This window comes from Triticum aestivum, chromosome 1A (assembly GCF_018294505.1).
Source record: "Triticum aestivum cultivar Chinese Spring chromosome 1A, IWGSC CS RefSeq v2.1, whole genome shotgun sequence".
NCBI classification, from domain to species: Eukaryota; Viridiplantae; Streptophyta; class Magnoliopsida; order Poales; family Poaceae; genus Triticum; species Triticum aestivum.
Window position 1 is genome coordinate 367,693,896 of NC_057794.1, and position 71,093 is coordinate 367,764,988.

General features: G+C 45.5%; 4 protein-coding genes and 1 long non-coding RNA gene across 9 annotated transcripts; 2 read left to right on the plus strand and 3 right to left on the minus strand.

Annotated features, from left to right (window-relative positions):
* The first annotated feature begins 8,607 nt into the window (after positions 1-8,607).
* On the plus strand, positions 8,608-11,732 carry LOC123051391 (DDB1- and CUL4-associated factor 8). Its single transcript, XM_044474264.1, has 5 exons — positions 8,608-8,851; positions 9,406-9,657; positions 9,910-10,053; positions 10,164-10,889; positions 11,360-11,732. Exons 1-5 carry the CDS (start codon positions 8,738-8,740, stop codon positions 11,588-11,590), a joined length of 1,467 nt encoding a protein of 488 aa, XP_044330199.1. The 5' UTR covers positions 8,608-8,737; the 3' UTR covers positions 11,591-11,732.
* A 669-nt stretch (positions 11,733-12,401) lies between these two features.
* Positions 12,402-17,415, minus strand: LOC123051400 (tetracycline resistance protein, class A). Its single transcript, XM_044474270.1, has 14 exons — positions 17,145-17,415; positions 15,631-15,742; positions 15,422-15,534; positions 15,183-15,305; positions 14,905-15,110; positions 14,309-14,384; positions 14,017-14,103; positions 13,828-13,908; positions 13,695-13,727; positions 13,557-13,610; positions 13,418-13,459; positions 13,227-13,305; positions 13,002-13,072; positions 12,402-12,837 (listed from the first exon to the last, which is right to left on the minus strand). Exons 1-14 carry the CDS (start codon positions 17,310-17,312, stop codon positions 12,775-12,777), a joined length of 1,308 nt encoding a protein of 435 aa, XP_044330205.1. The 5' UTR covers positions 17,313-17,415; the 3' UTR covers positions 12,402-12,774.
* Positions 17,416-18,813: 1,398 nt separating this feature from the next.
* Positions 18,814-21,104, minus strand: LOC123051410 (uncharacterized). 2 transcript variants are annotated; one of them, XM_044474279.1, is made up of 2 exons: positions 19,863-21,104; positions 18,814-19,197 (listed from the first exon to the last, which is right to left on the minus strand). In XM_044474279.1, exons 1-2 carry the CDS (start codon positions 21,081-21,083, stop codon positions 19,180-19,182), a joined length of 1,239 nt encoding a protein of 412 aa, XP_044330214.1. In that variant the 5' UTR covers positions 21,084-21,104; the 3' UTR covers positions 18,814-19,179. The 2 variants fall into 2 exon arrangements, with proteins under 2 accessions (XP_044330214.1, XP_044330219.1); XM_044474284.1 differs by having other exon boundaries at positions 19,834-21,104.
* Positions 21,105-21,255: 151 nt separating this feature from the next.
* LOC123051424 (uncharacterized) lies at positions 21,256-33,855 on the plus strand. 4 transcript variants are annotated; one of them, XR_006424136.1, is made up of 6 exons: positions 21,256-22,037; positions 22,800-22,898; positions 23,830-23,997; positions 31,959-32,019; positions 32,351-32,525; positions 33,405-33,855. It is a non-coding gene; the product is annotated as an uncharacterized lncRNA (long non-coding RNA). The 4 variants fall into 4 exon arrangements; XR_006424131.1 differs by lacking the exon at positions 31,959-32,019 and having other exon boundaries at positions 21,284-22,037; positions 23,784-23,997; XR_006424126.1 differs by lacking the exon at positions 31,959-32,019 and having other exon boundaries at positions 21,295-22,037.
* A 5,306-nt stretch (positions 33,856-39,161) lies between these two features.
* Positions 39,162-42,908, minus strand: LOC123130731 (uncharacterized). Its single transcript, XM_044550581.1, has 2 exons — positions 42,487-42,908; positions 39,162-40,409 (listed from the first exon to the last, which is right to left on the minus strand). Exons 1-2 carry the CDS (start codon positions 42,825-42,827, stop codon positions 39,560-39,562), a joined length of 1,191 nt encoding a protein of 396 aa, XP_044406516.1. The 5' UTR covers positions 42,828-42,908; the 3' UTR covers positions 39,162-39,559.
* Positions 42,909-71,093: the final 28,185 nt, after the last annotated feature.

A 71,093-nucleotide genomic window follows, 5' to 3' on the forward strand; every position in this document is an offset into this window, starting at 1 on the left:
GAGCGCCTCGTCGCGTTGCGTCTGCCGAACCCACCCATAGATCCAGCCGTCGCCGGAGATGGCCGGCAGGCGAGCACCTCCGCTCTCTGTTCGCATCGCCCGCGTTCGAACCACCAGGTGTGGCACCGACGCGTGGGCCCATGCTGCGTATTAGTTTGGGCCTAAACTTGTTTAGTGCTAAATCATCTCTACTCCTAATGGACGAATTGGTTGAATAGTCCCCCCACTTTCAACCGGTTTATTTTCAACCGGTTTATTTTCAACCAGTTTTTCTTCGTCCCACCTCCCATCAGCCCCTCCCACCGGTTTTTCTCTTTTCTCGTCTGACCGGCAATACCCAACGTATTTATGGTAATCAATTATAATTAATCCACGTATAGTAATAAATCAATCCAGGTATGGTAAGGTCATAACTCAGGAAATTTTGAATATGGTAATTATATGGTAATAAATTTAAATTACCCCAAAGGCTATCAATCCAGGTATGGTAAGGCCATAACTCGGGAAATATCGAATATGGTAATAAATTTAAATTACCACCAGGTATGGTAAGACTATCCACGTATAGTAATAAATCATATAGTAATAAATCATAATTAATCCACATATAGTAATAATCAATCCAGGTATGGTAAGGTCATAACTCAGGAAATTTTGAATATGGTAATTATATGGTAATAAATTTAAATTACCCCAAAGGCTATCAATCCAGGTATGGTAAGGCCATAACTCGGGAAATATCGAATATGGTAATAAATTTAAATTACCACCAGGTATGGTAAGACTATCCACGTATAGTAATAAATCATATAGTAATAAATCATAATTAATCCACATATAGTAATAAATCAATCCAGGTATGGTAAGGTCATAACTCAGGAAATTTTGAATATGGTAATTATATGGTAATAAATTTAAATTACCCCAAAGGCTATCAATCCAGGTATGGTAAGGCCATAACTCGGGAAATATCGAATATGGTAATAAATTTAAATTACCACCAGGTATGGTAAGGCTATCGATCCAGGTATGGCACGCCCTCACCTGATCACCTATCACAATCTCCAGCCCCACGCACGCACCAAAGAACCCACCCGGCACCAAACGCAGCTCCTCTCGATCCCCTCGAGTAAACGCCGCTGCCGTCGTGCGATCTTCCTGACACAGACGCCGTCGCCGCCTCCTTCCCACCTACGGCGTCCCCCACGTCCATGGTGACGGCGCTCGCGTCCTACACTGACCCTCCGCCTCATATAGGTTGGCCGTTGATGGAGTGGGATGTGCCGCTGCGGTTTGGAGAGGCGCAATCACGATCTGGTTGGGATCTCAGTGTGGACTCGTTCTCTGCGATGAAGGATGGCGCTGCTTCCCTGGCAAATGGGATCGGAGGAAGGGGCTCTACGTCGTGAATGTGGGCGAGGCAGCGGCCGAAGGCGAGCCCGACGGTGAGCACGGGTGTTCGTCCCATGAAATAGGCGGCCACGGAGGGCGGATCTGAGGCCACCCCAATCGCCGATGGCCCTTCCTCCCATCGCTCATCGCCTCCATTCTCTCTCTCCTCTAAATCTTTGTCGCCCCTGCCTGATTCTGGCCGACGCCATCCGGCTCTCGCATCGACCACCACCAGCACGGCTGCGGATGAGGCGCAACCGCAGACGCCGCCGCCGCCATCCTCATCCACCTCCTCCACCATCCTTCCCAGCCGTCGTCGGGGGCACCCGCCATCTGCGCTCTAGCCCACCCGCTCCCTCCTATCCCCTCCCCCTGCCTGCCAGCCCCGTGATCCATTGCACAGATGGCAGGTACTACAGCAACCTCCTCCCCAGCGGATCCGGCCTCCTCCGATGGAGATCCATCCTGGGCACCGCCTTATTCTCATGCGTGCACTTCTATATCAACGTCTCATTCCACCTCACCTAAGCCTTTACCTTCCCACCTCTGCTTCAGATCCACATCACTTTGCAAGGTATGTGCTTGATTGTTCCGAATTGGATCGATGGATTGTGCAAGGTACTTTGGGTGTCGTCATTGACGGCAATTGTCACGCCATGCTACCATCGGAGGGGTCCCTCATCGATGATTAGGGTCTTCCGAACTGCACGAGCTCCATTGAGAAGGATGTTTTTAATTCTGGTTTTGCCTACATGCTTTCTTTGCCTGTATCTACTTAGCTAATGTCTTCTTATAGATAGTAGCTGCTAAAGTAGTGATCAAAGTTGTTCACTATAAGGAAACAACCATGATAACAAAAGTGTATATTCCCTGACCTTTGACCTGAAGTACTTTTTCATTAGAAACTTGCAACAGCCAGGCATTGAAATTAGCAACAGCTTCGTACATACTGAACTAATTTGCAGCAACACGTACTGAACTAAGTTAGGTTATGCTCATCGTTCCAACATGCTTAGTGATAACCACCTAGCAAGCTGATCAAACATGAAAAAATTGAAGTGCTACTGCTAATCGTACTATTCTGAATGTGAAAAATCTATTTAATTGGCTCTTCTCTAATTGTACACTTGCATAAATCTCAGATCTTGCAAATTACAGTATAACCATAAAAGTCATGCTTTGACTCCTATAGGGCCTTTTGCACTTTAATATGACTAATAATTTGCCTTAATATCACAGATTGTATTACTACCTTTCCAAGTGAATGACATTCAAGAAGGTCATTAAATAAAACCAAGAAATCCTTCTGGTATTGGAGTGTAGGAAAGTTGAGACTATAAAACCAAAAGGTTATATTTACGTTTATTAGAGAAGGTTCTTTACTTTTTATAGGAAAACACAAAATGTTGCGATGTAGAGTCTAGGTGGTGGGCCTCCTTGATCCACTTGGTGGATGAGGGCGACTCCGGTCCTGGCACCCATAGTGCCAGTGATCCAAAAATCATAGGGCCTGGATATAGCTCTAGCAGACGTATGCGGCTTGCGCATCGAGCTTGGTCGTCTCGAGCATGGAGATAGGCGAGTTGTAGACCAAGAGCTGGTACAGAGATAGGCGAGTTGTAGACAAGAGCTGGTGGGCAGCAAGAAACACATGCACACCAAAGAACAAATCTGAGTCACATGCCTACTTCTATTGGTTTCTACAAAGAGCGGCTAGCTTAGATCTTAGACCAGTCGGTCACTGTCGAGGTCGCCAAGGTGATCTTACAGCACCGCCGTGGGGATTTCTCATGATTTTATGTAGGCAAGCCGCAAGCGGTGGTGGTGATTGGCTGGGTGGTGTCGCTGCCTTGGGAAGAGACGAAGTGATGGTAAAAGTAAGCAGGATCCGATGATTCTTCCGTGGGGATAGCCAAAGTCAAGATGTTGACTACAGACTCGTCGCAGACTTGTAGTGAACCTGGATGCGGCGAGCCTGATTTGTGGATCGATGGCGGGTCTTGACTTTGTTAGGCTGGGATTGGATGGTTGCGGAGGGTGGTGTGCTTGGTTGGGTTCCCATGGAAGAATGTGGCCTCCTCGTGGATCTGGTCATGCCCATCCTAGAGAACATTGTGTCCCTAGCTCCCTCGAGGAGCAAGGACAGTGCAAGCGGCAGCAGGGGGTAGGGGTAGATGTGGGGAGGGATGTCGGCGGCTGCTCGAGGTCATCATGATGAAACCCTTGACGTCCCATCTTTATCAATGGAAGTGGAAGAGCACGAAGTCGAGATTGGATAGGAGTTTGAGTTCTTTTTGGCACCGATCGGTTCCCCACTTTAGAGATGTATTTTTTTTGCGTGCGAGCAAACAGTGGGTTGATTCTAAAAGGGATAGGCACTTTTCAACAGAAGTGCATGACGGACCAAAAATATGACCTTATTTTATTCGTTTGATAGATATCGTATTATTCGTTGTTGTTCGTTCGGTGAAATTTCCTAATATTTGATTGTTGTGTTTCTAATTAGAGCACCCCATAATCACCCAATATGAGGGGATGATAAATGAAAGATACTGATTATAAATTTTGAAGAGCCCGTGGCAACGCACGGGCGTTATACTAGTAACCTTAAGCACTCACCGACCTTTGGGCCTGCTAGTTAACAAATTTAACTAAAACTATTAAAAAAACCTGTTAACATGTGTACCTATAACACATGGGTCCCACTGGCCCCTTTGACCAGTCAAACTACTGACTGTGATAACTCAGTCAATGACTTGCGGGTCCCACAAACACTGTTCACTATTTGACCAAGTCAACAGTCAATGCTGAGTCAGCAGTTGACCAGGCCCACTGTCTGCCTCACTAGGACATCCCTGGGTACACTTCTCTATGTATCCATGGCAATTAAGTATTTATTATTTTTCGAATTAAATTAAATCCAAAAATTAAAAAATCATTCAAAACTTTGAAAATTAATATAAAATAATTCGTAGCTCGGTTGAAAATACCTTGTACATGAAAGTTGCTCAGAACAACGAGGCGAATCCGGATACGCAGTCCGTTCGTCCGCCACACTTCCCTAGCATAGCAAACATGCAACAATTCCCCTTCGTTTCATTTGTCCGAAAATGTCAAACATCGGGAATACTTTCCCGGATGTTTTTCCCACTTCACCAGTATCACCTATTACTGCGTTAGGTCACCTCTAGACCGCGTATTGCCATGTGACGCTTTGTGATGCTTTGATTGCTCTATTATTCATTGTGTTCCCCCTCCGTTACTTCTTTTCGATAGACCCAGAGACTGCCGGCGACCCCCAGTTCGACTACGGTGTTGACGACTCCTCTCTCTTGCCAGAGCAACCAGGAAAGCCCCCCTTTGATCCCCAGATATGCCTATTCTTCTCTCTACTGCTTGCATTAGAGTAGTGTAGCATGTTACTGCTTTCCGTTATCCTATCCTGATGCATAGCCTGTCCTTTCTACTACTGTTGATACCTTTACCTGCAATCCTAAATACTTAGTATAGGATGCTAGTGTTCCATCAGTGGCCCTACACTCTTGTCTGTCTGCCATGCTATACTACTGGGCCGTGATCACTTCGGGAGGTGATCATGGGCATATACTATATACTTTACACTGTTACATTACCTGTGGTACTATTCGGAGTTGGGGGCTGAAGGGGCAGGTGGCTCCATCCTGGTAGAGGTGGGCCTGGGTTCCCGACGGCCCCCGACTGTTACTTTGTGGCGGAGCGACAGGGCAGGTTGAGACCATCTAGGAGAGAGGTGGGCCTGGCCCTGGTCGGTGTTCGCGGATACTTAACACGTTTAACGAGATCTTGGTATTTGATCTGAGTCTGGCCACTGGCCTATACGCACTAACCATCTACGCGGGGACAGTTATGGGCACTCGACGTCATGGTATCAGCCGAAGCCTTTGTGACATCAGCGACTGAGCGGCACGCGCCAGATTAGAACGTAAGCCTACTCTTGTATTAAGGGGGCTAGTTCTGCTTCCGGCCGCCCTCGCAACATACAGGTGTGCAATGGGCGATGGGCCCAGACCCCTGCGCCATAGGATTTAGACCGGTGTGCTAACCTCTCTGTTGTGCCTAGGTAGGGCTGCGACATGTTGATCTTCCGAGGCCGGGCATGACCCAGGAAAGTGTGTCTGGCCAAATGGGATCGAGCGTGTTGGGTTATGTGGTGTACCCCTGCAGGGAAGTTAATCTATTCGAATAGCCGTGATCTTCAGTAACATGACGACTTGGAGTTGTACCTTGACCTTATGACAACTAGAACAAGTTACTTAATAAAACACACCCTTCCAAGTGCCAGATACAACCCGATGGTCGCTCTCTAACAGGGCGACGAGGAGAGGATCATCGGTTAGGATTATGCTATGTGATGTTACTTGGTGAACTTACCATCTACTCTCTTCTTCTGCTGCAAGATGGAGGTTACCAGAAGCGTAGTCTTCGAAAGGACTAGCTATCTCCCTCTTATTCCGGCATTCTGCAGTCCAATCCACATATGATACGCTTATTCCATTTGATACCAATGCATACATATGTAGTGTAGCTCCTTGCTTGCGAGCACTTTGGATGAGTACTCACGGTTGCTTTACTCCCCCTTTTCCCCCTTCCTATACCCGATTGCTGCGACCAGACGTTGGAGCCTAGGAGCCAGACGCCACCGTCAACGACGACTACTACTACTCAGGAGGTGCCTACTACTACGTGCAGCCTGCTGACGACGACCAGGAGTAGATTAGGAGGATCCCAGGCAGGAGGCCCGCGCCTCTTTCGATCTGTATCCTAGTTTGTGCTAGCCTTCTTAAGGCAAACTTGTTTAACTTATGTCTGTACTCAGATATTGTTGCTTCCGCTGTCTCGTCTATGATCGAGCTCTTATATTCGAGCCCTCGAGGCCCCTGGCTTGTAATATGATGCTTGTATGACTTATTTTATTTGTAGAGTTGTGTTGTGATATCTTCCCGTGAGTCCCTGATCTTGATCATGCACATTTGCGTGTATGATTAGTGTACGGTCGAATCGGTGGCGTCACACGACCGAAGCATTGTTCTATGGCATGGTCAGCTTTCTTCTTCCGTATTGTTCATTGGCATCTTCTTCCGTATTGTTCTATGGCATGGTCAGCTTTCTTCAACCTCTGATCTAGTGATGATGGATAGCAAGCATGTTCTGCATGAGGTGATGCTCCAGCTCTGTTGCTTCAACGATTTATAGATTTTGTCTCAAGTGACGAGTGACTATTGCGTCTTCAAAGCCTGGTATGGAGAGAGCGTTTGCAGGTGTTACTTTTCTTTATTGTTGGTTAGTGCAATTTTTAATCTTCGAACGATGGCATGCAATCAAGGAAGAAGAAGACTTGTATGACTTAATTTTTGTTTTTCTTGATTTAAGATACCCTTTGGGTGTCTTTATTTAAAAAAATATAATGTACTTGAAAGACTTTCAGACACCTACTCCTCACCCCCTACTGATGATGGTATGTAGGAAGAGGACCAGTCCTGCATGTCCATGGTGGAGCCTGGCGATGATCTTGTCTCTATAGCGTAAATGTCAAAGAGATCTTTCCACCCATTTACAATGAGGTGTGCATCTTCTGGCGACGTCGAGTAGGCAGGTGATATGTCCGTCTTGTCGTACACAATGCTCTATGTCACCAACTACGTTTAGCTTGCATTTGCTCGGGGTACCACATGTCCTGAGAGCTGCAGTTGCAAAACATAATTGGTAATAACATATAAGTATATTTATAGTAAGCACTCTATTAAATGGCCAGTGCTAGCCGTAAGCCGACTGATTCAATGCGGGGATCAGCCGCCTCGCCAGCCGCCCGATTGGCCTGCTCAGGACCGTTAGATACTTAAAGATGAAAATCCCAAGTCGTCCTTCTGTTTTCACACCTCACGGTTGCACGCACGCGTTCGTATCTTCATCCTCACAACATCATGCTCACAGCTCACTATACCAATCCGACCACCTTCAGGGCTCGTCAAGAAGCCATCTCATGTTCATTGTGCCGCGCATCCCACGCAACTAGCTGCTATTGCAGGCTCGCAGCAACCTCACTTGGCCTCCCATGCCGCAATGCAACATAACCCGCATCGTCAGTCGTTGGAAGCACCGTCCTTGCATCAGGCCATGGCCACGTACCAGGTGCTTGCAGCGGACATCGGTGCAAGGCTACGATCAGTGTTGGTCTGACGGCGGCTCGACTACTTCAATGATGTTGTGACACCATGGTTCGACGGCCACGATAATCGGCGTGCTTCAATTGGTCGTGGTGTGCTTCAATGGTGACATCGATGGTGCAATGGCTGGCTGCTTCGATGATGCTGCAAACTCGTGCTTCGACAGCTGTGGCGACGACGTGCTTCGACGATCGCAGCGACACTGCGACAGAGGTCTGACTGTTTCAATGATGTTACGACGCCGTGCTTCGATGACCATGGCGATGCTGCGACGGAGGCTCGACTGCTTCGATGATGCTGCCACGTCATGCTTCATGACCATGGCAACGCTGACATGGCGGCTTGGCGGCTTCGACGCTGCGATGGAGGCCCGGTTGCTTCAATGATGTTCCGGCGGCGTGCTTCACGGCCACGACAATGTTGCGACGACGACACGACTGCTTCGAGGACCATAGCGTGTGCCATGACGATGGGTTGTCTTCTCCAATGATGTTGCAATGACAAATGCTTCGACGCCACGGCGTTGGCGTTGTCAAAGACGCTACTCCAAGCATTGCTATAGGGGAGTGTTTTGCACGTGTTGCATGGGAGAAGACGAGTGTGATGTGCTCGGAAGGGAAGGACAAGTGGCAGTATCAGGTGCATTGAACCAGCAACGATAGTATGATGTACTCCTACGTAATTCAGCTTTCATCATGTGAAGCTTCACGCGAGCGGCTAACATCAGTACTACCATGGCTACGCAGTCTTTGACGACGCCACACGATTTGCTACGCGCCACACGATTCCGAGGATCGGACGACGCTGGACGCGACCGAATATGCCAAGAAATCATACGGATGTTTTAAAGTGTTTTCCTTATTAAATTTACAAATAATACATATGAACAATAAGACATTGGATACAACACATATAGTGCATTCGACGGCGCGTGGCCCACGCAGTATCTGACACGTGTGCCTGCGGCGCAAAGGATCCGCTCTCCGCGACACGTGTGCCTGTGTACAGCGGTTAACCTCTGGTAGCATCCACCAATCTGTTCGCTGTGTGTCTCTCCCCCTCTCTTCTCTCTTGCTCGCCCGCTCGCGTTCACCACGAAGCCCAATCGCAGCACTCTGCCTCGTCGCTCGGAGCACCGCGCCATGCGCCACCCATGGAAGCACCCCACCGCGCGCCACGGCGCCGCCGAGCTCTGCTTCCGCGAGGTCGGCGACCTCCTCCCCCGCCGCTTCGCTCGCCGCGCCGCCGCCTCCGAGGTTCCCCTCCCTCCCCCATCCACTCTCCGCTTCCCTCCCCCCAATCGTGCTTCGATCGATCCATCAGGGGTGCGGATCAGCATAGGCACTAGCCAGCCATGTGCCATCGGCCAGCTGCGGATCGTGCTGCGCAGTGTTCGGGCCGTGGTCTTCTTGCCGTTTTAACTGAGATTTAGTGTTGGGTGAGATTGGACCACTGCTGATGTTAGCACACGCAAATGGGCTTCTCGAATTGGTGCTTGGGGATCACAGTCATGTAGGAGCATTATTTTGGCCATTGATTGCTCCTTACATTGGGCTATATGACATGGGTTGTGATGATCGGGGAATGAGTTAATAATGGTATTTTAATACTATGTGACAGAATCTTCTAAATGCAGAGCGGTATCTTGACCTCGTGATTTGGCAATCAAAAGGATCTGATTGAATAGCTTGATCTGAATCCTGAGCCGCTCATTAGCTTCTTCCTTATAAAGTACTAGCAAATAGACTGAATGTGTAATGTGTGCATTTATTTTATGCGGTTACTTGCTGATGTAAGTGCTGTCATACAGGAGCTTGTAATGCGCCTCCAGATTCATAGGAAGCTCAACAAGCACACAGGATGCGTGAACACGGTGGGCTTCAATGCCGCTGGTGACACCCTCATATCTGGGTCAGATGATCAGAGGGTAATGCTGTGGGATTGGGACACTGGTGCAGTTAAAATGCAGTTCCATTCGGGCCATGGCGATAATGTGTTCCAAGCACGGTTCATGCCTTACACGAATGATCGCACCATTGTCACCTGCGCTGCTGATGGCGAGGTAGATGTGTTAATTTCTCTTTCATATACTCCCTCTGTTCCTAAATGTAAGTCTTTTTACAGATTCCAACAAGGGACTACATACGGAACAAAATGAGTGAATCTACACTCTAAAATATGTCTATATACATCCGTATGTTGTAGTCCATTGAAATCTCTAAAAAGACTTATATTTAGGAACGGAGGGAGTACTTCACATGATGTTCAGATGGTGATAGTAAGTTCAGAGGTTACAATCTGTTAATTCAATCAGGTGAGAGTTGCCAAGATCCAGGATGGCCGGGATGTGCTTACTTCATTGCTTGGTGACCATGATGGAAGGGCTCACAAGTTGGCTTTAGAGCCTGGAAGCCCTTATATTTTCTATAGTTGTGGCGAAGATGGTCATGTCCAACATGTAAGGTCCCAATCCCCAAAACATGCCCTTTCTCACTCACATGTGTGCACATGCAACATTTTATCTTTGTATCTGACTGCTTATAGTTAACCATTTTCACTTCTGTGCAGTTTGATTTGAGGACAGATACAGCCACAGAGTTATTCATTTGCAGAAAGTTTGTGGCTAAATCAGGACACTCCTCTCATGTCCATCTTAATGCAATCACAATTGATCCACGGAATCCAAATCTTCTTGCAGTTGCGGGAAACAATTCTTATGCTCGTGTCTACGACATCCGTAAATGCAAGTCGGGTGGATCATCTGATTTCGCTCAGCCATCTGACTGTTATTGTCCACCACATCTTATTGGCAATAAGAATGTTGGAATAACAGGGTTAGCATTCTCTCACCAGAGTGAGTTGCTTGTATCTTACAATGATGAGAATATTTACCTCTTCCCTAAAAATGGAGGGCTGGGACCCGACCCAAAATCATCCGTCAAAATTGGAGGCGGTGAAGGGTCCAACTCAACAGTGTTTGCATCTGGTGAAGATGTTGATCGACCTGCGCCTCAGGTTTATGTTGGGCATCGCAATTGTGAGACTGTGAAGGGTGTGACTTTTATTGGGCCAAATCATGAATATGTTGCCAGTGGGTCAGACTGTGGTCGGTTGTTTATTTGGAGGAAGAGAGATGGGAAATTTTTACGGGCAATGGAGGGTGATGAATGCATAGTCAATTGTATTGAGCCCCATCCTCATGCTATGACAATTGCAAGCAGTGGAATTGATAATGATGTGAAGCTATGGACTCCCTCCGCCGTTGAACGAGCACGAGTTGTTAATGTTGAGGAGGTAAATCTCCTGGCATTTTATACGGCTCTTATCGTCTCAACTTCTAGTGGCCTATTGTTTTCTATCCTACATGTAACATTAACTTCATAATTTATAATAAACAAATTCAAGAGCTGACTGATAATTAGTTCTTTACCAAGAAAGAAACATTTTGTTTAATCTGTAGAAAGAATTTAGAAGACTATATATTCATTCCTCTTGAAAATTCAGCACCCTTCTTTAGCCTTTGAGATGTAAATTCTAGGGTAAATTTGATATATGCCACCACAAACTTTCTAGTTTTGAAATATGCCATTACTATTCTTTGATTTTGAAGCATGTCACTATATCAAAGTTCACAGGCTTTGAAATATGCCAGACAACAATTTACCTTTTCATTCTCATTCGTCTTAGGAAGAAATTTAATTTGTTGGTGTAGATTTTAAGTTGGAACCTTTTGCTTTTATCTTATCATCACATGTATGTTCCAGTTGAAGCCCCGAAAGAGGAAAGCAAAGCTCTGGCAATTTGCCTTGCCGGAGGAATTGGTCTGGCATGTGCTGGCATCACGACGTAGGCAACCAGCAGCTGGAGAAGATTCATCTGAGGATCTTGAAGACAACACAGAATTGCTTAGTCTTGTACTGCGAGCTGCAAACAGAGATAACTTGTCTGATGAGAGTGATGAGGATGAAAAAACCTCGGATGGCTCTGGAGAATAGAGGCCAATGATCAATTGTCCTTGGGGGATATTGCAAAATTGTGTATATACGATAATAATTACTCCATTTTCATGGATGATAATAGTATTAGTGTGCCTATGTAACTTGTGATTCTCATCTATGTTACAGATTTGTGTGTTTCCGAAAAGGGTATTTTGTTGAGAAATTCGAAATGTGGACATAGCGTGCGAGTATCTTCTGAAAATGTGCAACCGAGCAGCTTTGGCGGCACTACTTTTTTAACAGAAAGAAGCAAATACTTCGCAATTAGATTTTTTTTTTTAGAAAATTGCACCTGTGTTCTTCAATGTCGCGCGCTTGCACGAGTAACCTTGTTTGGTTTGTTTCCACTTTGCTTGCTAAGCATTTGTTTGATTCATATCTGTTGCGTGTTAAGCTATAATGGTCTGATGAAGAGGATGTTGAAAATTGATATTGATATAAGTTCATCTGTGTTATTTGGTCCAATTTGGAATAATTGCTAGATGTATAATTTGAAGTTGTTTGTTTCTTTCGAACTTACTTAATATTTCACTGTGATCACCTTGGGTTTACAGAATTGGATGTTAATGGAGTTGTGGAGAAGAAAAAAGACAAGAAATCCTGCACTAACAGGTCAGTGACCCACATAACTTTATTCCTCTAATTTGAATGTTATGTTTGTTAGGACATAACGTGTGACAGAAAAATCAATGTTAAACATTTAGTACCATCAATATGCATTCCGTGCAAAAGGTCTGTTTTTTGCACAACGATTGTGCTAACGATGCATACTTGGTTTACTCCAGCCTTACACTCGCAACTAATTACCTATGTCGAATCAACCTTGTACTTGTAGTGTCAGTTATTGAGTGGTACAATTTACAAACTGAAACCTGTGGATCTGCTTCTACTTTTGATACTTTACACCACTATTTGCTGCCCTATTGTCAACTGCACGGAATGGAACAGCTACCTTTAATTGACCTTGTACTTGTAGTGTCAGTTACCGAATACAATTTAGAAACGCAACCTGTGGATCTGCTTCTACTTTTGATAGTTTACACCACTATTTGCTGTCCCTATTTGTCTACTGCAGAGGATGGAACAGCTACCTTAATTGACCACGGCTATTGATACTGAGTAAGAGTATTAGCATTATAGGCATCTACCATCTGTACATCGACATGTATTCAGTAGTTCTTCTATCTGGTATCTGGCTGAACCTCTGCTGGCCTCATATTAATGCTCATTGTGAGTGCCACCAACTGCAAGAATGTACAATAGAAAATAGAAGTCAATATCAACTACTTAGAAGTTCATATATAAAAATCAAGAAATATATACTAAACAAAAAGTGTGCAGTAAGGTTTAAATTCCAGAGCACAATATTTTAACCATATTCATAGCAATGTTCAATTAGGGAGCCTACCGTAGCAAATCCAGCACAAGCCAGGCTGAAACCTTTGAAGTTGAAAGGTGCCGTCTCTGATAGGAACCATGCTGTCAAACCAATGGGAAAAAACGTTATAGCTAATGACATCTTTGGCTAAGCTCGTGGGCAGTGGCATAGGGATGAAAGAAGTAAGAAGGACATACAAGACATAATCTGTTGTGAGTTTAGATGTGCTAAGCAAAGATAATGACAGATGCTTACCTGTGAGCGGAGTAAAAACTAGAGGAGATATGACACTTGCAGTTGAGCTGATTCCTGTAATACAGCCTTGAACCATTCCCTAAAATAAACATTGGAAAAGAGAAACTGATTCACAAAAGGTATCTAATATCTTAGTGGAAATAAGCAGCTTCATTTAGTCATGGATTAAATTAATACATTTAGATTAGTACCTGCTCAGAAGGCCCTACTTTTTTTGATACAATGCTCCTTATCTGTTAAAGAATATAGTCAATAAAGATAAACTATTGACATGGTTACATGAACAGAAAATAAAAGCAAAAGAGGCAATCGCTGATAGATATTACTCACACAAGGGCCGACCAAAATGCTTAGAATCACACAGCTTGCAGCAAGATAAGGAACCTTCAACAAAACATAGAAATTTAGCACGACTAATACCAAAAAATAGCCATCATTCACAATACCACCATTTGATCAGTTGCATACCCAGAATGACCATGCAATGCTGTATAGGAATCCCTGCAAGATACATGCTAGATCAAATCACATTGGCAAGTTGTTCTTGCAGGAGAATTATATAAGAAAAAATAACAGGACTATGCCATAACAATGCCCTTACATGCACGCAGCTCCCTGTAAGTGCCACGACAAGTAGCTTCTGCTCACCCAGCCTCGGCGCTAAGAGAGGCATCACGGTCAGCTGCATAGATCATAAATCGTAAACTGCTTTTGCCGCACCAAGTGAAATCAAGTACATAATCGATCATAAATTGAAGACGTAGGTAAATATTGCTAAATGAACTCATACCTGTGAGAAACTTCCTGTAATGCCAATAATAAGCAACAAATTAGCGTACTGGTTCTTGGTATAGTGGAATTGGGCCTTCAGGAAATACTGCATTTGTAATTGTATCACAAAAGACAAAACAGTTAGAAGCTAATTTGTTGATATCCATGAAGTGTAGTTGAAAACATGCAAGAGATAGATTGTTCATGCTCTCAGCTTATCGAGTTCTTCAAAGAGGAACGTTCGTGTAGAATTTACAACATTGCAGTTTACGTGTATGCTGAAAAGTATGTTGGTGGATAAAATGGAGTACCAGTAATGCAGTTTGCAGGCCTGTTTCGCCAAGGCCGTGGAAAAATGTGACGACCGCTGCTCTCGTGAAAGTTGAGCTGCAAGTGGTTTGCAGGCATTCAGCAGGTAATCCGAGGTTAATATCTTGGTACATTTTCTTTTCTAAGAATATTGATAGGAGGAACTAAGCTATCCTTTTTTTTCATAGAAGAGTACTCCCTCCGTTCCGAATTACTCGTCGTAGAAATGAATGTATCTAGATGTATTTTAGTTCTAGATACATCCATTTCTGCGACGAGTAATTTGGAACGGAGGGAGTATATATCAGTGTATTTTTCACTGATAGGTCTGTGGCTTCCACAGCAAGATAATGCACATCATCATGTCTGATGAAAGCTAAAGAAACTCAATTCATTGCTAATCCGTTATACACCAAGCGGAAGGAGTTGGTGATGACAGAACTGATGAACTGGGAGTCTTATAGCCTGTTTAACAGAAAGAGAAACCCTGTTCGCTTACTTGAGCTGTCAAAGGTTAGTACAGTTTCTACTCTCTCCGTTGAGCCAATGAGCAGGCTAATTTTGCAATCTTTCAAGCTGAGAAAGGCATGCATGTCACCTGCTGGTAAGAAGGGTGGCCATCTCCGACAGCGACGGCACCTTCCGGAGAGGCGGGAGCCTCGGCGACGCCTCCTCGGGGCTAGAGGAGGGAGGGAAGAGCAGGCGCGAGGCCTCCTCGTCACGCAGCAGCGAGGCTCCGCGGTCCGTCTCCTGGACGAAGGCCCTCAGGTATACCGCCGCAGCAACCGACGCCAACGTCGCCACCTGCAGAGCACAACAGATGAAGAAACAACCTATGTGCCGGATGCAAACGCACGAGGCGCGCACTTAACATACCTGGAATGTAGAGGACACGGAGAGGAAGCGGGCCGCGATGGTGCCGCCTACGAAGCCGGCGGTGCAGACGCCGGAGAACACCCCGAAGGCCGCCGCTCGCCGCCCCTCCGGCACCTTGTCGGCCTGCACGCCACACAGAGAAAGAGCAACCCGTGCATTGCATCCAGCTGAGCTCCAGCCATCCATGGAAATATTGGAAAAACTTGAAAGTTGGCGAGAGAGGGGATGGAGCTGGTTACCACGTAGGCGAGGGAGAGGCACATCATGGCGCCCTCGGAGACCATCGCCGTCAGCGTCTTGGCGACGTAGAAGGCGTAGAAGTACGGCCTCGTCTGGTTAAAAGCCATGATGGCTAGCCGACACGAAAGGAAACCAAAAGGTGATCAGTAGTAATTCCACCTGCAACCTGTGGCTGTGGCTGACGTGAAAGATTAACTCGTGAGTTTACCCAGTGGAACGATGGACAAGGTCGCCGGGAGAGCGAGCAGCGCCTTGCGGCCGTATCTATCGGAGAGGTTGCCGATGACCGGCGTCACCACGAGCGCCCCCAGCCCGGTGATCTGCATCAGGTGAGAATGAATTGTCACGGGCTCACCCTCACAGTGTCGCTTGTACCACTGCCTTTAGCACGCTGGCTTCTGCTTGTCCCGTGGCGCTCACTCACATATTCTGCTGCTGCTAGAGCGACCCGTCATCGGTGCAAGTTAACGTCATAAAAAAAGGATAAGGGGCACGCGTCGCTGATGGACACTATTACCACATAGCACGACACAGTCTAGCAAGTTGTCTGGTGCTGGCAACTGCGGAGTGCGGGCCACAGTAGCCACTCACATTTTCAGTGCCGTCACACGCACCACATTCGCAAGTTGTGCGACCTGCAGCCCCGTGTCTCGTTTTCTCCCTCCGCTTTCGGGGCAAAGCCTTCACGAAGACGAAAAATGAGAAAAAAGGGCTAAAGAATGAGGTCTGCTTGGGGTTAGTTTCCCTGTCTATTTATTTATGAGATGACACTGGTAGTAGTCACTAGTCAGTACCAACGACTTTTCTTGTGTCTCAACTCTCAACCATACTAGTACCACTACTACTTGGGAAGCAACGCTCCTAGCTTTTGACCATACTACTACTACCACTACATGGGAAGAGATGCAAGATCTACTAACAAAAGTGTATCGTCGGGTTCCCTCAAGAAAAGGAGGGCGTGGTCGGTGCGAGCGCGCGACACTTACGACGGTTGGCCGCGGACAAAAGCGAGATCTCGCGGGTGCGTAGTCGTATCGCCGTGTGACGCACCGGCCACACCGATCGATCGCACCCAAGACGACTGCTGCTAGCTCAAAGTCAGGGCGACCGCCCGACGCGACGGCGAGGGACCCGTCACCGTTCGCTGGGTCGACGGATGGACGGTGCGCATATGACGAGAGCAAACTTGTTGTTACATTCAATGGCTCACGGAAATTCTAGGCCGGTTTTCCCAGGAACCGGGGAGGTTTCCTGAGTTCCAGACGGTGGGCAGAAGCGACTATTCCACACACACGGGAGATGGGACTGTGGTGGAGGCTAGCTTCATCTGATGGTGGAGGCTTGCCAGAAGCAAAGGCAGGAAGCGTGCGCAGTGGGGCTTCCGCTTCCACTCTCCTCTCCCTGCCCCTTCATGCCATCCCCGTGTGGCCCTGGCCGCGCTCCTTCCTACAGTCTCACCGGCCTCACGTACTGCTCAAGCGATCACAGGAAGAAGAAGCTAACGAGTATAGCAAACATGCAGGATACGGCCACACCACATTGATCCGATATTTTTCCTAGAAAAAGGGAGGTACCGGCCAAGCAGCAGCCCGGCGCCTGGCAAGCACGCGGCTGGATCACCTGGACTCGGCCGAAGCCTGGCTCAAAAAGCTGCGTGCACGCGTACACGAAGAACCAAGAAACGGACGCGGAGAGGTGCACGCATGGGATGGGGGCACGTACGGCTTGCTGCAGGCCGGTGAGGTAGATGGCGAGGGAGCACTGGTCTTGGCCGGGGCAGAGCGCCGCCATGGTCACGTCGGTGATCACCGGCGCCACCATGAAGGCGCCCACGCAGAAGAGGAAGGCGAACACCAGCAGGTGCCCCAGATCCGTCGCGGCCTCCTTCATCTTCACTTTTACCAGTCGACGATGAACCCCTCTCCCTCTTCCCCTCCTATTTTTCTCTTTCTGTTTGAGCACTCTTGCTCTCCTATATGTGTGCTGCGTGACGTGCCTTTGGGCCTTTCCCCCCACTCACACTCCTCCCTCTTTATATGCTCCTCCTGGCCGGCTACATGACAGGACATGCACAAAGTACTTACTGTTAACTTGCTACTCCCTCCGTTTCAAAATACTTGTCTTTCTAGGCATTTCAAATGGACACAACATATAGATGTATGTAGACATATTTTAGAGTGTAGATTCGCTCATTTTGCTCCGTATGTAGTCACTTGTTGAAATCTCTAGAAAGACAAATATTTAGGAACGGAGGGAGTAGATAATTAACTGTAATTAAGCACCAGTGACTTCTCGGGCCTTACAAAGACCGACGTGGTTAAACCGACAAGGCAGGAAAAGAAGCAAAGGCGGAGCAATTTATTTCTGATCAACACAGATATATAGAGCATATTGGAATATGATTTCCTTCAAGTTTAGTCTAAAGAAATTGTGACAAAGTGGAGAAGCTGGTAAAGCATGTAGTACGTAACAAGATGAAAGGCGGTTTGGTTGGCTGTGAAGGAAAGAGATGTGTCTGGTGCCTCCGCTTTTGCTTTCATACGCTTCAATGGTACACAGAGAAAACTCTTGACTCTTTTCGTTTTACATGACCACCAAAGTCCTAAAACGCTACAAATATATATTCCTCCAGCAAAAAGCGCGCACCCACAACGTGTTTGGTTCAGGGGAATTAGAGACGGGGAATGGGAGTTGAGGGGTAAGGAGATTAAAAATTCACTGTTTAATTAGAGGGAATGGGAGTTTAAGTGGAAGGGGACTGGGAGTTGAGAAAACCAATTCCCACCGATTTCTTCCCAGGGGATACCCTGTTAATTCGTGAGCAGAGTTTTATCCCACGTCAATTCCCATCATATGCCAAACAAGGGAATGAGAGTAAAAATCTACTTCCCATACCTAATCCCTTCATAAACAACCTTGGGCAAACTCCCATTCCTTGCCCAAATGTTTACCAAACAGGCTGCCAGTTGATGCAACTCCAGTTATCGCGCGGATCGTTCATTACTGCATCCAAGATCTTTGCGGGTTTTTAAAAAATACTACTCCTTCCGTCCGGAAATACTTGTCATCAAAATGGATACAAGGAGACGTATCTAGATGTATTTTAGATTTAGATACATCTCTTTTTAGCCATTGTGATGACAAGTATTTTCGGATGAAGGGAGCACTTCTAAGAGATAATTAATACTTCCTCCGTCTCAAAATAAGTGTAGCTGATCTAGTACTCCCTTTATAAAGAAATATAAAAGCATTTAGATTAGTGGTCTAAACGCTGTTATATTTTTCTACGGAGGAAGTACAAAGTTAGTCCAACTTTATACCAAATCAACGACGCTTATTTTGGAAGGGAGGGAGTATTATCCTTATTTATCCTTATGAAACGCAACAGATATCTACTACTCCAGTGAAAAATTGAGCAGCGGCATGGCATAACTTCATCTCAGATCTTTGGAAGTTTTTTTTAAAGTATATTGATACTTCTAATAGAAGATAATTAATTCCACTTCTGGCCCAAGTCTAGCATGTTGTAGCCATAACTTGCAATTCCACTTCTAGCCCAGTCAAGCTATGATGCATGAAAGAACTTGGAACAGACTTTCTTCTTCTACGCCTCAGGGAGCATATGAATGGTGCAGCGCAGCAACGAGTACATGTTGCTTCAGTAGTTTCATCAAGCTATGTGGCATCAAAGAACTTGTACAGATGTTCCTTTTTCTGTGTGCGTATGAATGATGCAGCGCACTGAGCACATGTCGCTTCAGTAGTTTCTGGTGGGCTGCAAAAATAAATAAAAATAAAAAAAATCATGCAATCAGCTACCCCGGATAAGCTGGTTTTGCAGAATTCTAAAAACAAGATTAACATGGAATTTAACTTTCTTCTGGCAATCCATATGACAGCACTAGTTATAAGTTACCACCCTGCATGCTTTTTTGCTTTATCATCACAAGTCAAAATCTGGATCGCTTCTAGAGATTGTTATGCCCGCATGTACAATGTACTTATCAGTCCCAATATCCCAACTGCCAATCATAGAGAGGATGAATTTCTAACTACGCGTACTTATAAAAGTAATGGAACACAAACTCTAGCAAATTAATTAATTTCATTCATGTCAATTTTATGTTTGATATATAATCAGGGTCAGCATGCCGCTTAATATTTATACGATAAACCATTTAATAGTACATGAATACATATTATGAGAGGAAGGTAAATAATGATAGTCTTTCGAAGCTCACTAGAAACAAACAATTTATAAATGTTGCTGATCCCTATTGAATACTTTCCGATGCATGGAAGTAAGCTCAAATTTGTTTCTAGTTTTCATAAATATACTACCATGTCAGCTCTCCATGAGATATAAGGGTGCAATAAAAGTAGGAAATGTTGTATTTCTGCAGAAGACAACCTGTCAAGGACCTTGATTCAAGGACTCACCTCGTTGAGCAGCAGAGAAGGAGGCCACGCCATGATGTAGGGATACAAACTTTCAGGGTAAATGATGGTGCAGAGCTTATTCAGCTTTGCTGTTTCTAGGCAGAAGGACAGGAACAAACCAGGGAAATCACGATCCGGCTCACAGTAAGTAGACAAGTACACAAAGCCATTGACGATCGCCAGAACCTTCAGCGCGATATGATCATTGTCGAAACAGTGATCGTGCGCATGGATGTCCTGCTCTAACGGAAATGTCTTGTGCTGTGTCCATCTCTCGACACCATCATCGTCGGTTCTCCGGAACCAAACAACAAGTGTGAGCTTGACAGTGCTGATGATGCAGAGCCTCCCGTCCTTGGTCTCGCCAGCCGTGAACGCTCCTTGCCCTTCGATGTGCGGAGGCAGGTCGATTCGGGAGAACTGCACTGTCGAGGTGTTCAGCACGCGGGCAAGGGCTCGGCTCCCGTCTGTCCAATAGATACACCCATTCACCAGCGTCCCGTTGCCAGAGCACTTCTCGTTGTCGTCCCCAGGCTGCAAGGCAGGCTGCATGGCTGCGGCCTCCAGAAACGGGAAGATCTGCCACTCCCCGGTCTCTGATGAGAGGACGGCGGCTTGCGCCCCGCAAGCTTCGTGGCAGACGCAGATGACGCGGAACAGGCCGCGGTCTTCGTCGGAGGGGAGGACGTGGTACTCGACGTACATGTCTTCGCAGATCTCGCCGGGCGGCCTGGGGAAGAGATCCAGGGCTCGTGCGAGGGGGTCGTAGACGGCCATGTGCCCGGTGCTGTAGCTGACGAGGACGACGCGCCCGTCGTGGCAGCCCTGGATTACCCACTCGGGGGCGACGCCGTCGATCTCGTCGGGGAGGCGGGTGAGGAGGAAATCGCCGCCGCGGACGGCTGCGGCAAGGTCCGGGTCGGAGTGCAGGCGGAGCGGGCGGAAAGCGGGCGTGTCGGACTCGAAGACGTCGAGGAACACGCCGAGGAGCGGGGCCGAGTGGAGCTCACGGAAGCGGCGGCGGAAGGCGGGGGATGAGCGGACGGCGCCGAGAGAGGCCCGGCTGGTGAGGGCGGCGCGGACGAGGGTGGGGAGGGACGGCAGGCGGAGGAATATCTTCCGCAGCAGGTCGTCGCCGAGGGCGCATATGGTGGTCGGAGCGGCCGCTGGCGATTTCTGCTTCTTCGGAAGCGGCGGCGGCGACGACGGCTCGCATGCCATGGCGCGCGACACAGCAAAAGTGAAGGACGGCTGTGATCTCGTTTCAAGCAAGAAGCTAGGAGAGCGAGGGCCGTGGGCCCAGGAAAGCCCGTCGAAACGCGAGTGACCGGGTCATGGGCCCAGTTGCTACAAAGGATTAGTCGAGTAGAATGCTTGTCAATCCTAAAAAAACTAAATTCTAAAAAGTGCAGCTGCACTTTTTAGAGTTCCCGAGCACACACCCTTCCGCGTCGTTCGATCGAAATCGCGGCCTCAGGTGCTGGGCGGTCGGGCCGAAACACTTACCCGGTCTCTCTCCCCCGTTCAACCTGTGGCCGTTCCCCACGAGGCCACGACCCACTCCTCTGCCACGAACTCACCTTCTCCCTCCCCCTGCGCACACCTTCCTCCACGGCCGGCCAGATCTGCTGCATTCACCTCCATTGACCCGGCCCTCGCGTTGGCCCGTCTCCATCGAGCCAAATCCTACGCCGGAGCTCCTCCTTCCTCGGCCTTCTTCTCCGCCAAACCGGCAGCGAAGCACCCCGCCAGAGCAGACGCGTTCCCCAGCCCCGGACCGGCGGCGACGCGACCCCGCACCCTGCTTCTCCCTCTCGGCATCATCCTGCACCCTGCAGCGTCGATCCCTCGCCAGGTCTTGACATCCCGTGACTGGGAGTTCGATTCCTGTTGGATCCAGGCCCTTCGCGTCCAACAACGACAACAAAAGAAGGCAGCAGCTGCTCCCGCAGATTCCAACCGGAGACGGCCCCCTCTGCTCACGCGCCCCTCGGAGATCCCCTACAGTTCAACTCCCTGGCCGCGAAGTACAGGGAGGATTCTCTCGAAGCCTTGCCTCAAACTCTCCGTCCAAAGCCATGACTGCAGGGGTCATGTGGACGACGGCGAGAAGCACGGCGAGGTGGATGCGGCGTAGTACCTCACTAGATTCCCCTCCTGCTCTTCGTCCACAGGGTGAGCCATTCTGAACCAGTTTTTGGATTTGCCAAAGCGCGCGTGTTGAGTTGCACTGGGCGTGAGCGCGACTTGCACGGAGATGTGGTGCGTGCTAGAGTTTGTAGTATGAGTGCTTGCCAGATTCTTTCCCACAGAACATGTCTTTTTTTGTTCTACAAAACTTGCTTAGCTATTTATTTGTAGTTGCCTCAAATGTTCGTCAATTTTGCCATCTCATTGAGGTGCTACAAAAACTTGATGGAAATTTTGATTACACAGGACTTGGAAATTGTGGTGCACGCCAATGTGCTCATGGAGATAGAACTAGCCTACTCCCTCCGTCCAGGTTTATTAGGCCTAAAGACAACTTCTCTTAGACCAAGACACATAGTAATTTGCTCACATTAATTTTTCCATTCCACTCCCAATGCACTCTCTCACATGCATGCAACCAATGAAAAAGCACGCATAAAGTGTATTAATTTTCTAGCCATGACACCAACAACGATGACTTTTAATGCAACCAATGAAATGGTTGCATGCATGCACCTTTCCAAAACGGGGCCTTATAAAAGGAGACATGCTTGTGATGCTCAGAGGCCTAATAAACCCGAACGAAGGTAGTAGTTACCTATCTGTAACTTGCCTAATGTTTTTTGTATCTGCCCAAAGCTTGCCAAATGATTTTATTAGTTGGTTGCCTGATAAGTCTGAACTAGCAAGTAAAATACTGAAATGTCGTCTGCTTGGATGGTTAAACTGTTGGTTTTTGACTGCTAGATCAATTCACCGAAGCAACATCAGCAACAATACGTGCAAGCAAACAAGCAAGCAGGCAAGCTGGTTGATTGATGAACAGTAGCTGCAGCCTCTTCAGAGGTAACCTTCGATCAAGCCATCGATTCGATCTGAACATAACTAGCTCTCGACGGACGGAATTCACGTGAGCTTGTGAAAGAAAACCGTTTCACGTGCTGGAGTATACGAGCTAGCACTCTAAAACCCAACATAAACATTTTTGTTGATTATGGTATCCATATCAGCCTAACTATTTGCTTGCCTAATGATTTTGTTAGTTGGTTGCCTTTGCCTAATATGTCTATCTGCCTAGTTAAACATTTCTATTAAATATGGTATCCATACAGCTGGACTGAAACTTGTATAGGAACACATTAGTTCAATAATGAAAAAGGCCTGCTTGGATGGTTTATACAATTACAACTCCGTCAGTTCTAAACTTCTAATACTACAAGATATGTGTACAAGTAGAAGCACATCAGTGCTTGCTGAATAATGCCGCCAAAATCACATTGATTTTACAAAGGATTAGCACATAGCATTACTGTTATGCTATTTTTAGTACACATAAAAGTAAACTCTCTTAGGGGAAAGCAACACTGCATCTGAATGAAAGATTCTCTGTCTTTCAGTGGTCATTGATGCCGCACACAAGATGTAGTTAACAACAGGATATTGCTTTGATATGTGCACTGACAGTTCCATCTGTTTGATCAATTCATCGATTCTCCTCCCCCAGTTGGAGCTGCTTACAATTCCCCTGTTGGCACTTCTGTTAGCCATTAGTATATCATTAAGCAAATAAAAGTAAGAGGCTGCGGACTGTACTTTAGACCAATAAAGTTAGCAGCAAAAGACATGCTTTCTTTTAGTCAATCTATAACCTTTTTGGCATTGAGTTCTAGTAAAAAAAGCATGCTTTCTTCTAGTCAATGATTTCTACACTAACTTGCCTAATAATGACAGAAAGTTGCCTATAATATTTTTTTGGCATATGATTTACGGCAACTAGCAAGCGGAGGGGATGAGAGAGGTGTCGGAGTACCAGCGACCAGCAAGAGAAACAAGAGGAAGAGCCAAGGAGACAGCGCCATCTGTGCGCCACGACCATCTAGCGGGTGGAGCTAGATCCGGGAAAGCATTGTCTCGAGTGGTCGAGGAACTGGTCCGTAAATTACCGGTAAGTATCTCAAAATCACCCTCTAAGCATGTGTTTTTCTACTCACGTCTACAATTCTATGTGATAGAGGTGGAGTAGGGAGGTTGAAGAGGGGTGTAAGGGGTCCCATGTTTATGGGTGAATCGATGATTTTGAGCTCGGGGGTGTGATGTCTACTACACAACCTTCTTTTTGCAGACGTTGTTGGGCCTCCAAGTGCAGAGGTTTGTAGGACAGTAGCAAATTTCCCTCAAGTGGATGACCTAAGGTTTATCAATCCGTAGGAGGCGTATGATGAAGATGGTCTCTCTCAAGTAACCCTGCAACCAAATAACAAAAAGTCTCTTGTGTCCCTAACACACCCAATACAATGGTAAATTGTATAGGTGCACTAGTTCGGCGAAGAGATGGTGATATAAGTGGTATATGGATAGTAGATAATAGTTTTTGTAATCTGAAAATATAAAAACAGCAAGGTAACGAATGATAAAAGTGAGCGTAAACGGTATTGCAATGATAGGATTACTTCAAGTGTTCTCAAATCCTTAAAGACTCAATCCGATAAGATTACTTCAAAGGGAAAACTCAATCCATTACGAAAGAGTAGAGGGGGGGAGAAACATCATAAGATCCAACTATAATAGCAAAGCTCACGATACATTAATATCGTACCACCTCAAGAACACGAGAGAGAGAGAGATCAAACACATAGCTACTGGTACATACCCTCAGCCCCGAGGGAGAACTACTCCCTCCTTGTCATGCAAAGCACCGGGATGATGAAGATGGCCACCGGAGAGGGATTGCCCCCTCCGGCAGGGTGCCGGAACGGGTCTAGATTGGTTTTCGGTGGCTACGGAGGCTTCTGGAGGCGGAACTCCCGATTTATTGTGCTTCCCGAAGCTTTTAGGGTATATGGGTATATATAGGAGGAAGAAGTACGTCGGTGGACCTCCGGGCTGTCCACGAGGCAGGGGGTGGGCGCGCCCCCCACCCTCGTGGGCAGCCCGGGACTCTCCTGGTGCAACTCCGATACACCGTGGGCTTCTTCTGGTCCAAAAATAAGTTCCGTGAAGTTTCAGATCAATTGGACTCCGTTTGATTTTCCTTTTTCGCGACACTCTAAAACAAGGGGAAAAAAGAAACTGGCACTGGGCTCTAGGTTAATAGGTTAGTCCCAAAAATCATATAAAATAGCATATAAATGCATATAAAACATCCAAGGTTGATAATATAATAGCATGGAACAATCAAAAATTATAGATACGTTGGAGACGTATCAGCATCCCCAAGCTTAATTCCTGCTCGTCCTCGAGTAGGTAAATGATAAAAATAGAATTTTTGATGTGGAATGCTACCTAACATATTTATCCATGTAGTTCTCTTTATTATGGCAAGAATATCCAGATCCATAAGATTCAAGACAAAAGTTTAATATTGACATAAAAACAATAATACTTCAAGCATACTTACTAAGCAATCATGTCTTCTCAAAATATCATGGCCAAAGAAAGATATCCCTACAAAATCATATAGTCTGGCTATACTCCATCTTCACCACACAAATTATTTAAATCATGCACAACCCCGATGACAAGCCAAGCAATTGTTTCATACTTTTAATGTTCCCAAACCTTTTCAATCTTCACGCAATACATGAGCGTGAGCCATGGATATAGCACTATAGGTGGAATAGAATGGTGGTTGTGGAGAAGACAAAAAGGAGAAGATAGTCTCACATCAACTAGGCATATCAACAGGCTATGGAGATGCCCATTAATAGATATCAATGTGAGTGAGTAGGGATTGCCATGCAACGGATGCACTAGAACTATAAGTGTATGAAAGCTCAACAAAAGAAACTAGTGGGTGTGCATCCAACTCGCTTGCTCACGAAGACCTAGGGCATTTTGAAGAAGCCCGTCATTGGAATATACAAGCCAAGTTCTATAATGAAAAATTCTCACTAGTATATGAAAGTGACAACATAGGAGACTCTCTATCATGAAGATTATGGTGCTACTTTGAAGCACAAGTGTAGTAAGAGGATAGTAGCATTGCCCTTTCTCTCTTTTTCTCTCATTTTTTTGGGCCTTCTCTTTTTTTATGGCCTCTTTTTTTATTTGGACTTCTTTGGCCTCTTTTTTTCGTCCAGAGTCTCATCCCGACTTGTGGGGGAATCATAGTCTCCATCATCCTTTTCTCACTGGGATAATGCTCTAATAATGATGATCATCACACTTTTATTTACTTACAATTCAAGAATTACAACTCGATACTTAGAACAAAATATGATTCTATATGAATGCCTCCGGTGGTGTACCGGGATGTGCAATGGCTCATGAGTGACATGTATGAAAGAATTATGAACAGTGGCTTTGCCACAAATATGATGTCAACTACATGATCATGCAAAGCAATATGACAATAATGGAGCGTGTCATAATAAATGGAACGGTGGTAAGTTGCATGGCAATATATCTTGGAATGGCTATGAAAATGCCATAATAGGTAGGTATGGTGGCTGTTTTAAGAAAGGTATATGGTGGTTTTATGGTACCGGCAAAAGTTGCATGGTACTAGAGAGGCTAACAATGGTGAAAGGGTGAGAGTGCGTATAACCCATGGACTCAACATTAGTCATAAAGAACTCACATACTTATTGCAAAAATCTATTAGTTAACGAAACAAAGTACTACGCGCATGCTCCTAAGGGGATAGATTGGTAGGAAAAGACCATCACTCGTCCCCAACCACCACTCCTAAGGAAAACAATCAATAAATAAATCATGATCCGACTTCGTCACATAACGGTCCACCATACGTGCATGCTACGGGAATCACAAACTTCAACACAAGTATTTCTTAAATTCACAACTACTCAACTATCATGACTCTAATATCACCATCTCCATATCTCAAAACAATCATCAAGTATAAAACTTCTCATAGTATTCAATGCACTCTATATGAAAGTTTTTATTATATCCCTATTGGATGCCCATCATATTAGGACTAGTTTCATAACCAAAGCAAACTACCATGATGTTCTAAAGACTCTCAAAATAATATAAGTGAAGCACGAGAGTTCATCTAATTCTTAAAAATAAAAACACCACCGTGCTCTAAAAAGATATAAGTGAAGCACTAGAGCAAACGACAAACTACTCCGAAAGATATAAGTGAAGACCAATGAGTAATTGAATAATCATGCAACTATATGAAGACTCTCTAACATTTAAGAATTTCATATCTTGGTATTTTATTCAAATAGCAAGCAAAACAAAAGTAGATAAAATGACGCTCCAAGCAAAACACATATTATGTGGCGAATAAAAATATAGCTTCAAGTAAAGTTACCGATGAACAAAGACGAAAGAGGGGATGCCTTCCGGGGCATACCCAAGCTTAGGCTCTTGGTTGTCCTTGAATATTACCTTAGGGTGCCTTGGGCATCCCCAAGCTTAGGCTCTTGCCACTCCTTATTCCATAGTCCATCAAATCTTTACCCAAAACTTGAAAATTTCACAACACAAAACTTAACAGAAAACTCGTAATCTTCGTTAGCGAAAGAAAAGAAAACACCACTTGAAGATACTGTAATGAACTCATTTTTTATTTATATTGGTGTTAAACCTACTGTATTCCAACTTCTCTATGGTTTATAAACTCTTTTACCAGCCATAGATCAATCAAAATAAGTAAACAACACACGAAAAATAGAATCTGTCAAAAATAGAATAGTCTGTAGTAATCTGTAGCTAACGCAAACTTCTGGAACCCTAAAAATTCTAAAATAAATTTCTGGACGTGAGGAATTTATATATTAATCATCTGCAAAAAGAATTAACTAAGTAGCACTCTCCAATAAAAAATGGCAGCAAATCTCGTGAGCGCTAAAGTTTCTGTTTTTTTTACAGTATGATCGCAAAGACTTTTCCCAAGTATTCCCACAGGTTCTACTTGGCACAAACACTAATTAAAACATAAAAAACACAATTATAACAGAGGATAGATGAATTATTTATTACTAAACAGGAACAAAAGTCAAGGAATGAAAATAAAATTGGGTTGCCTCCCAACAAGCGCTATCGTTTAACGCCCCTAGCTAGGCATGATGATTTCAATGATGCTCACATAAAAGATAAGAATTGTAACATAAAGAGAGCATCATGAAGAATATGACTAGCAAATTTAAGTCTAACCTACTTCCTATGCATAGGAATTTTGTGAGCAAACAACTTATGGGAATAAGAATCAACTTGCATAGGAAGGTAAAACAAACATAACTTCAAAACTTTAAGCACATAGAGAGAAAACTTGATATTATTGCAATTCCTACAAGCATATATTCCTCCCTCATAATAATTTTTAGTAGCATCATAAATGAATTCAACAATATAACCAGCACCTAAAGCATTCTTTTCATGATCTACAAGCATAGAAATTTTATTACTCTCCACACAAGCAAAATTCTTCTCATGAATAATAGTGGGAGCAAACTCAACAAAATAATTATCATGTGAGGCATAATCCAATTGAAAACTAAAATCATGATGACAAGTTTCATGGATATCATTATTTTTTATAGCATACATGTCATCATAATAATCATCATAGATAGCAACTTTGTTCTCATAATCAATTGGAACCTCTTCCAAGATAGTGGAATCATCACCAAATAAAGTCATGACCTCTCCAAATCTACTTTCATCAATATAATCATCATAAATAGGAGGCATGCTTTCATCATAATAAATTTGCTCATCAAAACTTGGGGGACAAAAAATATCATCTTCATCAAACATAGCTTCCCCAAGCTTGTGGCTTTGTATATCATTAGCATCATGGATATTCAAGAAATTTATACTAACAACATTGCAATCATGCTCATCATTCAAGTATTTAGTGCCAAACATTCTAATGCATTCTTCTTCTAACACTTTGGCACAATTTTCCTTCCCATCATACTCACAAAAAATATTAAAAAGATGAAGCGTATGAGGTAAACTCAATTCCATTTTTTATAGTTTTATTTTATAAACTAAACTAGTGCTAAAATAAGAAACAAAAAGATTCGATTGCAATATCTAAAGATATACCTTCAAGCGCTAACCTCCCCGGCAACGGCGCCAGAAAAGAGCTTGATGTCTACTACACAACTTTCTTCTTGTAGACGTTGTTGGGCCTCCAAGTGTGGAGGTTTGTAGGAAAGTAGCAAATTTCCCTCAAGTGGATGACCTAAGGTTTATCAATCCATAGGAGGCGTAGGGTGAAGATGGTCTCTCTCTCAAGCAACCCCGCAACCAAATAACAAAAAGTCTCTTGTGTCCCCAACACACCCAATACAATGGTAAATTGTATAGGTGCACTAGTTCGATGAAGAGATGGTGATACAAGTGGTATATGGATGGTAGATAAATGTTTTTGTAATCTGAAAATATAAAAACAGCAAGGTAACCAATGATAAAAGTGAGCACAAACAGTATTGCAATGCGTTGAAACAAGGCCTAGGGTGCATACTTTCACTAGTGCAAATTCCCTCAACAATAATAACATAATTGGATCACTTAACTATCCCTCAACATGCAACAAAGAGTTACTTCAAAGTCACTAATAGCGGAGAACAAACGAAGAGATTATGGTAGGGTACGAAACCACCTCAAAGTTATCCTTTCTGATCAATCTATTCAAGAGTCCGTAGTAAAATAATACAAAGCTATTCTTTCCGTTCAATCTATCATAGAGTTCGTACTAGAATAACACCTTAAGACACAAATCAACCAAAACCCTAATGTCACCTAGATACTCCAATGTCACCTCAAGTATCCGTGGGTATAATTATACGATATGCATCACACAATCTCAGATTCGTCTATTCAAACCAACACAAAGTACTTCAAAGAGTGCCCCAAAGTTTCTACCGGAGAGTCAAGACGAAAACGTGTGCCAACCCCTATTCATAGGTTACTAAGGTCACGGAACCCGCAAGTTGATCACCAAAACATACATCAAGTGGATCAATAGAATACCCCATTGTCACCACGGGTATCCCACGCAAGACATACATCAAGTGTTCTCAAATCCTTAAAGACTCAATCCGATAAGATAACTTCAAAGGGAAAACTCAATCCATTACAAGAGAGTAGAGGGGGGAGAAACATCATAAGATCCAACTATAATAGCAAAGCTCGCGATACATCAAGATCGTACCATCTCAAGAACACGAGAGAGAGAGAGAGATCAAACACATAGCTACTGGTACATACCCTCAGCCCCGAGGGAGAACTACTCCCTCCTCATGATGTAGAGCACCGGGATGATGAAGATGGCCACCAGAGAGGGATTGCCCCTTCTGGCAAGGTGCCAGAACGGGTCTAGATTAGTTTTCGGTGGCTACGGAGGCTTTTGGCGGCGGAACTCCCGATCTATTGTGCTCCCCGAAGTTTTTAGGGTATATGGGTATATATAGGAGGAAGAAGTACGTTGGTGGACCTCCGGGCTGTCCACGAGGCAGGGGGCGCGCCCCCCACCCTCGTGGGCAGCCCGGGATTCTCCTGGTCCAACTCCGATACTCCGTGGGCTTCTTCTGGTCCAAAAATAAGTTCCGTGAAGTTTCAGGTCAATTGGACTCCATTTGATTTTCCATTTCTGCGATACTCTAAAATAAGGAAAAAATAGAAACTGGCAGTGGGCTCTAGGTTAATAGGTTAGTCCCAAAAATCATATAAAATAGCATATAAATGCATATAAAACATCCAAGGTTGATAATATAATAGCATGGAACAATAAAAAATTATAGATACGTTGGAGACGTATCAGGGGTTTACGACTTGGGGATGTGGGGGCTGGAATCATCTATGATTTCCGCCGAAAGTTTTAAAAACATGCCCAATGCATGCTACTTAGTTGCTAGAGATGCTGCCATAAGTTGCCCAAAGATCCGCTCTCGAGATGGGGGCCTGGAATCGTTGATGATTTGAACCGAAAGTGTCCAAAACATGCCCAACGCATGGCAGATTGGTAGGTAGTTGTGTTAAAGATGACGGCATAAGTTTCCCAAAGATCTTCTCCTAATATACGGGGGCCGGAATCGTCTATGACTTGAGCCAAAAGTATCCAAAACTTGCCCAAACGCATGATAGTTGGTTGCTAGAGATGTTGACGTAAGTTGCCCAAAGATTTGCTCACGAGATGCGAGCGCTAGAATCTTCTATGATTTGAGCCAAAAGTGTCTAAAGCTTGCCCAACACATGACAATTAGTTGCTAGAGATGCTACCGTGAGTTGCCTAAAGATCTGCTGCCCAAATGCGGGGGCTGAAATCGTCAATGATTTGAGGCGAAAGTGTCCAAAACTTGCCCAACACATGATAGGTAGTTGCTAGAGATGCTGGCGTGAGTTGCCCAAATATCCGCTCCTGAGTGCGCCAAAATCATCTATGATTTGAGCCAAAAGTGTATTAAACTTCCCTACCACATGATAGTTAGTTGCTAGAGATGCTGATGTGAGTTGCCCAAAGACCCGCTGCCGAGATGCAGGGGCTTATCGTCAATGATTTGAGCCTAGAACTTGCCCAATGCATGATAGTTAGTTGCTATAGATGATGACGTGAATTGCCCAAATATCCGCTCCCGAGAGCGCTGGGTTTTTTTTGCCGAAAACTTGACCAACACATGATAGTTAGTTTGCTAAAGTGGCTGGCGTGAGTTGCCCAAAGATATTTTTTAGTGAAAAACTGGTTTTATTTGCACAAAAGTATTATTTCCAATAAGATAAGTTGTCTACATATAAATAGTACTCCCTCTGTAAACTAATATAAGAGCGTTTAGAATACTAAAGTAGTGATCTAAACGCTCTTATATTAGTTTACGGAGGGAGTACTTGCTAAATCACTAAGTTTCATAAATATGGGTTCGTAGATATTCTTGCGTAAAGAAAGTGTTTGTTTTGTTTGCGGGGCCTCACTAAATTCTAAAACAGTGTCAAGGCAACATGGTTTTATGCACACGCCCACGCAAGAAGCTTCAAAATCCACTTCGAGGTAAGATCGCAAAAGGCTATCCAACTTCTTTGTTTCGGCCAAAAAAATGAGGAGTTGCCTCAAACACACAAGAGTTGCTTACTGCCAACAGTGGTTTGGCTTAAATAAACCCTAGAACTTAGCTGCTCTTTTTTTCTCAACACATTCCTAGTACAAAAGGAAAAGCCTCAAGGGGTTTCTCCGGATTGCATGTACAACAACCAGTAGTTGGAGAAAGAAAAACGAAATAGTTTTCATGTACTCACAAGACTAGCTTTTCGTCAATACTTGATTTGCTTAAAAGTTCGTTATAGTTGCTCACTAATTCTTTTTTACCGTTTTCTTGCAATAGGTGTAGTATAAATCAAATATTATCTACTCATGCTTGAAGAAACAAGGGGAAAACAATAGAAAAAGTGTTGCAATTAGGATGACCAAGGCGAGGAAAAATCAAACCTTCTCTTTTTTTTCCTCCTCTGCACCCTGGTTCATTTTTAGCAAGCAAGATTTTTGCTACACACTTCAAGGTAAACTTCACACAGCCCCCAATAGCTTGCTCTATTCCCTGATTCGATATGTGGGCTGGTTAGTTAAATATTGCACGAGCAAAATATGGATCAATTTTGCCTGAATTTTTATATGCAAGTTTTGATAAGAAGAAACCCATATAAAGGTGCAAACATTTTTATCTGTATTTTTTCTTCTTGGGGTTTTGAGCATGGGTGGCCAATAAATCAATCTCTTTTTTCACCTACATACACACCATCTCCCAGGAGATACTTGTCCAAAATCCAAAGCAAAAGCTAAAACCAGAACTTCAAGAGGGTTATGTTTCTTTTCTTCACACAACCAAATAAACATGAGTTGCCCCTAAACCATTCCCTACTTGCCCAAACATTATAGAAACTTGCCTAGATATGTGAACAGCTAGAAGCACAACCAATACATCAGCTGCAGTTATAGCAAAGCCCCAGACAGATACATTGCCCAAATTCACTAGTAACAGCCAAACCCTGTAACTTTCAATGCCCAAATTCACAAGAAGCATGAATTGCCTGCATTTTTTCCACCCTGATTGCTTACACATATACCCGACTTACCCAAAAGCTTCAACAAGCTTGAAGATCAACCCAAAAACAACAGCCTCACGCAACCTACAACACTCTGCATATACTTGCAAAAAATCCAAGCATAAACTAGAATAGTACTTTTCAAGAGAGGGTTTTCCTGTGTTTTTAGCACGAGTTGCGTGGAAATCATTCAAGACTTGCCTGCACATCATACCAACTTGCCCAAAAAACACATTATTTTGCATGCATAATGTCTCGATAGTTCTTTTTTGCAGTTCCACAAACATTAACTACCAGGTTGTATATTCCTTCACTGATAAACCCTTTTTTCCACAGAGTTTTGTAAAACAGGAGGCGTCTGAGAGGGCACATCAAGATGGAAGCTCACCTTTCAGGTCCATGGCCATCAAAACGAGGGGCAGCAGTTGTGGCAATGGAGGAGAGGACGGATGGAGAAGGGGAGGTTAAGCGGGGGTGTTTGGGGAGGTAGCGACTGGGAAGGAGGGAAGGAGGGTTTGGTGCGTCGGCGCTAATGTCGGGAACGGAGCAGCAGTTGCTATCATGACAGATTCTCCCCTGGGAGCCATGGGCGTGAGGCGGCCGTTTGTTTCCTTTTTTGGTTTGCCAGCTGGATCCGGGGAGAGGCCCACTACTAATTTTGGGGTGTGTGCCCTGGGCCGCTAGCCAGTCGTTGCTGGCTAGTCGCGTCCAAAAAAAATAGAATGCTTGTCTTGCCTAAAAAAGAGTAAAATGCTTGCCTATATATATATAGTGTTATTATTCATCATCCAGTGTGCAGAATAAGTTATTCTTCACCCGAGGTAATCTTACGATCATTTCATAGTTAAATTACGTTTGGAATTCAAATAGTTACATTTCTATTGATTCACTACGTAAAATTTGACATAAGAAAATTAAAATATAGGTCATAAGACAAGAAAATTTGCAGTTTATATGTATTTTAGACTATGTTTTTACGTTTGTAATTTTACATAACATAAAATATTTTTACGGCAATTATATATTTTTTTACGGTCTCTTTTTGCGTCGGAAATAAGACAAAACTTACGAAACACAAAATTACGGTGCATTGATAGTAAAATAGAGGGGGTGAAGAATAACTATTCCTCACCCAAGGTGACGAATAGCGCGACCCTATATATATATATATATATATATATATATATATATATATATATATATATATATATATATATATATATATATATATATATATATATCAGTGGAGGCGCCTGCACCCTCCTCTTGCATATCAGTGGAAGGACCTCGTTAAGGCGGTGAACTCCTGGCCCTTGTCTAATGAAACTGATCAGGTTGTTTGGGCCTTGGGAAAAAAGGAACGATTCTCGACCAAATCAGTTTACACCTATTTAGAAAGACACCTGGCAGGATGTGATTATAGGTGGATTTGAAAAGCCAAGATCCCCTTTAAAATTCAAATTTTTCTATGGCAACTTTTTCAAGACGCTATCCTGACTAGAGAAGTAGTGAAGAAGCGGAATTGGGCTGGTAATCCCAGGTGCTCATTTTGCAGAGAGGTTGAAACTTCGCAACATCTCTTTTTCACATGCCATGTTGCTCGTGTAGCCTGGAGGACGGTTGGGTGTGTACTGGGCACGGATCTATGCCCGAACAACATTTGGCAATACTTTTCCTGGTGCTATGTTTTCCTTTGTGATGGGGCTAGGTTCTATACCTTTGGCTTGGCAGCGGTTTGCTGGGCGATTTGGAGCTGCCGTAACCAAGCCACGTTCGAGCAGAAAAAACTTAAGACTTTGTTTAATGTGATATATTTTGCTTGTGGTTTTTTGACATACTGGGCAGGTTTGATGGCTGGTGAGGACCGTGAAGCCATGGAACGGGGAGCCAAGATGCTCAGGACTAATGCTTCGACGATGATGCGAATCTGTGCAGCTCTAGCAGAAGCAGCTGTGGAGTGAGGGCGCTTTGACAGGGTTGTGGTGTGGGGGTGCTTCTCTCCCTCCCGGATGGTTTTGGTGTTATATTACTGCTGGTCTTTGCTCCTGCGTGAGCGTCTATCTGCTCAATATGTGAGCCTTTTGGGGTCGTTAGCTGTTGTTGGCTTCCTTTATGTAGGGTCAAAACTGTTTTAGTTTGATAGGTGTAGCCTGATCTTTGGTGTCACTGGATTTTCGTCCCACAGTGGGCTGCTCGATGACGAGTGTTCGCGATGGGTTTTCCAGTGGTGCTTTGAACTCACTCTCCCCTTTCTAGCCTCCTTAAGTCAGTCGGTATCCTGGGTGGTTTTGGTGACACTGAACTTTGTATATTTCCGTTATGATAAGTAGTGGAAAGGGGTTGCGTCCGGTTCAAAAAAAAAAAAGAATGCTTGTCTAAAAAAAGATACACATGTAGAATGCCACTCTACGTAGAAGTACTTGTTGACATTTCAAAAAAAATGCAAATGAGAACATGAGTTCTCGCTTGACAGATTAGAGATCTCGTCAGAGAATAGTTCTTGGGGGAGGGGGCACCAAAGCAAAGCTCAGCTTTTCTTGAATCTTCATAAACACTATCATTAGCAATACGAAGCAATAAGCTTGTGCGGCAGGGCAGCTGCATCTTGAATTTTCACAAACACTATCATGAGCAATATGAATCAGTAAGCTTGTGCGGCAGGGCAGCTGACTCACGGCAGTACTTTGGATCCATATATGAGGCTAGCTATGAGTGGCAGAATAAAGTGATATTTCTCACAGAGATGGCACAAAGAATAATCAAGGCAATATAGCTCAAGCTCGATGTATGTATCTTCCCAATATCACCGAATGCAATGTGTGTGAAAGTGTCTGCACTTTTTTTTTTATGTATGAAAGTGTTTGTACTTGATTAGTCCATGAAATTGAGTTTTCTATGCCTGAAGTTAATCTCAAAAAGGCTGTGAGTTCCTGCATTTTATTGGAGAAGAAGAGAGCTACCCGATTAATTAGAGAAAAGTGGGGAAAACCAGATACAAAGGGAGCAAACTCCTCATTGGCCGACCTAGCGGTGGAAACTTGAAACAAAAATGCACAACTCCAACATGCCCAACCATCAACTGTTGTCATCGAAGGAGAACCGCTCCACATTGCGACCTCCTAGTGCCCTCCAGCAATCAAGCGATGCAGCATGACCCATCCAATGAGGGGTGAAAGAATCCCGACTAGCTTCAAGGGAGCACGGAAGACGCCAAGCCAGAAGCACCACACCATCACATCGCAAAACACCGTGTCGGTGGAAGGGAAGAGAAAACCACAGTTATGGGAAGAGCTGACTATGTTTGGAATTATAGTTTGAAAAGAAGAAAATGTCCAACCGAGGAACGCCACAATCTTTGTGGTGGTGAAAATAATTGGTCATATATTTCATAGTGCATATCTTTGGTTATGCAGCAATGTGATCAAACATTTCTGCTGAGAAATCACAAATATCAGAGTGCATACAGCACTTCCAGTACACAGGGAGGAGTCCGGAGACCTGGGCTTGTTTATCAACGAAACCGAAGTCCACATGTAGCATACGGTGTCAGCAGTGCGATAACACGGTAGTTTCAAAAACCAAAATAACAGAACATGCCATCAATCGTGCACTGATAGCAGAGGGGGTGTTGATTTATTGTTCTATACTAAATGAGGAAATCTAACAAGGATTGCATCTACAGAATCAAAAGACATCAGTAAAAACCGTAGGATAAAGTTATAGGAACGAACAAGATAAACTACGATCCTTCTCACGGCAAGTGGACAAGTGCACAAATCCATCAATAATTGTCAGTCTTCAATGCAAAATGATCCACTACCAGCACTGAACACCGAATATTCACATGATTAACTGGCCCAAAACAGTGGAAATGTCTTGTCCAGCATTCATCTCCACAAATCGTCATCGCCAGGTCTCCCCAAACCCCGACATTAAGCATGAGTTGAAAAACACAAACGTTACAGAGCTTCTCACCCTTCCGGGTGCAGCAGCAGCTGCGAAAGCCTATTTCGAGAGGTGCAGCGGCAGCTCAATTTTGAGATAATTACAACATTCAGAGTGCAGTCTATCAATAGTCTACAACACACGGGGAACATTAGAAAAAGACGAGTACCATTGACCTGAAAGATCAATCAACTATGGTCAACCATGTGATGAGTTCTACAAGTTCTTGAAATTAGGCCAAGATAAAAGTGGCATACAGCAAAACCGTTCAGCTTTTAGCAGAGCAGGCACTGCGGTTGGCATGAAAACTATAGCGTTGCATGTAATTGGATGCAAAATGGGGAATTAGCGCTCTAATTAGGAATCCCACTGTCACAACATTCTACATGAACTCCATCTATACAGCATAACGCAGTTGCATACCAAGTGATTCAAGGTCTGGAGGCAGCGGTATCTTCAGGAGGTGGGCAGCAGAGTCCTTGGGGTTGATTGGGTAACAGTAGCTTGAGAAAATTTCAAGTGTGTGTTTCAAGCTGCAATATCAGTCCTCGTGGAGCATGGCGTGCTTAGAAGACGCTTAAACTCGCCCTTGATCATCAGAACCGCAAGCCTGGACCTGCTCCAAATAGCTAGGCCGACACAATATTTCCAAATGACCAGTTACGAGTTATTTACCCAAAACCACCACACTTGTGGCTAGGGTAACAACTTAGTACCACATTTAAATCAGGGCACAAAAAACCACTGGTTATGTGCCTAATGCGTAACACCAAGCACCGATTGTCTGATAAGCTCACGAAAACAGTGAAACTGACAAGTTGGCCCCACTGGTCAGGCTGACATGGCGACGACAAAAAACTTTGACCGAGTGATGTGGCAAATGAGACGTGGGTCCCACCTGTCAATGACTAGAGGGTCATCTTCTTCACAACATTCTATCTATGGGCATTCCGTCGAGCACCTTCCGTGCGTTCATCCTGTGGTCACTGAACACATCGCGGCACGCCGTGGCACGGGGAATGCGAGGGGGGCTCACCTTGAGCACGTATGCGTGCTCGGACGCGACGAGGTAGCACTGGAGCAACGTCCTCGTCAGCGGCAACGGCCGACGGAGCATGGTGAGGCGGGGAAGACGGCTTGGTGACCCATAGCTTGTCGAAGCTGGCGGCGGAGGCATTAGGAGGACGTGTCGAAGCCTAGGGACTAGATGCGAGGCGCGGAGATTCATCGGAGCGGGATATCAAGGCGCGGTGGTGTGTGGTCGGAGGTGGAGAAGACGACCGCAGCGCCGCCGATTCTGGACGTCCGGGTCCAAGTACTCCGATAGGATTGCTCGAGGAGGCATTCCAGAGCTCCCAGACAAGGTGCTGGGGCTTGGGGTGGTCTCTGGCCACGAGACTGATGGCCGACGACGACCGCAGATCGGGGAGGAGATGACGCCGTGGGGTGCGGACGCCGGCGGCCGTTGCAGACGACAGCGGGCTCCTGGGCGCCAGATCCGAGGTGGCGGGGTCGCGGGCGCCACATCCGGAGCGGGCCGCGGCCGGCAAGCAAGCGGCTCGAGTGGTGCTGCTCAGGGCAAGGCACGCATCACCAAAGCCCTGGACGAGAGGAGGAGGTTGACGTTCGGGGAAGAGCGGCTCGTCAGGCGCCGGCTACCGACGGGGATGGCCGTGGTGGCCGACCATGCGGTGGAGGCAGCATGGGTCCAGCCTGAGTGTGGCCACCGGCGGCGTCTTCTGTGTGGCTGATTGGAGAGAGAGAGAAAGATAGAGATGAGGAAGAAGGAGGTGTGTGAGTATGACAGATGGGACCTACGTCCACCTCAACGAATTGTCCAGATTGACATGCCACGTCGTCCCGACCGGCGGACCCCACCTGTCGGTTCCGCTGTTTCCACGATCAAATTTGAGCATCAGTGCTCCGCGTTACACATTAGGCACAGAACCGGTGGTTTTTTGTGCCCTAGTTCAATTGTGGTACCAAGTCGTTACCCTAGCCCCAAGTGTGGTGGTTTTGGGTAAATAACTCACCAGTTACACTGATAGGATCCAACTATGTATACTTGAGCAAAATAATGCAAAATAAAATCTAGCTTCATTTATGCCAATTATAAACTGATCTTGCAAGTTGTATCTTTGCCTAATTCTATTGATACAGTGAAGGTTACAAATACATAGTTAGGTCAACACGTTGCTTAACATTTACATTATTAGCATTCTACAAAGGACAGAGAGCCAATTGAAGATGTTTTTTCATGTATATGCACACAAGAGAATTTAAGAATCTAGCTAAAAAGTAACCGAGAACCATCTGAGTTCCCATTTGGCATTAAGGAAACATTGTTAATCCCCATAGAATACTTCTTCCAAGCATAGAAGTAAGCTTCAGCTACTTTCTAGTTACAAAAGCAATATCATGTCAGCTACAATGACATATGATTGGGTTACACAAATGACCAACAATTCCCAACAACAATGGGGCATCTTGGTTTTACTCTAGCGAGAAAGTAACATTCTCTGGTCCAGTTTTCTTCTTCGGCCTAGTCAAGCCTCTTCAGATTGAGGGCTCACCTTATTGCATACCAATGAAGGAGGGAACCCCATGATGTAGGGATAGGAATGGTAAGAGTGAGTGACAGGGCACAGCTTATTCAGCTTTTCTGTTTCAAAGCAGTAGGACATGAACAAGCAAGAATCCTGATTCATCTCAGAAAAAGTAGAAAAATACACAAAGCCACTGATAATCGCCACAATATTGAGAGCAACATCACCACCCAAACCATCCTGCAGCGAAATTGTTTTGTCCAGGATCCATCTATCAACACCGTCATCGTCGGGTCTCCAGATCCAAACAACAAGCGTGAGCTTAACTGCGCAGACCAAACAGACCTTCCCATCCTTGGTCTCACCAGGCTTAAATTCCCCTTGCCCTTCCATGTGCAGCGGCGGATTGATTTCCGAGAATTGCAGTGTGGCAGTGTTCGGCACACGGATATTGGATCCGCTTGCAAATGTCCAATAAACAGACCCATTCACCATTGTACCACCCAAACCATCGTCCGGCGGGCTGGCATCCTCCGAAAACGGGAAAACCTGCCACTCCCTGGTATCTGATGAGAACAAGGCAGCTTGCGCCCCCCGCCTTTCATGAGCGACAGAGACGATGCGGTACTGCCTGTGGCATTCAGAGGCGAGCATGTGGAACTCAACGTACATGTCGCTGCAGACCTCCTCCGGTGGCACGGCGAAGAGATCCAGAGCCCGTGTGAGGGGATCGTAGACGGCCATTTTCTTGATTTGCCAGTTGACGAGAATGACATATCCATCGCGGCAGTCTTCTATTGTCCACTCCGGATCGGAGTCGTTATCGTCTTCAGGGAGTAGGGTAAAAAAGGAGTTAATTACACGGAAGTACTACATTTGAGGCAGGTGTGACGGATCAGTACCACTATTCAGTTTTTTTGCACGTCAGTACCATGTCTGAGACAGTCTGTTACAATTTGGTCTAAACTGCGTATAACAGTGTATTGACGCTGTATCTGGCCGTTGGAGCCCGCCTGTCAGCAGCTGATGTGGCATGTTCTTTTGCAAAAAACACCCATAGTTTTTACTTAATCGCGCATATATCCCTTGTTTGTGAAAAAGGGTCCTGCCAAAAAAATCTACTCAAATATCTTCAGGGAGTAGGGTAAAAAAGGAGTTAATTACACGGAAGTACTACATTTGAGGCAGGTGTGACGGATCAGTACCACTATTCAGTTTTTTTGCACGTCAGTACCATGTCTGGGACAGTCTGTTACAATTTGGTCTAAACTGCGTATAACAGTGTATTGACGCTGTATCTGGCCGTTGGAGCCCGCCTGTCAGCAGCTGATGTGGCATGTTCTTTTGCAAAAAACACCCATAGTTTTTACTTAATCGCGCATATATCCCTTGTTTGTGAAAAAGGGTCCTGCCAAAAAAATCTACTCAAATAAAACACACGCGCTACCGCTGGTATTCGAACCGGCGCCGTGCCGTACGTGCAACTAACTGCGGCACCACTACGCCACAACATCGACTGACTAAAGTACATGTCATTACAGTATTTATACTATTAATTTAAACGTTCCGCCTTTTCTGTATATATGGATTTTTGGGTCGTGGCAGCGGGCCCATGTGGGTCCCACTCGTCAGTGGGATGGAAGAAATAATTCGATACTAATAAAAAGATTGAGGGCCAGGCGGGTTTACCAGCGAGTAATTTGACAAAATTGATGTAAGAAAAATATGTTATTTTTATGTTCACATTTATTATAATATTTTTCCGTTGAGAAAATAAATGTGAGAAAAATTTACAATTACCCTGAAAGGTAAATAAAGTGCTTGTGCACATGAAAAAAAATGTTCAGAGCATTTTTGGAAAATGTTGAACGCGTATTTAAAAATTGTAAATGTATTTTTTTAAATGTTGGTCATGCATTATAAAATTTATTATGACTACACAATAATTTTCAATACATGTTGTCAATTTTTTGAGTATCTGTGCGTTTAAAAAAATATAATCAATATACACAGTAACTGTGAGTTGGGCATATAATTTGTTTAATTGTGTATTTGAAAAATATAATCAGGATGGACAGTAATTGTGCATGGTTCTGCTCCTGAGTGAAAACACATGATTTTTTCTTACATTTTTTTAATCTAGATAAATTTTAGAAAAAAGTTCATGCTTAGCACTAAATAATACTAATCCACATAAAATCTTGTGTGCGTTTTTTCAGCAACAAGTCTTGTGTGCGTGGGCTCTAGTATGGTGCTTGGCACCAAATAAATCTTGCGTGCGTTGGCTCTCGTCTGGTTGTTGGGCCGTGCTGTGGCCCACATGACGCTGATTCCTCTTGCTCGAGCGGATCGAGAATTCAAGGGCGAGGCACAGGGGCGGCTCAGCTTGAATCCGGCGGCGGCGACTTTGGTCAGAGGAGATTCGGCGGGGCGGCGCTGTTCGGAACGGGTCGCGGCGGAGCGCATATCCGGCGGCGGCGAGCTTGGTCGGACGAGATCCGGCGGGGCGGCGCTGTTCGGCGAGCTTCGTTCATGTTCACCGAAGAGAGAGAGAGAGAGAGAGAGAGAGAGAGATGAGAGCAAGAGGGAGCTCGGGAGGAGAGGTAAGGAGGGATAAGGGAGAGGGGCATTGGTGCTCTGCCGAGCCAGAGACGGGGCTCCGGCGAGGTCGAGGCAGCGGGCTACGAAGTTTGCGTGATTAAATTTAAAACAATGGGTTTTTCTGTAAAAATAATGCCACGTCGGCTCCTTACAGGCGGGCCCTGTATGTCAGATACACCGTCAATACCTGTTTATATGTAGATTAGACCATTTTGTAACACACTGCCTCAGACATAGTACTGATGTGCAAAAAAACCGAATAGTGGTACTGATCCGTCAGACCTGCCCCAAATGTGGTATCTCCATGCAATTAACTCGTAAAAAAGACATCGGCGCCGCGGATGGCGGCGGCGTGGTCCACGTCGAAGCGGCGGCGGGTGGGCGCAAAGGCTGGCAAGGCGGGGTCGTGGATGTTGAGGAAGATTCCTAGGAGCTGGGGTGGGTGGAGGTCGCGGAACCGGCGGCGGAATGCAGGCGACGAGCGGACGGCGCGGAGGAAGGGACTGCAGGTGAGGGAGGCGCGGACGAGGCTCGGGAGGGAGGGGAGGCATAGGAATACCTCGCGCAGAAGGTCGTCGCCGAGGGCGCATATGGTGGTGGGAGCGGGTGGCGGCGATTTCTTCTTCTTCGGAGGCGGCGGCGGCGGCAAGGATTGCTGAGAGGCCATGTCGCGCACTGGAAATGAGTGAAGGAGGCGGCGGCGCTCCGTTTTATTTCAACACCTAGGAAAGCAAGGGCCAAAAAATAGAGGACGGGGGCCGTAAGCCCATTAAGGGCATCTCCAGCCGTTGGCCTTTCAGGGGGCGCCTAAAATCGCTGTCTAGGGTAAGCCGACGTAAAAATTGGACCTGAGGCGAGTTGGTCCTCGGTCGTCGGCCTCAGGGCCGCCCCAGGCACGTTTTAAAATAAAAGAAGTTCGGTGAAGTTCGGCTTAAACACGATAAAATTCGGCCAAATACGATAAATTTCGGCCAAACAAGATAAATTTCGGCATATTTCGGCGAAGTTCGCGGGTTTTCATTACATAGCACATATACATAAACTAATCTAAAGGAAAAACTGGTGGAAATCGCCGCCGTCGCCGCCATCATCGTCGTCGGCCTTCTCCTCCTTGACGCGGGCGCCCTTGCTGGACCCCTACCCGGCGTCGCCATGGCGGACTGGTGGCAGCGCATCGTCGTCGTCGTCGTCGCTGTCGCAGATGACGGCGACTCCGCCTTTGTCGCGGCCGCGTCGACGCTCCGCGAAGCGAAGCAGGGCGGCGCATTGGCGCTCCTTCGCCTTCTCCAGGCGCTCCTTCTCCATCGCTATGGAGTCCCTGCGCGCCCATTCCAGAGCCACGTCGTCGTCGTCGAGCTCCGTCGTCACCGGCGCGGCCGGCTCCTTCTTCACCGGCGCGAGCCCCGGCTCCGTCTTTGGCTTGACGAAGCGCGAAGGAGGAGCCGACGAGTAGGCGCGCCGACCGCCCTCGTTGATGACGATGCCGGCGCTGCGAGTGCGCTGGCCGAGCGGCGTCTCCGCCGCGGGCTCGGCCTTGACGCCGAGCAGGGCCGGAGTGCCGGAGGAGTGCGATGAAGATCGGGAGGAGGAAGAAGAGGAGGAGGACCCGAACCTCATTGGCGCCCATGGCCCGACGCGTCGGTGCTGCGCCGGGGCGGCCGCCCTCGCCGGGTACGCCAACGGCGGGTCGTTGCCGTCCTCGAGGTACGTCAGCACGCCCTCGAGTGTGCGGCCGGGGACGCCCCATGTGACACTCCAAAATTTTTATTTTTGTTTTCAGAAAAAACTTTGTTGGTTTTTGAAAAGAGTCCATTTAAAAAAATTTCCAGAAAACTTTCCTCTTAAAAAAAACTTCTTTGGCAAGAATTTCTATTTTTGTATCTTCTTCAAACTATGGTGTTTGATCATTTAAAATTCTTTCTCTGATGGTTCCCTTCTCAAAGTATATTTTTGGAAATTATTCTTTTTCTTATAAAAAGAACTCTATGAATTTTGAGGTTTTTCTTATCTTGAAAACCACCCATGGTTTTACCATGTCTCCTATAGTAAATCTTCTCAAAATCCTTCCCTCCACCTTTGAACAATCTAAATTCTCTGTCTCAACAAGTCCAAACAAGTTTTGGATTTTATTTCAATTATTTTATCTCTCAAATCATTTCTGCCAATTACTTTGAGCCTGAGTGATTTTTTTCAAAGCAAGTACCCTAATGCCTTTGATCCTTGAGCCCAAACCAACTCCCCTGGATAGTCCGTAGTACCCACAACCTAGAACCATCTTGATCCACTCTTCTTCTTTTCAAATTTTTCAAACTTCACTCACTGCAAGTTTGGACCAGATTTGACAAATTTGGTGAAATTCATATCTACACTTCTCCAAATATTTCATAAAAATTCAGGCAGTCTCCTGGTGCAATGAGAGGACACTCCACCAAAAATCAGCTCAAGGAAAAATCCCTACATGCCAGAATCATTTTGTCAAACACCTGGCCGGCATTGTTACTTTGCACTTTCACTAAAATTCAGAAAGTTCAGAGAAGTTCAGTGTCGTTTCTTCGTCAGAGAATTGTCACTTGTCAACAGTGCATCCTGGCGCGTTGCACGCAGCCCCTTCTCCCTGGCCAGCACCCCGCACGCGCGCTTGGCGCCTTCCTGGCGTCGGTGGTGCCCTGGGCCGCCTGCGCCGGCGTGCTTTGCGGCGGCACAACCACCGTAACGGCCGACAGGGGGGCAACACCGCGGCAGAACGCCGTTCGGCGCCGCCCAACCCTCCTGGTAGCTCCGCGTGGCCTCATGCACGCCAGCGTACCCCGCAGCACCGTCGTCGTGGCCTGGCAAGCACAGGGCACGCTCTTTGCCGCCGACGGGCCCGCGCCGCCCCGTTCCGTCGAAACCCACTCAAGCTCCTAATCCAAGTCCGCTTAGCGTCTGAATGGGATCAGTAGACCTCCACGATGACGCCCAACTCCCTAATCTCCCCGTCCAGCCACTGCACCACCGTAATCCACCACCGGACTTATCCGTCCACGGCCACCGCCTCGGATCGCCTATAAAAGGGGACCCCGAGCTCACCCTCGAGCACGCACCACCACTGCACCTCACCAACGCCCCGAAAGGCCACTAGGAGGACCTCGAGGAGGTCTCCTCCCCCGACTCTGGCCGCCCCGTTCCGCCTCGGCCTCCGTCTCGATTCGCTCCGGTGAGGCCGTCCCCGGCGCCCAAACTTCGTCAGTACCCTCCTCGAGCAACCAGAGAGCTAACCCCCACTTCAATTCGATCCTTGCAGCCCTCCTCGGCGAGCTCCATCAACGCCCGAACCACCGTTCGCCGGAGCAAGGGCCGCCGTCGACGTGGTGCTCGCCGGCAACCACCACCACCTCCCACAGACGCCGGCGACCAATGATTGTTTTGGCATGTTTGCATTAAGTAGTTTTATGGCATGTTGATGAACATACCGACGAATGTCATGTTACATGCAACGATGAGGCAAGTGAGTTTCGAAAATCCATAAATGGATGGATGTGAGTATGCATGGCCATGTGTTGGCATGAGGATGGGTAAGATGGCAGTGTTTTAGCATGCCAGTCTTATGCCAAGCTATATGACTTCAGTGTCAACCCGTATCAGTCCAGTTCCCTCCATTTTTCCTTCCCTATACTACCACATGTTTTCCGCAAGGAATATGGCTTAGTAAGTTGCAAACCGCTTTCTTGGTACACACCAAAAGGAGAGGCCGTGATGATGGTTCCATGGCCCTGGATTAAAGCCAGTCATCCGGTCAGGGGGCATGGGTGTTTCCGGTTGGGACCGAGAGGGGGGCACCCCTTAGAGCGCGCGTATATAAATTTGATCCCATGCTATTCGAGATTGTGATCTCCCCGTCTCAAAAGTTTTTCTTGGACGATGTCTAGGGTGATTCCTAGCATCGAGAGGTAGGATGGGTGTGTACTGGTTAGCTGTGTTTTCTTCCGAAATACCGTAAACGGAACTAGTCCTTCGTGACTACGGAAATCCGTTGGCTGTGGGAAAAAATTTCGTACAAACTCTGCAGAGTCATATATTCCTTTGAATCATCTATTCCATATCCAAGTTCGGTATTATCTTATCCTGACAAATGTCAGTTTTGATGACAGAGACTCCGGTGAATCACATGAGTGCTAAGTCCGGTTAAATGTTTATTCCTGTGGATGGACTAACCCGTTTTTTTCATGAATTGAATATTTATTATGAGTATTGTTTACTTGTGAATAAAAGCCCTTTTTGTGATGTCGCTCAGATGTCCGACTGTGGCATTGTTATTATTTACTTTCAATAAAAGCCCTTTCTGTGATGTCGCTCAGAGGTCCGACTGTGGCATTGTTATTATTTACTTTCAATAAAAGCCCTTTCTGTGATGTCGCTCAGACGTCCGACTGTGGCATTGTTATATTTTACTTTCAATGAAAGCCCTTTCTGCGATGTTGCTCAGACGTCCGACTGTGGCATTTCTTTTAAAGCCCTTTATGTGGCGTCGCTCAGACGCCCGACTGTGGCATTTCTTTTAAAGCCCTTTATGTGGCGTCGCTCAGACGCCCGACTGTGGCATTTCTTTTAAAGCCCTTTATGTGGCGTCGCTCAGACGCCCGACTGTGACATTTCTTTTAAAGCCCTTTATGTGGCGTCGCTCAGACGCCCGACTGTGGCATTTCTTTTAAAGCCCTTTATGTGGCGTCGCTCAGACGCCCGACTGTGGCATTTCTTTTAAAGCCCTTTATGTGGTGTCACCTAGACGCCCGACTGCGGCGTGATTTATTTATTTATCTTCCTATCAAGGTGTCGCTTCAGACACCCGATTGGGTTTACAGTTATTTTGTTGGGTTTTCGAGCGGACTACCGCCGACCCCCTTTTTACCTGTCTTGTTTTTACGAATTAATGTGCCACCGTTAAAATACTCATGACGCATACATGCATGCATTTGTTATATCTTACGTCTGAACTGTCTTGCGAGTACTTTCAAAGTACTCACCTAGCTTGTTGATTTGGCCAGATGCTGACGAAGGCGACCTCATGGATGAAGATTTTGATAGCGAGTCCGACGCCTAGAGGAATCCCAGTCAGTCTCCTGCGACCCTGGATTTGGTCACTGTATTATATCCGCTTCCGCTACCAAATAAAATCATCGAGCCTCACCTTGATGCTCGATGAGATGCCAGTTTTAGAGTCATGTATCACACTCCCCACTGTGATTTTCCACCACCACCCTATCCTCGAGTCAGTAGTATGCCTCCACACCACTGTGTCATTTCCGCCATTATGTATAATTGTTGGCGTGCTTGTAATAATTTGGTTGAGCAACCGTAGCTCGACCCTGTAATATATTTTATGCTACTGGCTTATTGTATCAAGAATTTGTCTACCAGTAAGGAGGATTTATCTCATACTGAACTCAAAAGATTGGTTTCTCAATAAACCTTTTTATTGGAAAACCGGTTGTGACAAGCTTGGTACCAGAGCCAGGCTGACTGTAGGAAGCCACTAAGTGCGATCGCTAATTGGTTATTAGCATGCTAGAGCTAAATTATATTTTTGCAATTGTAGTCATTTTCTGACAGTCAGCATAAATTTATGATCTGACCATTCAGAATTTTGCCTACTTTTATAGATGGCCGACAACAGCTGCGAGTCTCAGACCTTCGCCAACGTGCCCGATGGGTTCGCCAAGCTTCTCTCCTTCATCGTTCAGGTCGCGATGGGGCCATCTGTGCGCCCAGTCTTCACACTCTGCCAGCATCGAGTCAACGACAGTCTGACCATGCACCAGGCCGTGGTACATTTCAAGGGAGGGCGTGGTGAGTTATGCCGCTTCCGGTTCTTGGGAAGAGCCATGCCTACGGAGAGGCATGCTATGCAGATGGCAGCCCGCGAGGCGATAGCTCGTCTCAGGGATGTCCTCCCCGTGATGAAGACTCGTCGTTACCGTTATCTTCCATGCCATGTGCCTTACACCTGTCACTACGCATTCTCCTGCCCCCGAGGAGAACGAGACGAGGCTTTTGAGATGCTTATTGAGTATCTCCGGGCCCTGGAGGCAGCCTTCGACAACCTGGTAGATGATTTCGTGGCTGCCCGCATGGACTCAGTCCATGGCTGTGCCGCCAACAGGAGGGAGCTCCTACCCTCCGCACTGCCACTGACTTTTGTCTCATCCTCAGCATCTTATGCACCTACTCGCCGCCTGCCTTCTACCAAAGAGTTCAACCAAGTCATTGCACCCACTCCAGCGCGCACTGCACCACCCTTCGCGTCCACTCCTATTCGTGTTGTTCCGCCCCTGGCGCCCGCTCCGTCCACCCAGCACAGCTCTACACGTATGGAGCCTATCAGTGAGGAGGAAGTCGAGTCCCCAGCCTCGCTACGCCTCACCCTCGGCAGGGCAAAGGAGATCGTCAACATCTCCGCCTGAGTACGCTTAGCCGCCATGCAATGTACCACTTTGTACGATATGTTTATATGTACATAGGTTGTGAGAAGTAGTCTGTTTGCGCACCATGTAGGATCTGGAGGAGTGCACTAGCCTAAATAACATGTCAGGATTATGTACGCATATCCTGAGTGATGTATTGTATAATTACCGCCTGCATGTAAGATATGTATGAGCAGTCCTTCTCCGTGCGCAAATCGATTTGTTTTTCTTAAGTAAGCTTGGTTATTTAATTTATTTGCCAGCTTTGTGCATTTATGGAATTATTTTTGCGACCCTTTTCGCTTTTCTTATGGGTTTTACAAAATATATCCCCAGAGTGAAAAATGTCTCGTCCTTGGACTCGCTCCATGCCAACTCCACCAGAGGAAAATTATGATACACAACCCAGCAACAAGTTCACACAGGGACAGTCAAGCCAACAGGGCAGTGAATCGGCACTTTCACAAATGTGTCGCCTTTATGAGCAAAGTCAGCAACAACACCAGGAAATGATGAACCAAGTCATCAATATGGGAAATCACCGTGGACAGTATCAGCAGCAATCCAAGTTATCTGAGCTACAGAAGACGCGTCCCCAAACATTTTCTCATACTGACAAGCCTCTTGAAGCCGAGGATTGGCTCCGAGACATGGAAAGAAAATTAATTATTGCACAATATTCAGACCTCGAGAAAGTACTATATGCTCCGCACTATCTCACAGGAGCAGCTGCATCATGGTGGGAGAATTTTCTGCACATGCACCCCAACGAAAGTGATATAACCTGGGATGATTTCAAGGAAGATTTCCGTGGTGCACACATTCCTAAGAGTATTATGAAAATCAAGAAGAGAGAGTTCGATGACCTCAAACAAAGGAACATGACAGTGTCAGAATACAACGGTCAATTTACTCTATTGTCTCGCTACGCCAATGAAGAACGTATGACTGAAAGCAAGAAGATGGAGAAATTCCTTGACGGTCTGGCGCCCGCGCTTAAATGCCAACTGGTCGTGCTCCAGATTTTAAGACACTAGTGGACAAAGCCATTACTCTGGAAAATGAGAGACGTAGCTTGGAGGATTTCCGCAAGCGAAAAAGAGACCAGACTACTCTTGCGCGCAACCACCGAAGCAAGACAGATTTTCAGAAAGGTGGGACACACAAACCTACGACAAACGTCTCACGACCAGTCAAGAATTTCCATGCCAGAGACAAGGAGTTCACATATCGCCCAGGCGTGACCTGCTACGCTTATGGAGAAGAAGGGCACTATGCCAAACAGTGCCCCAAGCCGAGGAACTCGACCCCGAAGCCAAACAACGGTGGAAATAATTCAGCGCCCAAGCGCAACAATTTCAACCCCAACAACAACCACAGGAAGGGTCATCTGAACCACGTGACCAAAGAAGAAGCACAGAACGCTCCGGATATCGTACTCGGTACGTTTCCTGTCAACACAATACCTGCCATGGTTTTGTTTGATTCTGGAGCTTCTCACTCATTCATCTCGAAAAGTTTTGCTTTGCAAAATAATTTTTCGATGTTCCCCTTGGAAAAGTCCATGATCATCAAGTCCCCTGGGATTGAGCAAGTTACTCAGAGTTACTGTCAAGATGTGGTTATTGAGTTCGAAGGATTGGAGTTTCACGCCAATCTTATTGTATTGGAAAATAAAGGACTGGATGTCATCCTAGGGATGGATTGGTTAACCACCAAGAAAGGTTTTATTGATTGTTTCAACCGGACCGTAATTCTCACACACCACCACGGGAAGACAATAAGAGTGTCAACCAAAGAAAGAAAAATTCCCCGGCAACCGAGATTGAATAAGGTGGACGTTTCTGAGCTAAACAAGGTTCCAGTAGTGCGTGAATTTCCAGACGTATTCCCCGAAGAACTACCAGGCATGCCACCAGACCGAGAGATAGAATTCAGCATTGAGCTAGCACCAGGAACCACCCCCATATACAAGAAACCATACAGAATGGCACCATCCGAGTTGATTGAGTTGAAGAAACAAATAAAGGAATTGCTGGACAAGGGATACATTCGAGCCAGCTCCTCACCTTGGGGATCACCAATTTTATTTGCCAAAAAGAAGGATGGAACACTGAGATTGTGCATAGACTACCGAGCGCTTAACATGGTCACAGTCAAGAACAAATACCCGATGCCACGGATAAATGATTTATTTGATCAGCTCGCTCAGGCCAAGGTATTCTCAAAAATTGACTTAAGGTCAGGATACCATCAATTAAAAGTGCGAACAGAAGATATCCCCAAAACAGCCTTCACCTCCAGATATGGACTATATGAGTTCACAGTAATGCCATTTGGATTAACGAACGCCCCCGCATATTTTTTTCACCTCATGAACAAAGTATTTATGAAGTTTATGGACAAATTCGTTGTGGTATTCATCGATGATATTCTGGTATACTCCAAGACACCTGAAGAGCACGCGAAACATCTCAGGATTGTGCTAGGAGAACCCAGGAAACATCAATTGTATGCCAAGTTCAGCAAGTGCGAATTTTGGCTAAGACAAGTAGGCTTTTTAGGCCACGTGCTGACCCAAGACGGTATCGTAGTGGACCCGGAGAAAGTTAGGGCCATACTTGGCTGGAAGTCACCAGCCAGCGTAACGGACATACGAAGTTTCTTGGGAATGGCAGGATATTACCGCAGATTTATTGAAGGATTCTCCACCATAGCCAAGCCAATGACGCAGTTACTCAAGAAGGACAAGAAGTTTGAATGGACCGAAGCCTGCGAGAAAAGTTTCCAAGAGCTAAAACGGAAATTAACGACAACACCAGTATTAATTGTGCCAGACATACACAAGAATTTTGAAGTGTATTGTGACGCATCCCGAAAGGGCCTCGGGTGCATGTTGATGCAAGAAGGCAAGGTTGTCGCATACGCTTCAAGGCAACTTCGCAAGCATGAGGAAAATTATCCCACTCATGACTTAAAAATGGCAGCAGTCATTCATGCACTCAAGGAATGGAGGCATTTCTTACTTGGAAATCGATGTGAAATATACACGGACCATAAAAGTCTCAAATATATTTTCACACAGCCAGAACTAAACTTGCGGCAACGATGCTGGTTGGAATTGGTAAAGGATTATGATGTTGGTATCCACTATCATCCAGGAAAAGAAAATGTAGTGGCCGATGCTCTTAGTCGGAACCCCAGCTCCGACGAAAATAGTCTGCAAAGCTTGAGACCTGAATTCCAACAAGAATTTGCCAAACTCAACTTGTTAATGATCGCGGAAGGCACCATATCAAACTTGGAAATACAGCCCGACCTTGTGGAGAGAATTAAAGAAACTCAGCCTGGTCACCCCAGCATCGAGGGAATTAAAAGAAAGGTGAGTATGGGCAAGGCCTCGGAGTTCGTCGTAGACGATGGAGGAATATTATGGTACGGAGACAGACTCTGCGTGCCAAACATAGAGGACCTCAAACAGCAAATTCTAGCTGAAGCACACACCGCCCCATATTCGATCCACCCTGGAGGAACCAAAATGTATAAGGATATTCAGGAAAGATTTTGGTGGAACGGTATGAAGAGGGACATAGCCACATTCGTTGCATGTTGCGATTCTTGTCAACGCATAAAAGTTGAGCATCAAAAACCAGCCGAACTACTGCAACCAAACAAAATACCTGAGTGGAAATGGGATGAAATAGGGATGGATTTCATTGTCGGACTACCTCGGTCACGACACGGGAATGATGCCATATGGGTCATCACTGATAGATTAACCAAGGTGGCACATTTCATTCCAGTGAAGACAACCTACAACACTCAGAGGCTTACCAGGATTTACCTCTCCCGTATAGTTTGTCTGCATGGAGTCCCGAAGACTATAATATACGACAGAGGCACTCAGTTCGTCTCGAGATTCTGGGATCATTTACAACAGGCTCTGGGAACTCAACTGACCTTCAGTACAACCTACCATCCCCAGACTGATGGACAGACTGAACACGTAAACCAAATTTTAGAAGACATGCTGAGAGCATGTGTCCTCACCTATGGAACCAGTTGGGAAGAAAGCCTGCCATATGCCGAGTTCGCATACAACAACAGTTACCAGGCCAGCCTGCAAATGGCACCTTTTGAAGCCCTATACGGACGAAGATGTCGTACCCCGCTAAATTGGTCAGAGACCGGAGACAGCCGCATCTTTGGCCCAGACATGCTCAGAGAGGCCGAGGAAAAGGTCAAGCTAATCAGAGATCAACTCAAGACCGCTCAAAGCCGACAGAAGAGTTATTACGATCAGAAACATCGTGGGGTCAGCTTCGAACCCGGTGAGTTCGTGTACCTAAGAGTATCCCCTACGAGGGGATTGCAACGATTCAAGATTAAAGGAAAGCTAGCGCCAAGATTCATCGGACCATTCTGTATAGTGGCACGAAGAGGCACCGTAGCCTACCAGCTAGACTTACCCGAAGAATTACCCGCAATTAAGGAAGTGCGTAAGCAACCCAGAGAAACAAGTATCCCATGAGAACATTGACGTACAGCCAGACCTCACCTATCGGGAACGTCCAGTAAAAATATTAGAGGAGTCTGAAAGGAGGACCCGACAGAAAACCATTAAGTTTTTCAAAGTTCAGTGGAGCAATCACACCGGAAGTGAAGCAACTTGGGAAAGAGAGGATTTTCTTTGGACAGAGCACCCACACTTATTTAAGGATCAGCTGAAATCTCGGGGACAAGATTTTTCCTAAGGGGGGAGGTGTTGTGACACTCCAAAATTTTTATTTTTGTTTTCAGCAAAAACTTTGTTGGTTTTTGAAAAGAGGCCATTTAAAAAAAATTCCAGAAAACTTTCCTCTTAAAAAAAACTTCTTTGGCAAGAATTTCTATTTTTGTATCTTCTTCAAACTATGGTGTTTGATCATTTAAAATTCTTTCTCTAATGGTTCCCTTCTCAAAGTATATTTTTGGAAATTATTCTTTTTCTTATAAAAAGAACTCTATGAATTTTGAGGTTTTTCTTATCTTGAAAACCACCCATGGTTTTACCATGTCTCCTATAGTAAATCTTCTCAAAATCCTTCCCTCCACCTTTGAACAATCTAAATTCTCTGTCTCAACAAGTCCAAACAAGTTTTGGATTTTATTTCAATTATTTTATCTCTCAAATCATTTCTGCCAATTACTTTGAGCCTGAGTGATTTTTTTCAAAGCAAGTACCCTAATGCCTTTGATCCTTGAGCCCAAACCAACTCCCCTGGATAGTCCTTAGTACCCACAACCTAGAACCATCTTGATCCACTCTTCTTCTTTTCAAAATTTTCAAACTTCACTCACTGCAAGTTTGGACCAAATTTGACAAATTTGGTGAAATTCATATCTACACTTCTCCAAATATTCCATAAAAATTCAGGCAGTCTCCTGGTGCAATGAGAGGACACTCCACCAAAAATCAGCTCAAGGAAAAATCCCTACATGCCAGAATCATTTTGTCGAACACCTGGCCGGCATTGTTACTTTGCACTTTCAGTAAAATTCAGAAAGTTCAGAGAAGTTCAGTGTCGTTTCTTCGTCAGAGAATTGTCACTTGTCAACAGTGCATCCTGGCGCGTTGCACGCAGCCCCTTCTCCCTAGCCAGCACCCCACACGCGCGCTTGGCGCCTTCCTGGCGTCGGTGGCGCCCTGGGCCGCCTGCGCCGGCGTGCTTTGCGGCGGCACAACCACCGTAACGGCCGACAGGGGGGCAACACCGCGGCAGAACGCCGTTCGGCGCCGCCCAACCCTCCTGGTAGCTCCGCGTGGCCTCATGCACGCCAGCGTACCCCGCAGCACCGTCGCCGTGGCCCGGCAAGCACAGGGCACGCTCTTTGCCGCCGACGGGCCCGCGCCGCCCCGTTCCGTCGAAACCCACTCAAGCTCCTAATCCAAGTCCGCTTAGCGTCTGAATGGGATCAGTAGACCTCCACGATGACGCCCAGCTCCCTAATCTCCCCGTCCAGCCACTGTGCCGCCGTAATCCACCACCGGACTTATCCGTCCACGGCTACCGCCTCGGATCGCCTATAAAAGGGGACCCCGAGCTCACCCTCGAGCACGCACCACCACTGCACCTCACCAACGCCCCGAAAGGCCACTAGGAGGACCTCGAGGAGGTCTCCTCCCCCGACTCTGGCCGCCCCGTTCCGCCTCGGCCTCCGTCTCGATTCGCTCTGGTGAGGCCGTCCCCGGCGCCCAAACTTCGTGAGTACCCTCCTCGAGCAACCAGAGAGCTAACCCCCACTTCAATTCGATCCTTGCAGCCCTCCTCGGCGAGCTCCATCAACGCCCGAACCACCGTTCGCCGGAGCAAGGGCCGCCGTCGACGTGGTGCTCGCCGGCAACCACCACCACCTCCCACAGACGCCGGCGACCAATGATTGTTTTGGCATGTTTGCATTAAGTAGTTTTATGGCATGTTGATGAACATACTGACGAATGTCATGTTACATGCAATGATGAGGCAAGTGAGTTTCGAAAATCCATAAATGGATGGATGTGAGTATGCATGGCCATGTGTTGGCATGAGGATGGGTAAGATGGCAGTGTTTTAGCATGCCAGTCTTATGCCAAGCTATATGACTTCAGTGTCAACCCGTATCAGTCCAGTTCCCTCCATTTTTCCTTCCCTATACTACCACATGTTTTCCGCAAGGAATATGGCTTAGTAAGTTGCAAACCGCTTTCTTGGTACACACCAAAAGGAGAGGCCGTGATGATGGTTCCATGGCCCTGGATTAAAGCCAGTCATCCGGTCAGGGGGCATGGGTGTTTCCGGTTGGGACCGAGAGGGGGGCACCCCTTAGAGCGCGCGTATATAAATTTGATCCCATGCTATTCGAGATTGTGATCTCCCCGTCTCAAAAGTTTTTCTTGGACGATGTCTAGGGTGATTCCTAGTATCGAGAGGTAGGATGGGTGTGTATTGGTTAGCTGTGTTTTTTTCCGAAATACCGTAAACGGAACTAGTCCTTCGTGACTACGGAAATCCGTTGGATGTGGGAAAAAATTTCGTACAAACTCTGCAGAGTCATACATTCCTTTGAATCATCTATTCCATATCCAAGTTCGGTATTATCTTATCCTGACAAATGTCAGTTTTGATGACAGAGACTCCGGTGAATCACATGAGTGCTAAGTCCGGTTAAATGTTTATTCCTGTGGATGGACTAACCCGTTTTTTTCATGAATTGAATATTTATTATGAGTATTGTTTACTTGTGAATAAAAGCCCTTTTTGTGATGTCGCTCAGATGTCCGACTGTGGCATTGTTATTATTTACTTTCAATAAAAGCCCTTTCTGTGATGTTGCTCAGAGGTCCGACTGTGGCATTGTTATTATTTACTTTCAATAAAAGCCCTTTCTGTGATGTCGCTCAGACGTCCAACTGTGGCATTGTTATATTTTACTTTCAATGAAAGCCCTTTCTGCGATGTTGCTCAGACGTCCGACTGTGGCATTTCTTTTAAAGCCCTTTATGTGGCGTCGCTCAGACGCCCGACTGTGGCATTTCTTTTAAAGCCCTTTATGTGGCGTCGCTCAGATGCCCGACTGTGGCATTTCTTTTAAAGCCCTTTATGTGGCGTCGCTCAGACGCCCGACTGTGGCATTTCTTTTAAAGCCCTTTATGTGGCGTCGCTCAGACGCCCGACTGTGGCATTTCTTTTAAAGCCCTTTATGTGGTGTCGCCTAGATGCCCGACTGCGGCGTGATTTATTTATTTATCTTCCTATCGAGGTGTCGCTTCAGACACCCGATTGGGTTTACAGTTATTTTGTTGGGTTTCCGAGCGGACTACCGCCGACCCCCTTTTTACCTGTCTTGTTTTTACGAATTAATGTGCCACTGTTAAAATACTCATGACGCATCCATGCATGCATTTGTTATATCTTACGTCCGAACTGTCTTGCGAGTACTTTCAAAGTACTCACCTGGCTTGTTGATTTGGCCAGATGCTGACAAAGGCGATCTCATGGATGAAGATTTTGATAGCGAGTCTGACGCCTAGAGGAATCCCAGTCAGTCTCGTGCGACCCTGGATTTGGTCACTGTATTATATCCGCTTCCGCTACCAAATAAATTCATCGAGCCTCACCTTGACGCTCGATGAGATGCCAGTTTTAGAGTCATGTATCACACTCCCCACTGTGATTTTCCACCACCACCCTATCCTCGAGTCAGTAGTATGCCTCCACACCACTGTGTCATTTCCGCCATTATGTATAATTATTGGCGTGCTTGTAATAATTTGGTTGAGCAACCGTAGCTCGACCCTGTAATATATTTTATGCTACTGGCTTATTGTATCAAGAATTTGTCTACCAGTAAGGAGGATTTATCTCATACTGGACTCAAAAGATTGGTTTCTCAATAAACCATTTTATTGGAAAACCGGTCGTGACACCCCACCACAGGTGGCGCCCCTCCTTGTTCTGCCGGCCACCAACCACCGGCGCGCCGTTGATGGACGCCAAGCACTGCTGCTGGTGGCGCTCGACATACGCCGCCCAAGCCGCGTGGTTGTCGGCGGCGTACTTGGGGAGGGAGAGTTGGGCGTCGGTGAGGGAGGCGCGCACGACCTCGACTTCCTCGGCGAAGTACTTCGGCTTCGCCACGGCGTTGGGCAACGGGGGAATGGGCACTCCCCCGGTGCTGAGCCTCCACCCTGTCGGCCCGACGCGCATGTTCGGCGGCGCCGGGATATTCGCCTGGAACAGGAGTCAAAACTCCTGTTCACGGAGCGAACGGCGGCCGGAGCCGTTGGCCGCCGCCTCGTCTCCGGGGAAGTGTTCCGCCATGGCGACGGGCTCGGGAGAGGTAGAGAGATAGAGGGAGGGGCTGGGCGGCAGCGCTCGGGAGAGGTAGGGAGAGGGAGGAGCTGGGCGGCGGCGGGGGGCGGGGCTGGTGTGGGCACAGGCGAGTGCAGGCCACCGGCTATATAGCCGCGCCACACCCGTGTGTACGCGTGCGAGGGAGGGGAGGCGTCGGCGCGTCGTCCCGTGACGCGCCGCCCGTGAGGAATCAATGGCAAGGCTGACCGGTGACAGCCTTGGCATTGATTCCCCGCGGGAACCGAGGCCGTTGGGGGAAGACGAGGCGCCGTGTCACTGACGCGGCAGGCCCGCGGCTGTTTCGCGACAAAACAGTTCGCCCCGGTGCCCCCGGGCGCCCCCCCCCCAGCGCGCCGGGTTTGGCCTGGGTCCGCCGGCGCTGTTTTCGGCCCAGGCCGGCGAAAATCGGGCTCCTGGGGGCGCGACTGGGCCTTTTTTTGACGTCGGCGCAAAAAAATCGCCTGGGGAGGCCTTCCTGGGGGCGCGGCTGGAGATGCCCTAAGCCCATAACCGCATAGGCGTGACTGGTTCGGGGATAAGAGCATCAGAGCCGACCCTCAAAAAAAATCTAGAGCCATGTCGCGCACTGGAAATGAGTAAGAGCATCTCTAGGAGAGCCCTTATATCACCCCGACCGGCAAAACAGTTTATGGTTTGACGCGGAAAAAGTTATCCAAATAAAAACTGTAAACGTGTCTAACCCTTCAAAAAAATTGATGGGCGCAGTAAATTGAAAGCGGTTTGGGAAGGGGGGCATTCCAGCGCGCGCGTTCCCCACATCCTCTCCCGCAGCCACCCGCCACCATCGCGCCTGCCCGCTGCCTGCGTTTCCGGCCATTTCTGCCTGCGGAATCGCGCTGCCGAGCCGCACTACACCCGGGACCACTCGCCAGTGCCCCGGGTCCTCTAAGCCGCCCAGGGTAGACCGCCGCTGAGTCACCGCCCGCCCAGGATTCTCCAAGTCGTCGAGTCGTCGTCGATGAGCCCCTTTTCTGCCCCCTCGACCGCACATGTTGAAATTTTGTTGATGCGAGCTCGGATGCGGTTTTGTAGATGGATTTGAGTCCATGCGAGCAGTTTTTGCTCGAGGATTCATCCTCGTTCGATGACTTGGACATGGAGTCCATGCTCTAGCGCCATCGGCAGCAGATGGTGGTGGCGGTCCTAGCCGTGAAGGAGGTCGAGGATCGAAACCGCAAGAGACGACGAGGATCAACCGTCAGACGTCTTTGCATCCCTCACAACTGTCATCTCGGGAATATGAAGTTGATGCAAGACTACTTTGCGGGCAATCCTACCTATCTGCCTCACCTCTTCCGGAGAAGGTATCGGATGCGCCGATCCCTCTTTGTAAAAATTGTGCAAGCTTGCGAGGGCAATTCTTGTTTTTTACTCAAAGGAGAAACACCACGGGCTTGTTGGGTTTTAGCGCATATCAAAAAATCCCGACAGCTATGCGGGTGACTGCATATGGCATTCCGGCTTACTATGCCGACGGGTATCTTTGCATTGGCGAATATACTACAATTAAGTCAGTGCGTAGGTTCGCCAAAATGATCATCCACGTCTTTGGTCATGTCTATCTTCGTGCACCCAACAAGGAAGACACTAAAAAGTTGATGACAACAAATGAGAAGTGAGGTTGGCTCAACATGCTAGGAAGTGTTGATTGCATGCATTGGACTTTGAAAAACTGCCCGAAGACATGGCATAGACAATATTGTGGCAAGTCTCACGATGCAACAATTGTACTAGAGGTCATAGCATCCGAGGATTTATGGATTTGGCATTGTTTTTTTTGTATGTCGGGTATTCTCAATGATATCAATGCGTTGCAACGGTTTCATTTGTTTGCTAGACTTGCTAGTGGTGATGCTCATACTTGCAACTTCACGGTGAATGGGCATGAGTACACAAAGGGGTACTATCTTGCATATGGTATTTACCCTTCTTGGTGTACATTTGTCAAGAGCATCAAAAAGCCCAAACCTAGGAATCATATTGAATTTGCAAAGTGTAACGCCCCATATGTAACTTGCCATATTTGTATTCCAACTCTTGCCATTTTCGGCACTAAGTTATGATGTTTCCTCGTTGGTGGGTTTTGTCTCCATGTTGCTTTTGTCTTTGTCATGCATATCATATCATGTCATCATGTGCATCACATTTGCATATGTGTTCGTCTCATGCATCCGAGCATTTTCCCCGTTGTCTGTTTTGCATTCCGGCGCTCCTATGTCCTCCGGCGTCCCCTTTTGCCTCTTTTCGTGTGCGGGTGTTAAACATTCTCGGATTGGACCGAGACTTTCCAAGCGGCCTTGGGTTAATACTGGTAGACCGCCTGTCAAGTTTCATGCCATTTGAACTTCGTTTGATACTCCAACGGTTAACCGAGGAGCCGTAAAGGCCTCGTGTGTATTGCAGCCCAACACCTCTTCAAAGTGGCCCAAAACCCACCAAAACCCCCTCCATCATCTAGGTCATTCGATCACGATCGCGTGGCCGAAAACTGTGCTCAATTTGGAGCCTCCTAGCTCCCTCTATGTATAAATAGGCATCTCCCCCGAAATTCCGAATCAACCCTAACCCTAGCCCCGCTCCCTCCGCGTGGCCGGACGTGTTCCGGCGCCGCCGGACAGAAATCGTGCCCGCCGCCGCCACGTGTCGATCGCCGGTTCGTCCGCGCCTGTGCCCACTTCGCCGACCCACAGAGCCCGCGGAAGGCCCCCGAGGCCCAAGTCGGCCACCGCCACCCGCTGCCCGCGCGTGCCTCCGCCGACATCGCCGCGCCACCGCCTCCGCCTCGCCAGCGCAGCTCCGCCGCCCCACGCCGGCGACCTTCTCTGGCCGCGCCGCCCCACCAACTCCGCCGCCTCGTCCTCCTCGTCGCTGCCGGATCCCGCGCCGACCCAGCGGCCCCGCGCCCCTCGCCGGCAAGCCCCGGCCGGCCTCTCCCTCCTACTCCAGCGAGCTCCCCGTCCACCTCGGTTCACGTGCGCGCTTGATCTAGATCCGCCGCTACAGTAAACCCTAGGTTGACTTTTGTCCCAGTTTTTAGTATTTTTAGCATATTTCATCATGCCATAACTTTGCACCCGTGGCTCCGTTTTGGGCGTGTAACATATCAAATTGTTTGTCTGGATGAGCACTTCATTTCATCCCATTGCACCATGTTCATATGAGTTCATTTTGATACCCTAAATGCTGTTGCAAGAGTGCTATGTAATGTTAGTTTCAGATTCTTATCAGATTATGGACATTTGTCATTTTTGCCATGTTAAATGTGTGCCTCCTATGATCTTGAGCCCTACATGTGTTTTGTTGTATGCCATGCCATCTTTACAGGGGTGTATGCCATGTATTTTTGTGATCATTGTGGTGACTAGCACAAGCATGCAAAGTAGCTCTCGTGATGTTGCTGATTTCAGGGACCTAGAATTCTTCTAAGTCTTTTCCCTGATAATATTTTTATGACATGTATTCTTGTTGCTACAGAGTGATCCATGCCTCTTTTGAGCATGTTCAGTAAGATGATTTTGAGATATTGTTATTCTCTATCTATCCATGTCTTTGTTTGCAATTATGGAGCATCCTAGCATGACTCAATCTTGCTCTACTTTTGCTATAAAATGTTCCTGGCAGATTGTTTATGTGTTAAGCAATTTTGCCAAGGTTGTTGTAGTTTATCCTTGCATGCTATGAGAGTGTTCTTCTCATGGTTAGCTTATTTATCATGTCTTCTTGCTGGGTGTATGCTTAGTTTGTCATGCAGTGCCTTGTGGTGAGTGCATTGAGCTCGTAAACATGCCTACGTAATTCTGTTTTGCCATGTACCAGTTTTCTGCCAAGTCTGAATCTATTAACTAAACTTGCTATGTTTATATGGTTTCCATTGTATTTTCTGATCCCTTTTGGCTTATGGTCAGTAAGGGACTTTTGTTATATGCCTTGTGTAATTTCATGCCATGCCTTGCTTTGCCATGATATGTTCCTGTAGCATGTTGTTATCTTGCTCTAAATATTGCTTCCTGATGTTAAATCCTGGCATGTTGTTATTTTCACTAAGTCTGTGAACCTGATATCTTTTGCACTTTTGCCATGCTTGTTTGAACCTGCTATTGTGTGATTTAGCCGTAGCTCAGTGTTCATATTTTGTTAAGCATCTTGAGTGGATCACTACCATGTGCTTTGTTGTTAATTTAGAGTGTAGTAGCTTGTTGTTCTTGATGCATCTAGATGGCCTCGCGCTGTTAATCGCAGATCGGTGCCATATTTGTTTTGCTTGTCATTTGCAAACCGTGCATCCGATTCTGGTGATCTTTATATCGATTTTGACCGAAATCAACTCATCTTTCCAGTGGCACTCTTGGTTTTCCAAGTTGAGGCATGTTTCAATCTTTTCCTTCCAGAGCATGCATATGCAATGCATATCACATCCCGCATATCATGCCATGTTCTGCATCATGTTGCTTGTGCATTGCACCGTGGTTGATTGTGTCTCCCTTTGCTTGTGTCTTGTGCTAACTCTTGAGCTTGCGTTGGATTTCCCCGAAGAGGAAGGGATGATGCAGCAGAGTAGCGTAAGTATTTCCCTCAGTTTTTGAGAACCAAGGTATCAATCCAGTAGGAGGCCACGCTCAAGTCCCTCGTACCCACACAAAACGATAGCTACTCGCAACCAACGCGATTAGGGGTTGTCAATCCCTTCAGGTCACTTACAAGAGTGAGATCTGATAGATATAATATTTTTTTGGTATTTTTGGTATAAAGATGCAAAGTAAAAAGTAAAGGCAAAATAAAAAAAGCAAAGATTGAAGTGATGGAGATTAATATGATGAGAATAGACCCGGGGGCCATAGGTTTCACTAGTGGCTTCTCTCAAGAGCATAAGTATTCTACGGTGGGTGAACAAATTACTGTTGAGCAATTGACAGAATTGAGCATAGTTATGAGAATGTCTAGGCATGATCATGTATATAGGCATCACGTCCGTGACAAGTAGACTAAAACAATTCTGCATCTACTACTATTAATCCACTCATCGACCGCTATCCACCATGCATCTAGAGCATTAAGTTAAAAACAGAGTAACGCCTTAAGCAAGATGACATGATGTAGAGAGATAAATTCATGCAATATGAAATAAACCCCATCTTGTTATCCTCGATGGCAACGATGCAATACGTGCCTTGCTGCCCCTTCTGTCACTGGGAAAGGACACCGCAAGATCGAACCCAAAGCTAAGCACTTCTCCCCTGGCAAGAACTACCAATCTAGTTGGCCAAACCAAATGGATAATTCGAAGAGACTTGCAAAGATAACCAATCATACATAAAAGAATTCAGAGAAGATTCAAATATTATTCATAGATAGACTTGATCATAAACCCACAATTCATCGGTCTCAACAAACACACCGCAAAAAGAAGAAGATTACATCGAATAGATCTCCACGAGAGAGGGGAGAACTTTGTATTGAGATCCAAAAAGATAGAAGAAGCCATCTAGCTACTAACTATGGACCCGAAGGTCTGAGGTAAACTACTCACACTTCATCGGAGAGGCTATGATGATGTAGAAGCCCTCCGTGATGACGGCCCTCTCCGGCGAAGCTGCGGAACAAGCCCCAAGATGGGATCTCGTGGATACAGAAAGTTGCGACGGTGGAATTAGGTTTTTGGCTCCTCTTCTGATTGTTTGGGGGTACGTAGGTATATATAGGAGGAAGGAGTACTACACAACCTTCTTCTTGTAGACGTTGTTGGGCCTCCAAGTGCAAAGGTTTGTAGGATAGTAGAAAATTTCCCTCAAGTGGATGACCTAAGGTTTATCAATCCATAGGAGGCATAGGATGAAGATGGTCTCTCTCAAGCAACCCTGCAACCAAATAACAAAGAGTCTCTTGTGTCCCCAACACACCCAATACAATGGTAAATTGTATAGGTGCACTAGTTCGGCGAAGAGATGGTGATATAAGTGGTATATGGATAGTAGATAATAGTTTTTGTAATCTGAAAATATAAAAACAGCAAGGTAACTAATGATAAAAGTGAGCGTAAGCGGTATTGCAATGATAGGAAATAAGGCCTAGGGTTCATACTTTCACTAGTGTAAGTTCCCTCAACAATGATAACATAATTGGATCACATAACTATCCCTTAACATGCAACAAAGAGTCACTCCAAAGTCACTAATAGCGGAGAACGAACGAAGAGATTATGGTAGGGTACGAAACCACCTCAAAGTTATTCTTTCCAATCAATCCGTTGGGCTATTCCTATAAGTGTCACAAACATCCCTAGAGTTCATACTAGAATAACACCTTAAGACACAAATCAACCAAAACCCTAATGTCACCTAGATACTCCAATGTCACCTCAAGTATCCGTGGGTATGATTATACGATACGCGTCACACAATCTCAGATTCATCTATTCAACCAACACAAAGGACCTCAAAGAGTGCCCCAAAGTTTCTACCGGAGAATCACGATGAAAACGTGTGCCAACCCCAATGCATAGGTTCCCAAGGTCACGGAACCCGCAAGTTGATCACCAAACCATACATCACGTGGATCATAGAATACCCCATTGTCACCACAGGTATCCCACGCAAGACATACATCAAGTGTTCTCAAATCTTTAAAGACTCAATCCGATAAGATAACTCCAAAGGGGAAACTCAATTCATTACAAGAGAGTAGAGGTGGGAGAAAACATCATAGGATCCAACTATAATAGCAAAGCTCGCGAGACATCAAGATCATATCATCTCAAGAACACGAGAGAGAGAGATCAAACACATAGCTACTGGTACATACCCTCAGCCCCGAGGGAGAACTACTCCCTCCTCGTCATGGAGAGCACCGGGATGATGAAGATGGCCACCGGAGAAGGATTGCCCCCTCCGGTAGGGTGCCGGAATGGGTCTAGATTGGTTTTCGGTGGCTACGGAGGCTTCTGGCGGCGGAACTCCCGATCTATTGTGCTCACAGATGTTTTTAGGGTATATGGAGATATATAGGCGGAAGAAGTACGTTAGGGGGGCCACGAGGGTGGAGGGCGCGCCCGCTGCCTCGTGACCTCCTCGTAGGTTCCCCGACGTGCACTCCAAGTCTTCTGGGCTTCTTTCCTTCCAAAAATGAGTTCCGTGAAGTTTCAGGTCAATTGGACTCCGTTTGATTTTCCTTTTCTTCGAAACCCTAAAACAGGGTAAAAACAGAAACTGGCACTGGGCTTTGGGTTAATAGGTTAGTCCCAAAAATGATATAAAAGTGTATAATAAAGCCCATAAACATTCAAAACAGTAGATAATATAGCATGGAGCAATCAAAAATTATAGATACGTTGGAGACGTATCAGCATCCCCAAGCTTAATTCCTGCTCGTCCTCGAGTAGGTAAATGATAAAAACAGAATTTTTGATGCGGAGTGCTACTTGGCATAATTTCAATGTGATTCTTCTTAATTGTGGTATGAATATTCAGATCCGAAAGATTCAAGACAAAAGTTCATATTGACATAAAAATGATAATACTTCAAGCATACTAACTAAGCAATTATGTCTTCTCAAAATAACATGGCCAAAGAAAGTTCATCCCTACAAAATCATATAGTTTAGTCATGTTTCATTTTCATCACACAAGAATGCTCTCATCATGCACAACCCCGATGACAAGTCAAGCAATTGTTTCATACTTTAGTAATCTCAAACTTATAAACTTTCACGCAATATATGAGCGCGAGCCATGGACATAGCACTATGGGTGGAATAGAATATGATGATGGGGGTTATGTGGAAAAGACAAAAAGGAGAAAGTCTCACATCAATGAGGCTAATCAATGGGATATGGAGATGCCCATCGATTGATGTTAATGCAAGGAGTAGGGATTGACATGCAACGAATGCACTAGAGCTATAAATGTATGAAAGCTCAACAAAAGAAACTAAGTGGGTGTGCATCCAACTTGCTTGCTCACGAAGACCTAGGGCACTTGAGGAGGCCCATTGTTGGAATATACAAGCCAAGTTCTATAATGAAAATTCCCACTAGTATATGAAAGTGATAACTCAAGAGACTCTCTATATGAAGAACATGGTTCTACTTTGAAGCACAAGTGTGGAAAAAAGGATAGTAGCATTGCCCCTTTTTATTTACTTTCTCTCTTTTTTGGGCCTTCTTTTTTTTTGGCCTTTCTCTTTTTTTGGGACAATGCTCTATTGAATGATGATCATCACACTTCTATTTATTTACAACTCAATGATTACAACTCGATACTAGAACAAAGTATGACTCTATATGGATGCCTTCGGTGGTGTACCGGGATATGCAATGAATCAAGAGTGACAAGTATGAAAAAATTATGAACGGTGGCTTTGCCACAAATACTATGTAAACTACATGATCATGCTAAGCAATATGACAATGATGAATGTGTCATGATAAACTGGATGGTGGAAAGTTGCATGGCAATATATCTCGGAATGGCTATGGAAATGCCATAATAGGTAGGTATGGTGGCTGTTTTGAGGAAGATATAAGGAGGTTTATGTGTGAAAGAGCGTATCATATCACGGGGTTTGGATGCATCGGCGACGTTTGCACCAACTCTTGATGTGAGAAAGGGCAATGCACGGTACCGTAGAGGCTAGCAATGATGGAAGGGTGAGAGTGCGTATAATCTGACTCAACATTAGTCATAAAGAACTCATATACTTATTGCAAAAATCTACAAGCCATCAAAAACAAAAGTATTACGCGCATGCTCCTAGGGGGATAGATTGGTAGGAAAATACCATCGCTCGTCCCCGACCGCCACTCATAAGGAGGACAATCAAATAACACCTCATGTTTCAAATTTGTTGCATAACGTTTACCATACGTGCATGCTACGGGACTTGCAAACCTCAACACAAGTATTTCCCAATTTCACAACTACTCAACTAGCACGACTCTGATATTATTACCTCCATATCTCAAAACAATCATCAAGTATCAAACTTCTCTTAGTATTCAATACACTCATAAGAGAATTTTATTAATCTTGAATACCTAGCATATTAGGATTATTTAAGCAAATTACCATGCTATTTAAGACTCTCAAAATAATATAAGTGAAGCATGAGAGTTCATCTATTTCTATAATACCACCACCGTGCTCTAAAATATATAAGTGAAGCACTAGAGCAAATGACAAACTACTCCTAAAGATTTAAGTGAAGATCAATGAGTAGTCGAATAATTATGCAACTATGTGAAGACTCTCTAACATTTAATAATTTCAGATCTTGGTATTCTATTCAAAAATCAAGCAAAGCAAAATAAAATGACATTCTAAGAATGGCGAACATCATGTGAAGAAGCAAAAACTTAGGATCAACCGATACTAACCGATAGTTGTTGAAGAAGAAAGGTGGGATGCCAACCGGGCATCCCCAAGCTTAGACGCTTGAGACTTCTTGAAATATTATCTTGGGGTGCCTTGGGAATCCCCAATCTTGAGATTTTGTGTCTCCTTAATTCCTCTCATATCACGGTCTCCCTAAATCTCAAAAGCTTCATCCACACAAAACTCAACCAGGACTCGTGAGATAAGTTAGTATAAACCATTGCCAAAACCTTATCATACTCTACTGTAGAAAATCACTAAAATTATTATTCAACATTGCATACTAAATTCCTCTGCATATTTAATAGTCCCATCCTCAAATAGAATCATTAAATAAGCAAACATATGCAAACAATGCAAACATAACAGCAATCTGCCTAAACAGGATAGTCTGTAAAGAATGCTGCAACATCCATACTTCCCTAGCTCCAAAAATTATGAAAGAAAATTTTCACTGTAGTAAATTTATCAGAGCTTAATATTCAAAAGTTTTCAACATTTTATCACATTCTGACTTTTCTAGGGAATTATTGCAACAGTGGTAAATTTTCTGTTTTCAAACAGCAACATGTGGACTTCTAAAATAGGCTTAGTAAAGGCTATCAATGCCACTTTTATTGAAATAAAAGATGAAACACATTGTTCTAAATAACAGCAAGCAAATTCTAACAAAATAAATTGACGCTCCAAGCAAAACACATATCATGTGACGAATAAAAATATAGCTCCAAGTAAAGTTACCGATGAACGAAGACGAAAGAGGGGATGCCTTCCGGGGCATCCCCAAGCTTAGGCTCTTGGCTATCCTTCAATATTACCTTGGGGTGACTTGGGCATCCCCAAACTTAGGATCTTGGCACTCCTTATTCCATAGTCCATCGAATCCTTACCCAAAACTTGAAAACTTCACAACACAAAACTTAACAGAAAACTCGTAAGCTCCGTTAGTATAAGAAAATAAATCACCACTTCAAGGTACTGTAATGAACTCATTATTTATTTATATTGGTGTTAAACCTACTGTATTCCAACTTCTCTTTGGTTTATAAATTCTTTTACTAGCCATAGATTCATTAAAATAAGAAAACAACACATGAAAAACAGAATCTGTCAAAAACAGAACAGTCTGTAGTAATCTGGATCAAACGTATACTTATGGAACTCATACAATTCTGAAAAAAAATTCTGGACCTGAGGAATTTATCTATTAATCATCTTCAAAAAGAATTAACTCAATATCACTCTCCAATAAAAACTGGCAGCAATCTTCGTGAGCGCTAAAGTTTCTGTTTTTTACATCATGATCAAAAAGACTCTCCCCAAGTCTTCGCAAAGGTTCTACTTGGCAAAAACACTAATTAAAAGCATAAAACCACATCTAAACAGAGGCTAGATGAATTATTTATTACTAAACAGGAACGAAAAGCATGGAATAAAAATAAAATTGGGTTGCCTCCCAACAAGCGCTATCGTTTGACGCCCCTAGCTAGGCATGATGATTTCAATGATGCTCACATAAGGGATAAGAATTGTAAAATAAAGAGATCATCATGAAGAATATGACTAGCACATTTAAGTCTAACCCTCTTCCTATGCATAGGGATTTTTTGAGCAAACAACTCGTGGGAACAATAATCAACTAGCATAGGGAAGCAAAACAAGCATAACTTCATAACTCATAATAATTTTCAGGCATATATTCCTCCCTCATAATAATTTTCAGTAGCATCATGAATGAATTCAACAATATAACCAGAACCTAAAGCATTCTTTTCATGATATACAAGCATAGAAAATTTACTACTCTCCACATAAGAAAATTTCTTCTCATGAAAAGTAGTGGGAGTAAACTCAACAAAATAACTATCATGTGAGGCATAATCCAATTGAAAGTTAAAATCATGAAGACAAGTTTCATGGATATCATTAATATTTATAGCATACAAGTCATCACAATAATCATCATAAATAGGGGGCATGCTCTCATCATAATAAATTTGCTCATCAAAACTTGGGGGACAAAAAATATCATCTTCATCAAACATAGCTTCCCCAAGCTTGTGGCTTTGCATATCATTAGCATCATGGATATTCAAGGAATTTATACTAATGACATTGCAATCATGCTCATCATTCGAAGATTTAGTGCCAAACATTTTATATATTTCTTCTTCTAACACTTGAGCACAATTATCCTTTCCATCATACTCACGAAAGATATTAAAAAGATAAAGCGTATGAGGCAAATTTAATTCCATTTTTCTGTAATTTTATTTTATAAACTAAACTAGTGATAAAACAAGAAACTAAAAGACTCGATTGCAAGATCTAAAGATATACCTTCAAGTGCTAACCTCCCCGGCAACGGCGCCAGAAAAGAGCTTGATGTCTACTACACAACCTTCTTCCTGTAGACGTTGTTGGGCCTCCAAGTGCAGAGGTTTGTAGGACAGTAGAAAATTTCCCTCAAGTGGATGATCTAAGGTTTATCAATCCGTAGGAGGCGTAGGATGAAGATGGTCTCTCTCAAGCAACCCTGCAACCAAATAACAAAGATTCTCTTGTGTCCCCAACACACCCAATACAATGGTAAATTGTATAGGTGCACTAGTTCGGCGAAGAGATGGTGATACAAGTGGTATATGGATAGTAGATAATAGTTTTTGTAATCTGAAAATATAAAAACAGCAAGGTAACGAATGATAAAAGTGAGCGTAAACGGTATTGCAATGATAGGAAATAAGGCCTAGGGTTCATACTTTCACTAGTGTAAGTTCCCTCAACAATGATAACATAATTGGATCACATAACTATCCCTCAACATGCAACAAAGAGTCACTCCAAAGTCACTAATAACGGAGAACGAACGAAGAGATTATGGTAGGGTACGAAACCACCTCAAAGTTATTCTTTCCAATCAATCTGTTGGGCTATTCCTATAAGTGTCACAAACATCCCTAGAGTTCATACTAGAATAACACCTTAAGACACAAATCAACCAAAAACCTAATGTCACCTAGATACTCCAATGTCACCTCAAGTATCCATGGGTATGATTATACGAATGCGTCACACAATCTCAGATTCATCTATTCAACCAACACAAAGGACCTCAAAGAGTGCCCCAAAGTTTCTACCGGAGAATCACGACGAAAACGTGTGCCAACCCCAATGCATAGGTTCCCAAGGTCACGGAAGCCACAAGTTGATCACCAAAACATACATCAAGTGGATCATAGAATACCCCATTGTCACCACAGGTTTCCCACGCAAGACATACATCAAGTGTTCTCAAATCTTTAAAGACTCAATCCGATAAGATAACTCCAAAGGGGAAACTCAATTCATTACAAGAGAGTAGAGGGGGGGGGGAGAAAACATCATAGGATCCAACTATAATAGCAAAGCTCACGATACGTCAAGATCGTATCATCTCAAGAACACGAGAGAGAGAGAGAGATCAAACACATAGCTACCGGTACATAGCCTCAGCCCCGAGGGAGAACTACTCCCTCCTCGTCATGGAGAGCACCGGGATGATGAAGATGGCCACCGGAGAAGGATTGCCCCCTCTGACAGGGTGCCGGAACGGGTCTAGATTGGTTTTCGGTGGCTACGGAGGCTTCTGGTGGTGGAACTCCCGATCTATTGTGCTCACGGATGTTTTTAGGGTATATGGAGATATATAGGCGGAAGAAGTACGTTAGGGGGGCCACGAGGGTGGAGGGTGCACCCCCTGCCTCGTGACCTCCTCGTAGGTTCCCCGACATGCACTCCAAGTCTTCTGGGCTTCTTTCCTTCCAAAAATGAGTTCCATGAAGTTTCAGGTCAATTGGACTCCGTTTCATTTTCCTTTTCTTCGAAACCCTAAAACAGGGTAAAAACAGAAACTGGCACTGGGCTTTGGGTTAATAGGTTAGTCCCAAAAATGATATAAAAGTGTATAATAAAGCCCATAAACATTCAAAACAATAGATAATATAGCATGGAGCAATCAAAAATTATAGATACGTTGGAGACGTATCAAGTACGTCGGTGGAGCACCGAGGGGCCCACGAGGCAGGGGGCGTGCCCTAGGGGGGGCGCCCCCACCCTCGTGACCGCCTCTCTGATGCCTTGGCGTAGGGTCCAAGTCTCCTGGATCACGTTCAGTGAGAAAATCACGTTCCCGAAGGTTTTATTCCGTTTGGACTCCGTTTGATATTCTGTTTCTCCGAAATACTGAAATAGGCA

What these genes read in the sequence shown, in the direction of transcription:
- LOC123051391 (XM_044474264.1), top strand. Translation starts at nt 8,738, where the DNA reads ATGCGCCACCCATGGAAGCACCCCACCGCGCGCCACGGCGCCGCCGAG. An exon ending in CCTGCGCTGCTGATGGCGAG is followed by an intron (nt 9,658 to 9,909) that starts GTAGATGTGTTA and finishes TAATTCAATCAG; the next exon opens with GTGAGAGTTGCCAAGATCCA. An exon ending in GAGTTGTTAATGTTGAGGAG is followed by an intron (nt 10,890 to 11,359) that starts GTAAATCTCCTG and finishes TGTATGTTCCAG; the next exon opens with TTGAAGCCCCGAAAGAGGAA.
- LOC123051400 (XM_044474270.1), bottom strand. Translation starts at nt 17,312, where the DNA reads ATGAAGGAGGCCGCGACGGATCTGGGGCACCTGCTGGTGTTCGCCTTC. An exon ending in TCACCGGCCTGCAGCAAGCC is followed by an intron (nt 15,743 to 17,144) that starts GTACGTGCCCCC and finishes CACCTGATGCAG; the next exon opens with ATCACCGGGCTGGGGGCGCT. An exon ending in CCGTGTCCTCTACATTCCAG is followed by an intron (nt 15,111 to 15,182) that starts GTATGTTAAGTG and finishes TGTGCTCTGCAG; the next exon opens with GTGGCGACGTTGGCGTCGGT.
- LOC123051410 (XM_044474279.1), bottom strand. Translation starts at nt 21,083, where the DNA reads ATGGCATGCGAGCCGTCGTCGCCGCCGCCGCTTCCGAAGAAGCAGAAA.
- LOC123130731 (XM_044550581.1), bottom strand. Translation starts at nt 42,827, where the DNA reads ATGGCCTCTCAGCAATCCTTGCCGCCGCCGCCGCCTCCGAAGAAGAAG. An exon ending in GCCATCCGCGGCGCCGATGT is followed by an intron (nt 40,410 to 42,486) that starts CTTTTTTACGAG and finishes TGTAATTAACTC; the next exon opens with CTTTTTTACCCTACTCCCTG.